Below are 63,091 nucleotides of genomic sequence, written 5' to 3' on the forward strand. Positions count from 1 at the left end.
CGCACCGCAGGGACAGCCTGGCTGTACCAGGGACAGTAGGGTACCCTGGCATCTGAGAAAGTTTATTCCGGTCTTCCCTTTACCGAGAGCGCCTTCTGCTAGCCGTGCATCCAAGCCAGGCTCCACACCATAGAGTCGTGTAAACCGTGAACCTATAAACAAGCTGCCCGTTATTTTGCCAGCCAACGTGGGTTTACTCGGGAACAGCAGAGAATTGCAACCGGGGAGAGAGGAGCCACAGCAAGGCCACAGGCAACTCTGCAGAGAGGACCCCCTCCTTTAGAGAGGACGGAGGGAGTTGGGTGGGACCGCTGTAAAGAGAAAGTTCATTGGAGCACTTTACTCCAAGTGCCCTGTGTCGTGGCTTCTCATTGGTTGAGCGGGGACTATCCCTCATTGGCTGGGCTGTCGCTGGGGGCGGAGAAAGTCTTCCTCCGGCTGGGGTAGGTATGTTCCAGCTGGGACTGTAGGGTACATGCTCTTCCTGTTGGGGTCTATGATTGACCGCCAGGAGTGGTAGTGGGTGAGAGTCCCCTCCTTCTGTCCTCCCCACTCCATTTCATTTCCTTTTATTTTTAAAGATTTTATTTTAAGTAATCTCTACACTCAGTGTGGGGCTTGAACTCACAACCCCGAGAATAAGAATTGCATACCCCACGGACTGAGCCAGCCGGTGGCCCCTCCCAACTCCATTTATTTTTTATTTTTTATTATTTATTATTTATTTATTTTTGAGACAGGGAGAGACAGAGCATGAACAGGGGAGGGTCAGAAAGAGGGAGACACAGAATATGAAGCAGGCTCCAGGCTCTGAGCTGTCAGCACAGAACCCTACGCGGGGCTAGAACTCACGGACCGCAAGATCATGACCTGAGCGGAAGTCGGCCGCCTAACCGACTGAGCCACCCAGGCGCCCCCCAACTCCATTTTAAATGAGGTTTCCTTTAATTAATTTTCACAAAATGCTTATAGTGCCCTGCATTCCACTTGGGCCTCCGTGAGTTTGTACTCAGACCTAAAGGGAATTCCTTAATCGCAATTAAAGACAAATCCTTGGGGGATGGGCCATTTTTACAAAGTTCTGGGTGCATCTATTTTCTTTTTTCAGAATGAAAGTATCTTACTTTTTCCAGGTTTTAAAATGCATGCTTCGGGGCACCTGGGTGGCTCAGACGGTTATGTGAGACTTCAGCTCAGGTCATGATCTCATGGTCTGTGAGTTCGAGCCCTGCCGTCGGGCTCTGGGCTGATGGCTCACAGCCTGGAGCCTGCTTCCGATTCTGTGTCTCCCTCTCTCTCTGCCCCTCCCCCGTTCATGCTCTGTCTCTCTCTGTCCCCAAAATAAATAAACGTTGAAAAAAAAATTAAAAAAAAAATAAACACTAAAAAATTTTTTTTAAATGCATGCTTCTTGTTAAAAAAAAAAACAACAAACCAGTCTATGATTTTTCTGACCTCCTCAGATAACCACACTGTTAACCTCCAGCACTTTTAAAAATGTGCCCACTGATTTGCTCAATGATTTTGTTGTTATTTTGATTTGATTTGCATCCCACTGAGGCGAAGTTTGTTTCCAGCATCCTACATCTGTTGTTCCTCTGTGGTGAACTTCCTGTTCCAGTCCTTTGCTTCCCTTCCACCTAAGGAGAATTTAATGCTTTTCTTACTGATTTTTTTAATTAAAATAATTTTTGAAACACTTTTATTTTTGAGAGACAGAGTGCAAGCAGGGGAGGTGCAGAGAGAGAGGGAGACATAGAGTCTGAAGCTGTCAGTATGGAGCCCGATGTGGGGCTCGAACTTAGAAGCGTGAGATCATGACCTGAGCCGAAGTCGGATGCCTAACAGACTGAGCCACCCAGTCGCCCCTTATGGATTTTTAAAAAAAAGTTTATTCGTTTATTTTGAGCGAATGAACAGGGGAGGGTGGAGAGGGAGAGAATCCCAAGCAGGCTCCATGCTGTCAGGGCAGAGCCTGACTCCGGGCCGAACCCAGGAACAATGAGATCATGACCTGAGCCGAAATCAAGAGTCAGACACTCAATTGACTGAGCCACCCAGGCGCCCCCTTTCCTTGCTGCTTTTTAAGAGCTCTGTGGGAGGCAGAATTTTGGCTCCCTTGACCTTCACCTCCTGGCATCACACTAGTGGTTAAGGTAGGATATCTGGCTAAAGGGATTTGCAGATGTAATTTAAGTTACTAATCAGCTGATCTTAAAATAAGATGATCCTGGGTTATCTGATGCGCCCAATGTAATGACAGGAGTCCTTAAAAGAAAGAGATGGGGCAGAAGGAGGAAGTTGGAGAGACTGGAGGCATCCTGCTGCATTTTGAAGCATGAGAGAGATTCAGTGCACTTTTGCTGGCTTTGATGATGGAAGGGGCCACGAGGGGAGGAACGTGGTAGTCTCTAGAAGCTGAGAATGATCCCTGGTCGACGTCCAGCAAGAAACAGGGACTGCCGTCGCAGCCTCCTGGCAATGAATCTGCCAACCGTGTGCACGAGCCTGGCTCAGGCCAGCCAACACCTTGACTTTGGCCTTGTGAGGCCCTGGTGGGAGAACCCGGTCCAGCCGCTGGACTTCTGACCTCCAGGACCGAGAGGTGATAAATGGGAGTGGTCTTAGGTAAATTTGCAGAGATGTGTCACCACAGCAATGGGAAACAAGCTTTATGTGTTAACGTTAAAAAGACTTCATATACATGTTGTAAATATTTTTCAAGAGTCTTACTGGTCTTTTCAAAGTTTACCCCTAACTATATTTAATCTTTCTAATTTCATTACCAGAGGGTAAATTCAAGTTCCATTTTGAGGGGGGGTATCCTTTGGGGTGATCCCCGCGTGCCCAACACTCAACATGCAAAACACAGAGTCCTGGGCCCTGCTCCGAGTTTCTGATTCGGGGAGTGCCCGAGAGTCGGCCTTTTTCCCAGTGCCCAGGTGCTGCTGACGCACCGGCCCAGGGACCGCGGTCGCCGGAGGGACCGCGGTCGCCGGAGGCATTCCGCCCAGCCCTGGGAGGTCCTTAGAGCCCCTCCCTGCGGGGAAGGAAGCTGAGCCCCGCCCCTGACAGGCGGGGCCTAGGGAGGCCCCGCCTCCTCACGCGAATCCTCCGTTCTTATTGGCTGGTGGCGAAGGGGCATCCCCTGTGTCACAGCGCGGTCCGCTCCTCCTCCCGACCTCCGGGGGCGGGGACGCCACGCCTGCGCAGTGGAGCTCGCGCGCGGAGTTCTGCGCTCCGGTGAAGGTCCGGCGGCGCGCGGCGACCCCATCCATGGAGGAGCCACGGGAGGAGTCGGAGCCCCTTCTGAGCCGGGCCCGGGGCGGCAGTGGCCGCCCGGCGGGCTCGGCCGGCTCCCGCGGCGTCCGCGTTGGGCCTGGTGAGCGGCGGCGTGGCGAGGGGAGCGGGCCGCAGGGGTGGCGCGTGGGGTACCCTCCCCCCCGCCCCGGCCCCGCGCCATCCACTGCCGTCGCGCCCACCCCCGGGCCGGGGTCCGAGCGGGCGCGGGGCGCCAGGGGAGCCGCCCTGCGGACCCGGGCCCTGGCGCGGGTGCGGAGTCGGCCAAGCGCTGCAGGGTCGCGCCCTGCCTCCGACCAGCCGGCCTCGGCCAGCCCGGGGCAGCCAGCGCCGTGCAGCCCCCTCGATGCGTCTCGGGTGGACCCGCGCCTCGCGGATCGCCTTGGTGACTCCTAGGAAGCAGCACTTCCGTTTTCCTCCCGCTTATTATGGGGGAAACTGAGGCACGGAGAGGGGCGTGCCCATACTCCGGGTCACCCAGCGGGGAGGTGGCTGAGGTGGGATTCGAACCCCGCTGGGAGTAGACTTAGGAGTCCTTTCAGTCTGCCCTCTCATTCCGGGGGCCCGGAGGCTCCCCAGGGGCTGGTCCCCCTTCAGTTTGGGGTTGGGGCGGCCCCCCCACCCCCCACCCCGGCCAGGGAGGAAGCTTCCTCCCTTTGCCCTCTGCAGCTCCCTCCTGTCCTTCCTGTTTACGGCAGAGAAATTGCTGAATCCCGAGGAGGGCGAGAGGGTGGAGTCCAGCGGTCTCTGGCGGACGCCCGGGGGTTGGGAAGGGCCTCAGCCTCATCTTGCAGAGAAGGAAACCGAGGCCTGGCCAGGAGAGTATCCCGGATCTGTCCAAGGTCAGCCCTGGGATCTGTTGCTAGTACCGAGCTGGGTGCTCCTTCAAGGGCCACTTTCCTTTTCCGGACTTAACTTTCTTCCTGGGTCCAGGAGGGGCCTGTGGTGTGCGCCCATCCGTGGACTGGGGGGATGGGTGCCTGACCCCAGACAAGAAAACCGGAGGCCGAGGCAGCCACCTGCCTGCCCATCTCAGAGGCTGTCCCCCAGGAAAGGTCTCCATCCAGCACGGATCCCTGGACAAGGGACATAGGACATGGTGGCATTTGGGTGTCGTGCGGGGGGGGGGGGGGGGGGGGTTGCAGACTTTGTGTCTGGAGGTTGGAATGTCTTTCTTGTGCTGCCACTTCTGGCTGTGTGACCTTGGCAGGTTGCCTAACCTCTCTAAGCTTCAGTAAAAGGGAGGGAGTCGGAGGGGCTGACCTGAGGGGCGTTGTGACGATTCGGAGAGATTGCTGGGAATGCCCTCTGCACGGGGCCCGGCCAGGTGGCGGAGATGGGGCAGTCGGTGCTGATGGCCATTCTGGGCCTGATTGTGCAGGTCCTACCTAGTCTTGGCAGAGTGGACGGCAGGCCGCTGAGACCTGCATTGTAAGCCAGGAGCCAGGGCCAGGCGGCGTGGACCATGAGAGAGGGCTCTTTGTCCCGACGCCATGCCTCGATGAGGCTTCCCGAGAGCGTGAGGGGACGCTCTGTGTTCTGAGTCTCCCCGGCTAGGCTGTTGGCCCCGGGGGCAGGAGGAACCGAGAACGGCTGGTCACCTCCCAGCTCCCTAGCGGGGCTCCTAGGTGGGGTTCGTCCTGCAGTCGGATTCTCCTGCCAACCGGGGTCCGGGGACTGTGCTGCCCCACAGACCCTGCGGTCAGGTCCTTCTGACCCAGCCTCACCTCACAGGCTGCGGGGAGAGGGTGGCTGTTTTCTTGTTCTTGGTCGGGGCGCCCCCCCGCCCCCTCTGGCTATGGAAAAGTCAGAGGCCGAGGGATTGTCGTGATATGGAAGGGGCTTTTATTTATTTATTTTTATTTATTTTTTTTTCAACGTTTATTTATTTTTGGGACAGAGAGAGACAGAGCATGAACGGGGGAGGGGCAGAGAGAGAGGGAGACACAGAATCGGAAACAGGCTCCAGGCTCTGAGCCATCAGCCCAGAGCCTGATGCAGGGCTCGAACTCCCGGACCGCGAGATCGTGACCTGGCTGAAGTCGGACGCCCAACCGACTGCGCCACCCAGGCGCCCCGGAAGGGGCTTTTAGAATAATACCTAGTAGCTACAGCAGCCCATTCAGTCTGCACAGCCGTGCCGTCGCATCTGACCTGTGAGGGGAAACTGAGGCATAGAGGTGCGGGGGCTTGCCCAGGGTCCTCAGGGAGCTGGTCGGGGTCCCAGGCAGGCAGTGCAGGGTGGAGCCTGGAACAGGAGAGGGGGCTTAGACTGGATGTTGGGGATGGTGGGGGGCGGGGGGCTTGGGGCAGAGGCAGAGAGACTGGTCCAGGGCTGATGTGGGAGCAGCGTTGGAGCCCCTGCTGTCCTCTGCTCTCTGTGGCAGACATTCTATGCTGACATTCCCACCTGGTGCCCTGCGATTGCCACCTGGGGTGATGGTCCCTAGACCGCCACGTTGGGAGACAGTGCTCCGGGTAGGGCCGGCGGCCCGGGCCAGGGCATGGAGTCTTGGGAGAGCTTGGCCTTGGTGGGGCCGAGTTCAAGATGAGTGGCTCGGAGGGCGTAGGGTGGAGGAAGCAGCGGGACGGGTGGTGGGCAAGGGGGGCGTCGGCCGCACCAGGCTGAGGGCAGTGTGGACTTCCTCCTGGAGCTCTGGAGACTTGTGGGAAGCCGTGACGTGCTCATGACTGAGGATCTGTGACGAGATACCTCTGGCCGCTGGTGTCGGGGGCTGCAGAGCAGGTGGCGTGGCCCTTCTGAGGTTTGGTGTCCTGAGGCCCGGGCGAGAGGTGTGATGAGTGCTGGACAGTCCCCGGGTGCCTGACACCCCTGGCCAGTGATGGCTTGTCTGGGCGTGAGCCCCTTCCGCTGCACCCCACGCCTGGGCGTGGAGTGAGCCCGGAGGCTCTTCTTGTCCAGGAAGCTTGTATCCTTAGATCTCTCCAGGCTGAGATCCCGTCTCTCATCCGGGGATTTGGTAACATGGGGCCTCTTGCCGGCCCTCAGACCACCCTGCCCTCGCAGGCTTTATTCACGCGATAAAGAAGCTTTGAGGACTGCCGCGTGCCGAGCCCTGCACTGTCCGGGGCTCCCCACGGCAGCGGATAGAACAGAGTGCCGTCTGATCACAGTTCTTCCCAGGATGCTGTCGGGGAAGCAGGCTGTCACCACCCTCAGAGCCTCCCTGGGAGAACTTTCAAGGCACGGAGGTTATACGTGGGGGGAAACCAAGGCCCAGATGGAGGGCGGGGCTCGCTTCGGGTGACACGGCGTGCCGTGGCAGAGCGGGGAAGGAGTCTAGTCTCCTACCTGTGTCCAGGGTCCCCCGGACCCTGCTGCAGGAGCCCTGAGGACAGGTGCATGTGCTTCCCTGGGGATGGCGGGCAGAGTGGGGCAGTGGTCCACGGCCTGCTCCGCTTCTGGCTTTGGTACCTCTGCTCTAGAGCTGTGCACACGTCTGTGTGTTCTCTGTACCGGTTAAGGGCAGTTTTCAGAAGCTGCTGGCCCAAAGGGGCCACGTGTGAAAATAGAATCTTCCGCAGGAACCGCTGCCATGTCATTTCCCTGATCCGGGAGCTGCTGGGGCTGCGTGCGGGCTCTTCTCCCCGCCCCCGGGGCCCGGGCTGCCTGGGCTGCACCCTCTCTCCTGGGCGCCGGGCAGTGAGGTTCCTCCGTTGCTGCGAACCACGGCTCCTCATGCCTGCCTTCTCCCTTTGTGTCCAGCAACAGCTTCTGCACCAAAGCCACGGAGGTGGCCCTTGCCCCACGATCAGCGGACAGAACCCGAGGCCGCAGGCACTGATCTCGTTTGCAGCTTATGGCTCCTTGATGGGCAGGGGACAGGGGTGCTGGGGTGGCTTCAAGCCGCCTGACTTCAAGGCCCCTTGTGGTCGGGAGCCTTCCCGGGGCCCACGGAGGCTCCGTCCATCCTCCTGGGCCCTGAGGCCCCCAGTTGCTGGTTGGTGGAGGAGGCAGAAGGCCAGTGACAGCCGCACAGTCCTCCCTGCGCCAGCCCAGCTCTGGGCTCTCTTGCGTGCAAACTCGCGGCAGGGCGAGAGGCCGGTCATTCCAGAGCCTCAGGAAAGAACGCCTCCAAGTTCTCTCCTTGAGCTCAGTGGCCCTGTAGCAGGTGAGTGCCACGTGATCCCCCACGTCACCTGATGTGTGTCTCTGCCTGCAGGTGCTGCGTCCAGGCAGGATCTCTGCTTTGACCAGGCTGCCGTCTTCATCGAAGATGCCATCCAGGTGGGTGGCACCCGTTCCCGGGGGCTGGGCCTGGGCCCGCCTCTAGGTTTTGTGGGGACTGGGTGACGGCTGCCCCGATGGGCCCCTCCTCGCTGTCCTGGGGCCAGGGCCTCGGTCGCTGGACCGTGTGGCCGTGATTACCGTGATGACGGGCACTTTGGGCACGGCTCGCCTGGAGTCCTCCCTAAAGCAGGTGGGCACTGGGTGCTCTTTTGAACCCTGGAAACACTCGTTTCGTTGAGTTACCACCTACTGAGGGCCTGTCCGGGTCTTGGGAAAGATGCTCCAAGATGGCCAGACCATCCCCTGCTGGAAAATGCTATTGAGGCTCAATTCGGGAAATAGAATATGGAAGGGAGCAGTGTGCCAGGTGGGGGGCATCCTGGAGAGCGGCACCGTTGTAGGGCCTTGCACAGCAGGGGGGACAGCGTCACAGGCAGGCAGAGGGCACAGCTGTGCACTTAGAAACAGGTATCCACGCGGGGCAATGGATGCCCAGGGTGTTCTGAGTCTGCCTGCTAACGTGCCCCTGCTGGGCCACGAGAGAGCCCTTTCTCCACCTGTGCGATCGAGTGGACTCCGGTCCACAGCCTGTGTCCCCGCCTAGGGGTCAGCGGGGGCCCTGCACGGGGCTGGCCGTGCTGCGTGGCTCCGAAGGGGCCCCCCGCTCATGCTCTCCCGTGCGTCTTTGACCTTCAGTACCGCTCCATTAACCACCGCATGGATGCCAGGTCGATGTGGCTTTACCGACTGTATTACTCCAACACCTGCCAGTGGTGAGAAGGGGCACGCCGCGCGGGGTGCCTGCGGCCTGGCTGGGTGGGGGGAGGCCGGCTCAGGGTCCAGGCGGGCTCCCCCTCCCCTCTCTCCTTGCCACGGGGCCCAGCCCACGGAAAGCGGGGCCCTCCTGGTGATGAGGTCCAGCCACGCCACTGAGTTTTGGCCCGGGCACCGTCAGCTGACCGCTCCAGAGTGGGCACAGACCGCGAGGCGGGGGCTCTGCTTCTGGAAGCCACCGAGTGTGGCCTGCTGTCCTGCCCGGCCCTCTGCCGGCCGATGCGCTTCGCGGCCCAGAGCCTCGCTGGCTCGTGCGTTTCAGTTAGTTCTGGTTCTTCTCCCAGGACGTTGAGCCTCACCATCTTCTTGATCCTGCTTTTGGCCTTTATCGAGACCCCTTCCTCGCTCACTAGCACCGCGGACGTCCGCTTCCGCTCGGCCCCCTGGGACCCGCCCTGTGGCCTCACCGAGAGCGTCGAGGCGCTCTGCCTGCTGGTCTTTGTGGCTGACGTGTCTGTGAAGGTGAGCCGGGCGCCATCAGGTGCCAGAGCGCGGGGGCCGGTGCCCCCCCAGCCTGCGTGCTGCCCTCCGGATTAACGTTTACGCTCCCGGAGCTGGCTGCCTTTTTTCTCTGACTGCACCTTCCCCCTGTGAGCAAAAGGCCTGGGTGGGTTGGAGGACAAGAGACCCCGTCAGCTCTTCTCTCTCTGGACTAAACCGGGTCTGGGTTCGGGCCTGCCGGGTGCACGGCCTCGCGGGGCCTCCGGGAGCGGCCCGGGGTCTGGCAGTGCCTCTGTGAGGAGAGACCCCGACGGAACAAGAGAGGACCGGTGGTCTCGCTCGTGGGCCGCCCTCCCGCCCCCAAGAGAGGAGGAACACGGGAGGAGGTGGGTGTGGGCTGGAAAAGGCCGGCTGCTGCGCGGCCGTGTGTCCGACTCTGACCCGAGTCCTTCGGGAAGCCGGAGGTGGGTCCGGCCTTCCTCATGTGAACTTCTGAGCCACGTCAGGGGTTCGGGGCCGTAGCGGCTTCCCAGCACGATGCGGAGGGGCCGAGAGATCTTCCTGTGGGCCACACGTCCTGTTACTTTGGTCGAACGGTAGTGATCCCAGCGCCACAGGCCCAGCCGAGCACACGCAGCTGGCCACGGAGGCCCAGGTAGTGCGGCAGACTGTCCCCAGAGCCCCGCAGGGCCTTGGTCTGTCCTGCTGTGGGGGTGGCTTCGGGCCCCTGCTGCTGGCGCTGGCGGCCGTGGGGGACCGAGGGCCCGGACCGCTTCACATTGTTTCTGTTTTAGCCCACGATGCGTTTATGGGTTTGAGGGTTTTCAGACTGGAACTGACACTGGGGAGCGGTTCTCATTAGCGTCTTCCGAACGGTTGGGACGGTTGGGGAGTCTCGAAAGATAGAGAGCGTACGTTTTTGTCTGCGCGGCGTGACCTCTGGATGCCCCTGCTGCCGGTGGGGCTGTGGGCACCTGGCCAGCGGGCCCCCGAGGAAGACCTGGTCCAGACGGTTCTGGGTGTGGGCCGGCCCTAACCAGAAGCGGACCACGAGTGCCGTTGCCCCTTTTCCAGAACGGCTCTTTCCCAGAGTGGTTTCTGTGCGCGAGCCAGACTGGCGGCCGGGACGGGCAGGACCGATGAGGCGGCGGGCCAGAGGGGTTAAAGTGCCCGAGGTCACCAGCGGGCTGGGCGGGGATCTCTGCTCCGGGCGCCCCGGCCTCACCCCTGCGCGTCCACGGCCTCGGACCGGCTGCAGGGCTGGTGTCTGTGGGGCCGCCCGCTCGCCCGCTCACCCGCCGCCTCTCTTGCAGAGCTATCTGGTTGGATGGGCCCAGTTCCGGAAGAACCCCTGGCTGCTGGCCTACCTCGCAGTGCTGGTCGTGTCTCTCGCGGACTGGATCGTGTCGCTGAGTCTGGTTTGCCAGGAGGTAGGTGGTGCGGTGGCTCCGAGGCGGGGGCGGGGAGCTCTGGGTGGCCCGTCGGCTGCCCGTCTCTTCCCACCCTCCTAGCGTTTCAGTCAGCCGCTGGCCTTGTCCCGTCCTGGAGAAGAAGGCCCGTCCTGAGGCCTGGGGAGGGCACAGGGACTGCTAATTCCTGCCTCCCCACTTGTCAGCTGAATTTCTCGCCCGCCTGGGTCCCCCAGGAGAGCACCGTCCAGGGCCTCGCGCCCAGAGCTCTGTGGGGCCTGCGGTAAGAAGGCCCACATTGGCCACCGTTCCCCAAACCTCTCCGGCTGCACCATCCCCCCCCCCACCCCCCCCGGATGCTCTGCCCCGTGATCGGATAGAGGAGAAGCAGGGAAAGTGGGTGTGGGGACATCCGTGTCCCTCAGGGCCAGTCGGGGACACAAGCCCATCGGGTGCTTTAGCCAAGAGAGTTTACATAGGGGCTTAAACAGGTGTCGAGTAACCGGCAAAGCAGAACGGGGCCCCGAGGGACACAGAACTGCAGGAAGCTCAGGGGACAGGCCCCCAGAGCTGGCGCCCCGCCCCTGGCATCTGGAGGGGTGCAGATCACCAGGGCCCCTGCGGAGACTGCTTGGTTCTGGGAGTGCCGCAGGCAGGGCCGGCTGGCAGCCCTAGGGCGTGGGCACCTGCCCTAGGGACAGCAAGGGGACAGCAGGGAGCCGTCCGTCTGCCCCTCCGGTGTCCCAGCCTCTGTCCACGCCCTCGCTGGCGGAAGTAAGCGGGGAGCCGCTGCTGAGAGACAGAGCTGCAGGGCTGACAAGGGGAGGGCGCCAAGGGGAGGGCGCAGGGCCCGCCTCCCACTTCCTAGCAGGAAAGAGCCTCGTTAGCTTACGAGCCCACATCTGCGCAACAGGCCAGGAAGACCGAGCACAGCTCAGACCTCGCTTTGTTATCGGTGGGGCCCTCACTGCCACTTACAAGTTCCTCTCCCTCTGCGTCCCGCGGCCCTTGCCTCCGCCAGCTCCCCAGCAACTCGGGGCGCTTCCCCTCAAATGGGGACCCAGGCCTCCACTCCCGGGCTGTCCTTGGCAGATGGACACCCCTCCTGGCACGGCACCCTGCTTTGCATGAATTTTTACGTGTGTCCCTGGTGGAGCGCCCCCTCCTCCCCCCGCCCTCCCCAGAGCAGCAGGACACTGAGTCATGGGGTCGGGGGGAGGAGTTGCTGTTCCTGTCACGTCCTGGTGCTCAGAGCCTCTGATGCGCCTTCTGGTCCCACAGAGGGCTGTGCCCCACAGCTGGGGTCACTGAGCCTGCCTAGGGCCGTTGGGCCCTCCCGCGGGCCAGGCACTTCAGGGTGAGGGCCATCGTGAGGCCAGTGGGGGCTGTGGGGCTGCCCTGAAGCAGCGTGGGCCCCTGAGGCTCAGAGGGTGGCCCCTGGGTGGCCCCGGGCAGAGCCCCAGCCCGCACGCCTGTCTGTCCAGTGCCTGGGGAAGGGGCACATCGCAGTCACCCACCCCCTGCCAGGGGGCCGCATCGGGCTGGTTGAGCCGAGTTGAAGCGGGCTCTGCTTCTGGAGGGCAGGGCGTCAGTGGTGCCCTGGGGGGAGAGGCTTGCACATTACAGGACGCGTCCTTCTGTGTCTTGTGGGTGTTTACTCTGCCCATCCACACATGCGCTTCCTGGACCCCATCCCCTGTGGTCTGGCCTGTTCTTTCCGTGCCCTGATCCCAGGAATCATTACCTTTCCCAGTACAGACCGGGCGGACCCCGCTTGCCGCAAAGCTTTCCCTTCAGTACCGTCTCGGGGGGGATTCTCCCGATTGAGGCTGGAATGCCACAGGTGGTCCACTGGGTAGAGTCAGCCCATCACCCAGAACCGTCCAGAAACCAGGCCCCAGGTTTCTCCCTGTGGCCAGCTGGCCAGTCATAACTCACACAGGCACCAGGGCGGGGAGGGCGGGCAGGAGAACCAGGGGCATCCCACCCACTCCGGTCTAGTCTCTCACGTCCATTTCTACTTTGTGGCCAGGAGGGTCACATCCCTCGTGGTCTACCGGTGACCGGATGGGCCATGGTCACGACTCTGCTGTGCCTCTTTCTCACGGGGGACCAGGTATCTGCAGATCAGTGGTGAGCTGTGATTCTGTGTGGGCCTCCCAGGGGCACCCCACCCTGGCCCTAGGCTGGCGTTTAATCAGAGTCCAGTCTTGTGGATGAACCGTCTCATCCTTCATCAAGGCCACATGTCTCCGGGTCCATGACCTGACGTGGCCCCCGTGTCAGGAGGGCCCTTGGCAGGTCGGGTCACTACAACCGAGGAGAAGCCGCACCCTGCCCCGTGTCTGATTACTGGTGAGGGTCCAAGACCCCGGGTGCGGGTGCCAGCAGGACCTTCAGCCCCTGCCTGGCCTAGAGGGATGGGTGGGAGATTCGGGATACGGGCCCTGAGACAAGGTTCCTTCCAGGGGCAGCGAGCGGATCATGGGCGAGCTGGGGACGCTGGTTCCTCAGCCCATGGGGCAGGGCTGGGGGCGTGGCCCTGAGCGTCCTGAGCCGGGAGCTGGGCCCCTTCCAAGGGTGTGAGTAGCCGAGGGAGGTTGAGTTAGGCCTTGGGATCACCTGTGGTGCAGACGATCTGGAGGGTCTGCCGTGTGCTGGAGGGAGCTCATTCGGTCGCGAGAGACACCTGCGGGTGCGCGTCAGGATTCCAGAGCGGTCTGAGCAGAGACGGGGGCCAAGGCCGCAGCCAGCGGGTCGGCGAGGGGCGGGCCCTGGGCGGGCCAGAGTGGGCCTCCGGGCCGACCTAGCTGTGCTTCTGAGACGAGAAGCCCAGGGGGCCCGGAGTCTGGAGCTGAGAGCTGGGAGGGGCGGATGGACGTGGGAGGGACGATCATCACCGTGAGCCTGAAAACCAAGAGGCCTGATGAGCTCGCTGGAGTGCAAGGCCTCAGAGGGCAGGAGGGGCCCTGGGCGCCAGCACTCGGGTCAGGCCCCGGGAGATGGCCCGAAGCACTGGGCAGACTCAGGCCTGGAGGTCACCGGACAGGAGGACCGGCTGGGTCGGGAGCGGGGACACGCGGGACGGGTGGAGGGGTGAGTGGGGGGGGCGAGGGTTCTGTTGCGAGTGAAGGTGTCGGGACATGTGGTGTCTTGCTAGCAGGTGAGGGAGAAGGGGCGCCTGAGGGGGGCCCTCGAGAAGGCCGGGGGGTCCCGAGGACAGTGGGGGGGTGGGGCACGGGGAGCGGCCCCTGGGTGCTCTGATGGCAGGGGTGGCCCCTTGGCAGGGGTGTGAGGAGGAGGGTGTGGAGCCCGAGGTGGAAGCTGGGGCGTGTTGGGGGGCAGGAGGGGCGGGGGCAGGGGCGTGAGTGGGGCCCGGGGCTCTTCGGCCTTTTGCCTCCGGCCTGGGTGGACACGGGGGCCCCTTCCTGCCGTCTTTCAGCCCCTGCGGATTCGCAGGCTCTTTCGCCCCTTCTTCTTGATGCAAAACTCCTCCATGATGAAGAAGACGCTCAAGTGTATCAGGTCGTCGCTGCCGGAAATGGCCAGGTGGGCTCGCGGGGCGGGTGGGGTCTCCTGCTCCCTGCTGTGCCGTCGGGGCGCCGGGACTGCGGCCTGGGGAGGCCAGTGGGTGGGTGTTCGCGGCCTCCCGGCAGCCCCTTAGTGGCCTTGTGCCCCTTGCCTGATAGCTGCAGAGCCCTGCGGGTGCTCCCTTCTGCCCCGCTGTGGCCGTGACCCCTCCCCGCCCGCTCTCCTCCCGTCCCTCCCCCAGTTCTCTCTCCGTCCCCTCCCCCAGTGGCTCACATGGGTGACCCCTCACGTTCCAGCCCAGATGGCTGGACGTGGCCTTCCCCTCTGGGAGACGGGGTCCTTGGACCCCCAGGAAATGCTTTTGGGGTCACCGATCGTCCCTGCTGGGGAAAGAGGGCTCCCTTAGGGCGGGACCAGTAGCTGAGCGCACGGCGGGCTCTGTCGGGGCAGGGCGCTCCCCGTGCGGTCGGGTCGGCTGTCCCTAGTCCCTTGTCCGCTTGGGCGCGTGGGGCGTGTGGGGTGCGTGTCGGTGCTGAGCGCCCGCCCCCGCCTCCCCAGTGTCGTGCTGCTGCTGGCACTGCACCTGTGCGTCTTCACCATGCTCGGGATGCTTCTCTTCACAGGCGAGAAGGTACGGTGCTCCGCTCTGACCCGGCCCGGGGCCTTGGGGTTGGGTTTGGGTGGACAGGGCGGCCCAGGGGAAGCTTCCGGGTCATTCTGGGGCCCGGTTAGGCTGCCTGCCCTAGCCTGGTGACCAGGGTCAGTGTCGGCCCACCCAGGCTCCGGGGTCTCTCCACGTGGCCGGTCTTCCGTGCACCCCTGATGGGGCCCCCGGGTGCCCCCTGCCTCGCGGGCTCAGGGCTGGTCTGCCTGGTGGCCCTCCTTCCGTCTCCCCTCCCTGCCCCGTCACTCACCCGGCTTTCTTTGCAGCCCTGTTAGATGGAGGCGCCCTCATTCTGGCATTTGGGGCCCTCGGGATGGACTGCACCACCGTCCCTCTCACGGCACCTGCCTGTCCCCACTTCCTCTTCTCCAGCTGTGGGCTTTTGCCCTCCCCCCCCCACCTGTCCCCTTCTTCCAGCTCCTCACTGCTCCTTGGCCCCCAGTGGCTTGTTGCTGTGTGGAGGTGTCTCCCACCTGTCACCCCGGTCCCCCCGCCCCGTGCATCTGTGGTCCAGCGTGTCCTTCCTCATGTCCTGGCCAGGGCTGCTGTCCTCAGGCCTGGAGCTGTCCTGCCTCTGTCCTGGGGATGTGGCCGATGGTCAGCCAAGGCCGGTTTTCATTGAACTTGTGGTATTTGGGGGTTCAGGCTGTGCTGTCCGTGAGGGGGGACTGAAAACTGTCGTTTCTGACTCCGGGAGAGCTGGAGCTGCCGTGTGTGTGTGTGTGTGTGTCTGTGTGTGTCTGTCCATGTGGTTGTGTGGTCGTGTGTGCTGTGTCTGCGTGTGTCTTGGCCAGGGCGGCTGAGAGCTTTTCGCCGTGGTTCCCAGCAGACCCTCTTTGGTGGCCGGTGTTCCTGTGGGTGCACGGCCTCCCTGAACACTGGCTCTTGGGCCCAGAGGCTGCGAGTGAGGTCCTGTCTGTGAGTGCAGAGCCTGCTGGGAAGTGATGGGGACATGGCAGGTCAGGGGATGCTGACCTCACAATGGCCGCTGGGGCAGAGGCCCGATGGCGCCTCAGAGCTGTCACGTTCACTCTCAGCAGGACGACGGGCAGGACCAGGAGAGGCTGACGTACTTTCGCAACCTGCCGGAGGCCCTGACCTCCCTCCTGGTGCTGTTGACCACGGCCAACAACCCTGACGGTGTGTGAGGAGTGGGGAGAGGCCCCGGTGGGGGGGGGGGGGCAGCTTTGGTTGTCGCTGGGCCGCAGAGCTGGGCTCCGGGCCGCGGGGGTGCCGAAGGCCTTTTTATCGCCCGGGGGAGGATGACACTGGCTTCTCTCCCTCCCTCGCTCCTTGGTTTTCTTTCCCTGTTTGTCTTTTCCCTCCTTCTTCCTGCCTTTTTCCTTTTTCTTCCGTTTTTTCCCGTCTCCCGTGCTCGCTTCCTTCCTTTGCGTCTGTTCCCTTCGCCTTGTCTTTCCCCTGTCTCCTGACTTCACCGGGAAGCTAAGAACGCATGAGATGTGTGTCTGGCGGGGCCCCCGGTGGCCTCCTCTCTGAGGCCTGACCGCTTTCCCTGTTGCCCCCCGGGCCCGGCCCTGGGTCTCAGGTGGCTGTGGCTGCTCACGTTTGGGGTGGCTGCCGGGGCCTCTCTGTCTGGGCGAGCGGTACGGCCAGGGCGGGGTGCCGTAGGCCTCCAGGGCTTGGCCGTGGCCTGGTCCCCTGGCTGGTGACTTTCGTCTTGGGCGCGGGGGTGATCCCCCCATCACAGAGACCTTCCCGGGAGGGCAGCCCCCGGCTTCCACACCCAGGGAGAGCTGTGCAGCGGGACCCCGAGCGTTGTGCCCACGCGTCCCGTGAGTCCTAGCGAGTCACCCGAGGGAGAGCTGACCTTCCGGTCTGCGGGGAGTTGACAGGGGAGCAGATCTCAGCGGAAGGGAGGAGCAGCCTTGAGAAGTAGTGAGCCCTCCATTCCGAGGGTGTGCTGGCAGAGCCGGGGGTCGGCATTGGACCAGAAGGCCTCCTGGGTCTCCCAGCCGAGCCCTTCTCTCCTCTGGGAGGCAGACGGCGTGGGGCCGTGAGGGGATCGGACGGGACGCTGAGGTGGGAGCAGGGTTCAGTCTCTCTGCTTTCTTTCTCCCAGTGATGACTCCTGCGTACTCCAAGAACCGGGCCTATGCCATTTTCTTCATAGTCTTCACCCTGATAGGTAAGTTCCGGTATGTCTGCAGGGGTCACTCGGGACAAGATTCTGCCCCCAGTGGCAAGATCGCAAATGCTCAGGTGTGAGTGTGCCCTCCCGACCCCATGACCTCCCCCCATGTGCCCTCCCGACCCCATGACCTCCCCCCATGTGCCCTCCCGACCCCATGACCTCCCCCCATGTGCCCTCCCGACCCCATGACCTCCCCCCATGTGCCCTCCCGACCCCATGACCTCCCCCCATGTGCCCTCCTGACCCCATGACCTCCCCCCATGTGCCCTCCTGACCCCATGACCTCCCCCCATGTGCCCTCCTGACCCTATGACCTCCCCCATGTGCCCTCCTGACCCTATGACCTCCCCTCATGTGCCCTCCTGACCCCATGACTTCACCCCAGTGTGCCCTCCCGACCCCATGACCTCCCCTCATATGCCCTCCTGACCCCATGACTTCACCCCGTGTGCCCTCCCAACCCCATGACCTCCCCCCATGCGCCCTCTTGACCCCATGACCTCCCCTCATGTGCCCTCCTGACCCCATGACCTCACCCCAGTGTGCCCTGTTGACCCCATGACCTCCTCCCGTGTGCCCTCCCGACCCCATGACCTCTCCCCATGCGCCCTCTTGACCCCATGACCTCCCCTCATGTGCCCTCCTGACCCCATGACCTCCCCCCATGTGCCCTGTTGACCCCATGACCTCCTCCCGTGTGCCCTCCCGACCCCATGACCTCCCCTCATGTGCCCTCCAACCTCGTGGCTTCTCAGTGTGACCATCTCGTGGTCTTTGGTCTGTGACTACCGATGGCCCCTGTGCCCGTGGCTGGGCAGGCCTGGTGTCTTGCGTGTTCATTGGATGAGGACAAGGCTACGTGTGGGGTGACTGGTGTGCCCCGGGCACCTGACGGGAACCACGAGCAGGCCCTGCTCTGTGACCGTCCCTGCCCTTCTTGCCACCCCCCCCGGGGGGTTGCTGTGCCCATGTCCCCTCTGTGCCCCTGGATGCCGGCCTGGCCCTGGGCCCCCGGGGTGCTCCCTCTAGACTCTGCCCGATGACCGCGGCTTTTCCCACTCGAAGGAAGCTTGTTTCTGATGAACCTGCTGACGGCCATCATCTACAACCAGTTCCGGGGCTACCTGATGGTGAGCCGGGCCGCTGTCCCTGTTCCCGCCTGAGCAGCTGCCCCTGGAGGCCAAGCGGGGCGCGACCGAGCTGACCGGCCAGGCAGTCCCCGCAGTGAGGGGTGGCCGGCCGGGGTGGGGTGGCGGCCCCTGCTGGTCTCGGCGCCGCCTCCCGTGGGGAAGCGGGAGCGGCGGCACATCCTTGCCGCCCAGGCCGCTTCTAGAGGGAGGCCTCGAGGTCGCCCCTCCCGGGGCAGGCGGCCCCGAGCCCACCGTGTGTGTGAGAGCTGGGGGCCCCGGGCGCACAGAGCGGAAAAGCACGTCTGCGTGAATTCCGCAGGCCGGGAGGGGTCTGGCCATGCCCCTGGGGCCCGAGGGGGCAAGCGCCGCTCCCAGCCGCGGGCGGGTGGGTGCCCCCAGAGGCCGCTGCACAGGAGGGGGTGTGCGGCCGGGAGAGGCCCAACCCCGCCACTCAGAGCCATCGTCCCGGCTTGCAGAAGTCCTTCCAGACCTCGCTGTTCCGGAGGCGGCTGGGGGCCCGGGCCGCCTACGAGGTCCTCTCCTCCATGAGCGCACGGGGAGAAGCCCACCCTCGAGGGTGAGTGGCGGGGCTCCCGGGAGCCCCTTCTCCCCGAGGAAGTGGGGGCGCCTGCTGCCGGGAGGGAACGCCTTAGGGGTGGCGTGCTCTGTGGGGCGTTTCCCGGGCACCGCTCTGCCCAGCTCCCTGTGGGCTGGGGCCCGGACATCCTGAGGACACCGCCTCTCTGGTGCCGCGGGGTCGTCCTCGTGAGCCCCGGAGACCCTGGGCCGGCGGCGGCCGAGGCGCTTTGGCCCTCTCCCCCGACTGCGCCCTTCCCGTGCCCCTGCGCTCGGGCGCCCGAACCAGCGGGACCTGGTCTGGAGGTGGTGTCGGTGTGGAAGGCTCCGGCTCGGATGGCTCGTTAGCTCTGGCGCTGCTGTTGTCCCGCCTGCCGCTTCCGAGGGCCAGCGCGCTCCTCTCGGGGGCGCGGCAGTAGTGTCTCTGGGCATTTTAGACGACAGGACGTCGGAGGGCCTGTGGTCGGCTCTTTCACGGAGGCCCGTGTCATCGCCCAGGGCGGCTCAGTCGCACGCGCACAGCCCAGGCCAGAGGGGCGGGCGCCGGGTGTGCTGCGCTCGCCGGGCTCACTGGGGCGCGGTGTCTTTCTTCCCAGGGTCGGGGTGGACCCCCAGGACTTCCTGCAGGTGCTTCAGAGAGTCCAGCTGGACAGCCACCAGAAACTGGTCATCATGGAGGTATCGGAGTCCCCTCTTCCCCTTGCCCTCCTCGGTCTGTGATCTGGGCTCCCCCTGGAGGTCACGTCGGCCAGCAACCCCGCTTCCGCACAGGGCGTCATTTCAGATCAGCCGGGGCCGGGGCCGGCCCTGGGGCCGGTGGGGGCCGGGCCCGGCGCACCCTCCTGTCCTGGGCCCTTCCTCCCCTGGGCCCAGCTGACCCCTGCTGACCTGTGTTTCTGTCCTTTGTAGAAGGTGCGTTCCTACGGTGGCGACCTTCTGTCGGCCGAGGAGTTTCAGAAGCTCTTCGATGAGTTTGACAAAAGGGTGATTAAAGAGGTAACTGAGCCACCTGCTTAGGGCCAGGCCACCCGGGGTGAACGGGGAAGTTTACGGTGCGTGTTGGCATTGATCACCCGGGTGACCCTTGGCATCAGTGCCAGGGATTCTGGCCCTGAGGATGGGGAATGGGAACAGAGGTTGCTGGGCTCTTGGAAACCGAGGAGGTTTTGTTAACCTGATGCAATTCGCAGACCACAGGGACTGGTGTGGGCCAAGCCTGACTCAGGGGAACCTTCTGGATGGGTTTCCCTGTCTGCATGACAGACTCTTACCTACTTCCTGTGTGTCCTTCTCTGGAGCTTCCTGAGTTTGTCCAAAGTGTTTGTCCTTTGTCCTTTGTCCTTGACCCTGATTTGTAAAGTCCCCAGATGGGCCTTGGCATCCAGCTCAGCACTGTGTCCAGATGACTGTCCTGTGTCAGTTATTGGCGTGTAATTTACGTACATTTGTTCACAGAACACTTTGTGTCTGGTGGTAACACCTGGCGTGTGTTCAGGGTCCCCCCCGGGTAGTCCCTCGTGGTGTACTTAAGCCGCTTAGTGACCGTTTAGGCTCTCTCTGCCTCTCTTTTGGTGTTCAAAGACTGCTGGGATGAACGTCTTTGTGCACCCATTTTCGTGTTTGAGATTATTTTCTCAGGCTGGATAGACTGGGATGAGAGAGAAGGGAGGAAAAGTCGAATCCCAGAATAAGGGGGTGCGGACACCGGAGGGCGCCCAGCGGCCACGTGCCCCCCGTGGGCACGTGTGTTTGAGCACACGCGTGTTCCCTCCCCAGCGCCCGCCGCGGCCCGAGTACCGGTCTCCCTTCCTGCGGAGTGCTCAGTTCCTCTTCAGCCACCGCTATTTTGACTACTTGGGGAACCTCATCGCCCTTGGGAACCTCGTGTCCATTTCTGTGCGTGTGCCCTTGCCCTCGTGTGGACGTGGGAGGCGCCTCGCGCCCGCCCCCCCCCCCCCCCTTGCCCCTGCCCCTGCCCCCTCCTCCCGGCCCCCTGCCCGAGGTGTCTGCCAGGCCCCCCGGCTGGCGAGCCGCCTCCTGCTCTGGCTCCACAGGTGTTCTTGGTGTTCGATGCCGACGTGCTGCCCGGGGACCGTGATGACTTCGTCCTCGGGGTGAGCTCTGGGGCCGTGCGGCCGGGGTGACAGCGGCCAGAGGGAGTGAGTGTGCACGGCCTCCCTGCCCCGGGGCCCTCCTGCCGCAGAGCGGCTCCTCCCGTCGCGGGGCGCCCCCAGAGGAGGGGTGCTGGCCCGGGTGAGGCGGGGGGCAGGGGTGGGGGTGGGGGGCAAGGCAGCGGGTGGGGCCGCCCCGTCTGGCCGCCTTGTCTGGCCCTGGGATTTGAGCTTCTCCGTGGCTGGTTCTCAGCCCTTTTTGGAACCGTGAGCTCCTTTCTTAATGTTATGTGGTCTCATCAAACTCTCTAGGAATTTAAAAACAATTTTCCCACGTTGGATGTTAAGCAAAGTAGCAGCCACGCCCCCACGGTACCTAACGCCAGAACTCTTAACAAAGCGGGTGTTTGTTTTCACGGGAGATGGTGTCGTGAACGATGTTAAAATTGACACAAACGACTACATCTTCTCTAATTATGTAGGAAGCTGTTTGATTTATCTGGTTTAATGTGCCAGGACAGATTGTGTCCTGTGTGTTAGATGTGGAGCAAAACTTATCCTAGTTTGAAAATCGAAACAACGGCTTTTCTGACCTGATGCTTGAAATTCCTGCATTTTGCATTTCAGGAAAATCAGATTTTCTTCTTTCTTTTTTTTTTTTTTTTCAACGTTTATTTATTTTTGGGACAGAGAGAGACAGAGCATGAACGGGGGAGGGGCAGAGAGAGAGGGAGACACAGAATCGGAAACAGGCTCCAGGCTCTGAGCCATCAGCCCAGAGCCTCACGCGGGGCTCGAACCCACGGACCGCGAGATCGTGACCTGGCTGAAGTCGGACGCCCAACCGACTGCGCCACCCAGGCGCCCCCTTTCTTCTTTCTGTTGTATTTTTTTCCTGGATGACCCCAGAAAGGTTCAGTCTCCTCCTCGTGAAGACACATTCCAGAGGTGGCTGGTTTTCATTCCCGACAAAAGTCAAATTGGATACACTTGATCTATGTGTTCTCTCTTTTTTCTTTTTTCTTTTTTAAAAGAGAGAGCACACTGGCTCGAGAAGGGGAGTGGGGTGGAGGGGGAGGGAGGGAGAGAGAGGGAGAGAGGGAGTCTTAAGCAGGCTCCACACTCAGTGTGGAGCCTGACGCAGGATTCGATCCCACGACCTGAGCCCTGGGATCGTGATCTGAGCTGAGATCAAGAGTCAGACGCTTAACCGACTGAGCCACCCAGGTGCCCCGTATTTTCTCTCTTTTAATGGTAATTGTTCAGCACTAGAGTCAGCCTGGTAGGTTATGAGAGATTTCTGGTCAGATGGGGTCTGACAGCATCTCTTCACGGGTGAGCGAGGCAGCACTAGGAATATGGAATTTTTTTTTTTTTAATTTTAACGTCTATTTATTATTGAGAGACACAGAGCATGAGCAGGGGAGGGGCAGAGAGAGGGGAGACACAGAATCCGAAGCAGGCTCCAGGCTCTGAGCCATCAGCACAGAGCCCAGTGTGGGGCTCGAACTCACAAACTGTGAGATCATGACCTGAGCCGAACTCAGTCGCCCAACCAACTGAGCCACCCAGGTGCCCTAGGAATATGGCATTTAGACTGGACACCTAGGTGGGGTGACCGCGGCGCTCACCTCGCCTCCCCACCCTCGGGACTCCCGTGTCTTACTTCCTGGCTTCAAACACGGACCGGGACCCAGTAGCCTGAGGCCACGTTCAATGCGAAGAGTGTCTCAGACACACCCCCGGAGGCTGGGAGGGCGCTGCCCACGGGAGTTGTTAGAGGTCCCCTGGAGGTTGGACTGGAGGGGCCAGGGCAGAGACAGCCGGGGGCGCAGGCTCGGGGGGTGGTGGGGGGTGGAGTGTGACCCCGGCCTTGTGGGCACAGGGAGGATGTGGGGTCGGGAGACGTGGGGCCGCAGACGTGCGAGTTCTGGAAGCCGGCGTGGGGTTCCAGGCCACCTGAGGGGAGGGTGTGGGGCAGGAGGTCGGGGTGCTGGAGATGCCCCGGGTGTGAGCGGCGGGCACGTGGGAAGAGGGGAGGCAGGCGGAGGGCAGGCCGCGCGGGCCGGACGCGAGGCAGCTGCGTGTGTCCCTTGCAGATTCTCAACTGCGTCTTTATCCTGTACTACGTGCTGGAGCTGCTGCTCAAGGCGTTCGCTCTGGGCCTGCGGGGGTACCTGTCCTACTCCAGCAACGTATTTGACGGGCTCCTCACCGTCGTCCTCCTGGTAAAGACTGAGACGGGCCGGGCCGCTGGCCTCTCCGGGCGGGCGGTGTGCTCTTTGCGTCTGGCTCTGTGCCTTGTCCCGTCCCAGGCCGTCCCTCGGGCGCTGAGGGCCACAGGGAGCCGCGCTCCGGCCTGCAGGGGCAAAGGGCCGGCTTTCGCCCCGGTGCGCTGCTTGGGGGGGCGGCCAGCGGGGGCCTGCGGGAGGCGGGGTTTCCGCTGCACTTGAGTGTCACCGGGCAGGCTGCCCGACCCCTGCAGGGGGGGGGGGGGGGCCGGAGGAACTCACGGTCCCCGCCCTCTGAGCCGGCTCCGGCCACAGACACTAAGGACAGTGGGACCTTGATGTGGGTGGCAGGAGGGGCCGCGGGGGTCAGGCGCCCTTTCCCTAGAACCTGTGGGAGTGGAGGGTCACGCGTGAGGTGTGCGTCGTGGCAGCCATATTGGTCCGACATCTGTTCGTCTTTGATCGGAGGTGTGGGCTCCTTGGGACAGGAACAAAGACGGTCTGAGAGCCGGGCCTCCGGTCTGTCCTTGACCCGGGCTCCTCCAGCCTTTCCGGTGTCCCGCCCTCCCTGTGGATAGGCCACCGCCTCCTGAGACTAGAGTGTGTTTCTCGGCCGCAGGAAGTCCCATGTTTGGAACCAACCCACGGGGACAAGGACGGAGCTCTGACTTCCCCCCAAAGCCCCGTTCGAGGGGGAGCATGTTAGACGCGAGCTTTAGAACTCGTTTGAAAGCCCCCTAGGTTAGGTTGCTGTAGCGATGCCTTCTCTTCTTTTGTGATTAAAGGTTTTGGAGATCTCAACTCTGGCTGTGTACCGATTCCCACACCCAGGCTGGTATGTGACCGGAGAGAACCGAGGGAGGCTACAGCAACCAGCGCCCTGTAGGCCCCAGGGGTGGGTGGCCCGTGCCCAGGCGCCCTGGCCTGTCTGCTCGGGCTGCTCCAGGGCCCATGGCCCGAGTGTTAGGGAAGCAGGTGGCTCGGAACTTGGCCCGCTAGGACTGTGGGAGCAGGTCTCTCGTTGCTCTTGGGGATCCCGTGACGTGTCCTGACTCGCCGTCAGATTGATAGGGTTCCCAGAGCTGTGACAAGCGGCTAGCGGGCAGTGGGCTCAGCCCCGGCACCAGGACGGGGCGTGCGGCCCCCGGAGATGCCCCGCGTGCGGCTGGGAGCCGTGTGACCTTGGCTTGTCACCTCCTGCTCTGAGCGCCAGTTTCCCACCCTGTGGGATGGCGGAAGCGGGGGCTGCTGAATCCCCACGGCTGTTGGAGCCCCACCAACCCTGGTTCTGGCCGCATAGCGGTGTGGCTGTCTGGCCAGGGGGTCCCAGAGCGCCTCGAAGTGTGGCTTGCGGTGGCCGTTGGGTTGCGTTGCCTGGAACACAGCTGCCCCAGCCGGGGCCTGTGCCGGCCCCGCCCTCTCAGTGTCTCGGGGGCTGCTTGTCTGCCGGTGGGGTGGCCCGGAAGTGCCAGCGACTCGGCTCAGCTGCCCCAGGGCCAGCTAGGAAGCCTTTCGTCGGGGACATGGGTTGGGCTGGGGCTGGTGCTGTCCGTGGTGGTGAGCCGGGGCCTGGCAGGAGCTCAGGCCGCCTGGCTTCTCAAGTGCAGTGAAAACCTGCTTTTGTCCGAGAATCACAGGGGAACATTTTGCGTGAGCGTGCGTTTCGAGTTGACAAGAGCACAGTAAGCTCCGAGGGGCACCTAGGGGGTCAGGCTGCAGGGTGGCGTCACAGGAGAGGGCAGAGTCAGGACGGGGGTGGAGTCAGGAGACAGGGTCGGGTGATAGGGACAGGGGCCGAGGTCAGAGGGAGGGGTTGAAAAAGGAGGGTGGTTAGGGGTCAGCGGAGAGGGACGGGACCGGCTCAGGGACCACGTCTCTTCCACTCGGGCTGGGACCAGAGTTGGGGTGTTCCGGCCTCTGGAACCTGGGTGTCTGTCGTGTGAGGTCGGGGTGCGATGGCTGGGCACCAGCGCGAGGGGCTGTGCCTTGACCCGTGCTGCCCTGGGCCGGCAGGTGTGGGCAGTCTGGGCTCAGCATGTGCCAAGACGGGCCCCCCCCCCCCCCCCGCCCCCGCGCCCCCCGCCCCGTTGCTCTCTGCGTCTCTGTTTCTCTGTGTCTGAACACACACCTCCCGGTCTTCCTGTCGCCGACATCTCGAGGCCCTCCCGACCGTCTCCTGTGTGTCTCTCCAGGAAGCCAGAGATGCTGGGCCTGCTGTCGCTGTGGGACATGGCCCGGCTGGTGAACATGTTCATCGTGTTCCGGTTCCTGCGCATCATCCCCAGCATGAAGGTACGTGCGTGCCTGACGCCCTCGCCTCGCCACCCTGCCTTACTGCCCCCGCTGTGGCCTTGCTCTGGGGAGTGGGTGAGCCTGGGCAGGGAGGGACCGAGAGCAGGACCGTCGTCCCCTTGGTCTCCCTGGGGCGTGTCCCCAGCCCTGCACTGCAGCCGGGTGATGCTGGGGGCGGTTCCAGCCCTGCTTTTATGCATGAGGAGAGGGAGGCCAGCGCAGGTGGACCCGTGTGGGGCACCGCGGCCGTCTGCGGCGGTAGCTTTGGGCTCTTTGGGGCCCCTGGCGTTGGTGAGGGGCGGGGTCTGGAGCTCTTGGAACCCGCGTGTTCCCAGGCGTCCTGAGGTTTCTAGAAGGCCGTGGGCGTGGGCTCTCAGTGGCTTCTAGTAATGAGGGGTGAAGGCGGGACGGGCCAGGGTACTCCCCTCCAGGACCCCCAGTGCAGGCGTGGGGTTGGCTGGGGTGCTAGTCTCTGGGACCCCGATGCGGGAACCCGGTGGCTCGTGACATCTACGAGCCTCGTTTTCTCTTAACCTGCCCACAGGGAGGGACACCAGCCTTGAGGGGAGGGGAGCCGGGCGAGCAGGGGATCTAGGCCCAGCGCCCACCCGGCACAGAGGTAGAGTTTGCTCCTCCTGCTCTCCTAAGAACTTTTCGGGAGAGAAGAATCCAAGGACGTCACCCCCTTTCCACGTGTCCGGGTCCCTCCCCCTGAGCTCGTCTCTTCTTTCTGCCTCGCCGTGCACCTGTCCCTTCTGGGGCTACCTGTTTCCAAGCAGAGCTTCCCATCCGAAGGGGGCCTGGGGCCCTGGGGGCCGCTGGGGGCCGCCGCCCACATGCGTGTGGGGACGCGTGTGCACACGCGGTCCCCTGCGTGCGCGTGATCGCACGCGTGCTCGTAACTACACCGTGCATCTCATTACATAGTCCCGTGATGACACGCCCATGCAAGTACACGGTGACCACACGCGGTAACACACCCGTACGTGTAACCGCACGTGTCGTGCACGTGTAGCACGGTAGCCACGCTTAATCGCTTGCACGCGCGCACACACACACACACACACACACACAGTGCTTTCTGTCGTGTAGCATCCAGCGTTAGGATCTAACGCATCACGTGGGGAAAATGAACTATTTGGAGGGCTCTTCCCTGGGGCTCAGGCTTGCATGTGAGGGGAGCAGCCCTCTGGGTGGGGTGCCTGGTGCATCTCCGGAGCTCCCTTTCTCAGACCTGGACCCTGGGGCTGGCCTTTCTCAGACCTGGTCCCTGGGGCTGACCTTTGTCAGACCTGGACCCTGGGGCTGACCTTTCTCAGACCTGGTCCCTGGGGCTGACCTGGCCACCGTGGACCTGTGCTTGTGTGGAGCCTCCAGACCAGAGAAGAGCAGCCAACCCAGCCTCAGTGGGTCGCTGGGCAGTGTGATCTGAGCCCCCGTGTGCCGTGGCTTCGCCAGAGGACTCGGGATCGAGACACAGCTGTGTCTGGGCGGCTGGAGGCGTCGGTGGGGGGCACGTGGGCGTATCTGGGCGTGCGTCTCTGAGTATGAGTGTGTGTGGCGGGCGTGGATGTATCCGCGTGTGCGGTGTTTATGGGCGGCTGTGGGACGTTTGTCCAGCTGTGCGTGTAGGGGTGTGCGTGTGCATGCAGTTGTGTGCGTGCGCAGGTGGGTAGGTTGGTGGTCCACTGGTCGCGTCCCCCCTCTCCGGGCCAGGGTCTGGGTGGCGGACAGGGTCGGCATCACCTCAGTGGGACCAGAGAGAGCAGGGCCGTGCCTTCTTCTCGTCCTCAGCTGATGGCCTTGGTGGCCAGTACCATCCTGGACCTGATCAAAAACATGCGGGCCTTCGGCGGGATCCTGGTGGTGAGTGTGGGGGTGGGGGTGGGGGTGGGGGTGAGCCTGAGCTCGGCCGGAGGCCGGGGTGAGCGCGGGGCCGGCCGGCCCCTCCGGAGGAAGGGGGGCCCTGGGTGAGGTGGCCGTGTGTCCGGGCCGGGAAGCCGCGTCGCCTCCTGCCAGTGCAGAGGGCGGACCTCAGGGCTGGTCTGCGGGGAGGGCTGCCCGACTGCGCTCCCTCTCTGTGCCAGAGATCCCGTCGGCCGCTTGGAATCCCTCACGTTTCTCGGATCGCGGGCCGCGTTGAGACACTGGTGTCGTTTTTTTTTTCTTTTTTTAAAAGTTTGCTTATGTTGAGAGAGAGAGAAGGCGGTTGGGGAGACCGAACGTCCCAAGCAGCCGTCGTGCTGTGAGCGCAGAGCCCCACGTGGGGCTTTGGTCTCATGAACCGCGAGATCGGGACCTTGGCCCAAACCGAGAGTCAGGTGCTTAACCGACTGAGCCACCCAGGCGCCCCCCCGAGACGCTGATTTTAAAAGTATGAGAGGCACTCGGGGTCCCTGCAGCCCCCAGAGACCCCAGATGGGGTTTAGTCCTCCCTCCTTGCTGAGGGGGATCTCGGGCGCCCCTAGCCATGTCGGCCGAGGTGCTGCTGGCTCTGCCCTGTGGTCCCGCCCCGGCGGGCAGGGGGGACACCGAAGGCTGCTTTCGGCACGAAGCCCAGCAGTGGGGACGGAGGCCCAGAAGGGACTGGGTTAGGTTGGGCTGTGTGCCCCCTCCTTCTCCTGCTGGGCTCGTTGGGGACAGGGGAGGATGGGTCGGGCCGCTGGTGGCCTCGTCCCTCTGTGGCACGAGCCTGCTGGGTGGTGCTCCTTGGACCTCATCACCTCCTGGAGAAGCCTGGCCGGTTCCTACCTGCCCCTCCCTTGGGGACCCCTCCCCTGGGGCCCCCTTCCCTTAGGACTGGCGTCTGCCTCCAGTGGAGCCCGGGGTAGGGGTCCTTCTTACCTCTTTCCTGCCACACCTGTCCCAGAGAAGAGGCGGACAGCCTTGCTTCGACTCGGCCGCCTCGGTCTTTCCCCTGGGCCCCCCCGTTCATCTTTGTGGCTCCCCTGGTGGTGGTGGCTCCTTGCTCCTTCACTGGGGGGCAGGTTGGTGGCCAGGAGAGGGTGCCCGGGAGGAGAAGTCCTGGTCCTCCTGGGGGAGGCCAGCCGTACCCGTGGCTGGGGGCTGGGGGCAGGGGGCAGGTGGCCTTCACATGCTCAGCCCGGCCCTGTGGCTCTGTGTGCCGGTGGCATTGACCGGGCCCGGCCCCGCCTCCCTAGGTCGTGTACTACGTCTTTGCCATCCTGGGCATCAGCCTGTTCCGAGGTGTCGTCGTGGCGCCTGGCAACGGCAGGTGAGTGGGGCCCGAAGGTGCCAGAGGGAGTGCGTCTCGGGGTGCGGAGTCTGGGGGTGCGGAGAGCGTGAGCCTGGGTGGTGGTGCGGGGGGCGGGCCTCCTGGTCCTCGCTCCTTTGCCTCCCCGCCTCCCCTCCCCTCTCCGCCTCCCCTCCCTCACCCAGACTCTGCACTGAGAGCGTGTCCGAAGCCCGCTCGGCACAGCGGCCCCACCCCTGTGCCCCACTTGGGAGCCTCAGGCCGGGCTGTGCCCTGGTGGAGCGGAGCGCGGGGCCAGACCCAGAGCCGGCCGTCTGGGAGGCTCGGTTTCCCGTTTGTCTGCGGCTCTCGGCCCCTGGCCGTCCTCGCAGCACCTCCGGAGATGGGGGCATTTCTGTCTCTACCTTCTCGGGCCCAGACCGGTTCCAGGCGTGCAGGGGCTGAGGCAGCGCCGGGGCCCCCCGTGTCTGTGTCCCCGTCCCCACCCCTGACCCAGCTTGTCGTGTCCCTGCAGCCTGGCCCCCGACAACGGCTCGGCGCCCTGCGGAAGCTTCGAGCAGCTGGAGTACTGGGCCAACAACTTTGATGACTTCGCGGTGAGCCCCGCACGCCCTGCTCCGTGGGACCCCTGCCCTCCCGACCCCCTTCTTCTGCCCTCCTGGAGCCCGTGTGTGCGTCCCCGCAGGCCGCCCTGATCACTCTGTGGAACGTGATGGTGGTGAACAACTGGCAGGTGTTTCTGGACGCCTATCGGCGCTTCTCGGGCCCGTGAGTGACCCCACCCCCGCCGTGTAACTGTGCCGTGCGACCCTGGGCTCGCCAATCCTGGGGACCGCTGAGGGGTGAGGCTCCTCAGGCTGCTGGGAGCCCTGGGGGCAGGCTGAGGGGAGGAGAGCCTGGAGCCTAGGGGGCTCAGACGGCCCCAGCGGAGGGTCCCGGGTTCGAATCCCAGCCGAATCGCTTGCCGGCCATGCTGCCTTGGCGATTCGTTGACCGCTTCCGGGAGCCTTGGTTGGGCGGCTGGAAAACAGGACCGGTGGCGCCACAGAGTTAACGGCAGGGCTCGCCGAGAGCCGCTGCTTACGTGCCGTCAGGTGCGCGGTGCCCCCCGTGTGCGCATGTGGCCTGGGTGGCTCACGGTGGCCCCCGCGGCCTTCCTCCTCCACAGGTGGTCGAAGATGTACTTTGTGTTGTGGTGGCTGGTGTCATCTGTCATCTGGGTCAACCTGTTTCTGGCTCTGATTCTGGAGGTATCAGCCGAGGCTCCGTCCTGCCCTTGGGGCCTGGCGCTGCTCCCCCTGGCTGCCGGGAGCCCCTTGGAATGCCCTTGACCCCTGATGTGTGGGGGTTCTCGGCTAGGGGCGGCCATCAGGCGTCTGGCTCCTGTAGGAGCCGGTGGCCTTGCTGGGCCCTGGATCCCAGCGTCGGGGTGAGCTCCGCTCCCTGCCGTGGACGCCTGGCCGACGCTGGAGGGGAAAAGGCTGGTTCGTGTGGGACGCACACCCACTGGGCCCCCTCTCTCCCCGCCTGCTCCCCAGAATTTCCTCCACAAGTGGGACCGCCGCGCTCACCTGCAGTCCCTTGCTGGGGACCCAGATACGTGCTGTCAGGTGACTGTGGATCTCCTGTTCAGGTGTGTGGATGAGGAAGGGGGCGTCTGCTTGACTTCTGGGCGGGGAGGGGGAGAGGCCGGGAGGTGGCCGGCAGGCGGGCGTCCTCTGTGACGGTCTCCCCACGAGCTCCCGGTCCCCTGCCTCCCTCCCACCGACTTCCGAGCCGGGACCAGGGCGTGGGCTTCCTCTGCTCCTGCTGCCGGGGCCGTGAGCTCTGTGCTGTTGTCTGGTGGGCATGTAAGGCGACAGGCTCAGCTTCCCTTAGTTGCCAAGCGCTTCTCCTGGCGGGTGGAGGCAGGTGGCCCTAGGAATCCTTGCCCGCCCTTCCCCAGGGTGGAAGCCATCCCCTGCCGGTACAGGAAGGCGGTGGTCTCCCAGGGACAGGCCAGCGGGGGCGACCCTTCCCCCCGCCCCCGTGAGCGTGTGCTCACATCCCAGACGTGGAAACGCGTCCTCATGTCTGCGGTCCTCCCCAAGCTGTGCACGGGTCTGAGGATTCCTGAGCGGGGAGCAGGGCCTCTCCGGGTCATGCTCACGCCCTTCTGGAGGCACCCGGGTCACGCTCCGGAGCTCCCCACACGTCTTTCCCTCCCCCCGGCTCCACAGGGACGTCCTGGAGGAACCCACGGAGGAGGAGCTGCTGGAGCAGCTGAGCTGTCACCCGCACTTGCGGCTGTGCAGGTGACCCCCAGGTGCGCCGTCCTGGCACGGGCGGCAGGTTGGCCGTGTGGCCTCGAGACGGACGCCCGTCGAGGCAGCGGCCCAGGAGGAGAGACTTTGCGTGGCCAGAATTCTCCACCCACGCGAGGCGGGAGCGGAGAGCAGGGCCCTGTTCGCTGCCCGGCGGAACCACCACCTACCAGCGGCTTTTCCTCGCGGCGCCTTGGGCTCCGCGCCCGGCCGCTCTCTTTGGTCGGCTGCTGCAGTGAGACTTTGACTCTTCTACACCCGGGTGGAGGGTGACTCCCCGGGACCTTTGAGACCGTCTGGAAAGCAGGAGGCAGTGGCCTTCCTCGTGGGCCCTGCGATTTCCGTGGTGCCTTCGCTGCCGGTGGCCTTCAGGGACCACGGGCCCTCCTGGGGCCTGCACGGGCCAACCGGCAGCTTTCCAGGGCATTCAGTTTGGGTGGTTTTAGAGGAAGAGAATCTTAAGGGTTTTATTGTTCTATGGCTCCCATGAGTATTGATTGGACGGATTTCTTTACGGGTCAGAATGCCCGTAGTTTTTATCCTTGCGAAGAGTGAGGTCGTCATTCTTACGTGGACACAGCTCCAATCCTGTTTCTCTGGAGCAGGGTGGCCAGGTAAGGTTGTTTAGGTTGTGCACTGTAAACCTGGCTGCGAGGGTGTGTCCAGGCACTGGAATGTCTCCCCAGGGTGACGGGTACCTTTTTCTAACTTGCATAAAGGCATGTGTAAGCCAGTGGCTCGGCTTTTCTTCCTCTAAGTGTATCTTGAGAGAGAGAGAGAACGCATGTCCGAGTGAGTCGGGGAGAGGCAGAGGGAGAGAAGAGAGGATCCCGGGCGGGCTCCACACCGTCCGCACGGAACACAACGCAGGGCTCGATCCCACGAACCGTGAGGTCACGACCTGGGCCGAAACCAAGAGCCGGACGCTCCACTGACTGGGCCCCCAGGTGCCCCAATGGTAGCTGTACTTTATGTGTCTGCAGGGCGTGTGGCCCAGGGGGCAGAAGTGCGTGATGTGTGACAGGCCATATTGCCACTTGAGCCACCGTACATCCAGGAAAACCGTCCGGAGTGTTCCCATTTCAAGGGCCGACTCGAGTGCTTGCTGGGGGCCCCTGCAGGTCTGTGTCAGCCAGGATTGGAATCCTGGAAACTAATGCCGGGACCGGTTAGTGCCGTCTGCTGTGGGCACCGAAGGGGGAAGCGAGGGCACGGGTGCTGACGCCACTGCAGGAAGTGATGTCCTTCTTCCCCGTTTGTCTGAGAAGTGGGATGAAGGGAAAGTAACGTAAAAAAGAAACTTGTAAAACGTCAAGAGACCCCGGTGCCTAGGGCTGCGTAGGGCTGGCCACGGTTTTACGGACCCACCCTGTACACTGCAACTTCTGATCCTGGAGTCGACCTGGCATCCTGGGCATCAGCGGGCCACACCCCTCAGGTTTGGGGGCTCTTCAGATGCTCTCAGGCTGGTCTTCTCTGCGGGCTGCCTTCTGGGAAGGCTGGTTTTGGGCGGGGAGCCCCTCACGGAGCGGTGGGGTGAGAAGCCTGCACCCGGCTTGCCTTGGCGGAGTCCCGCTCTCTCTGGGGACAAGGTTGCGGCCCACCCGGTCAGCTGCCCTCTGCACCTCCTGTTTCGCCACCCCGTCACCCCCTCCATCCGAGGTCTGAGCGCCATCTGGTGGCGGGATTGGATTCCCTTTCATGCACGCTGGAACCCATGACCCCCAGGGGATAGCTCATTGCTTTTCCCAGGCTGGCCAGAGGCCTGCTTCCTCCTGGGATCCAAGGCCTGGGCTGCAGGCTCGTCCGCCCAGAGTGAGCCTCGTAGTGGACGCTTGCCAGGTGGGATGTCCTTCCTTCTGCCCCGCCCGTGTGCAGGTTCCAGTTCCCACTCGGAAGTGCAGGGCCTTGTGTTTCACGGCCCGTGTGCAGAGAAGCCCTGTCTGGTCATTACTGTCATGTGGCACGGAATTCGGGTGACCCACGCCGGAGTCTGGGACACGGTGCTGCTCGGAGAGGCTGGCCCCGCCTTCCGGATGGGCCAGCCGAAGGTGGTGCCCTCAAGCTGGTGACTTCTGTCCACAAGCTAGTGTCTCTTGGGTGCTCTGGGGGCACTGACTGTTCCTTCCTCAGTTTCAAATGGTATCGGCCTCCCAACATTTGTCCCCGCGAGAACGAGGGCTGCGTTCACGGGGCAGCTGGGGCTCCGCTTTCGGCTAAGGGGAGCTGGTCGGGGTTGCCCGGTGCCGTCCGGGGGCTGCACTGGGGAGGACCCATTTGAGGAGGACACGTGCTCACCTCTCTCAGCCCCTTGCGGCTCTGGCGGGCACCGCTGTTGTTGTCTGTGGCTACCGTGGTCCTGGTCACCCCTCTGTACTCTGGATGGGCGCGAGGTACAGGAGGCTCAGCCCTGCTGGACCCCGGAGTCCCCCAGTCGCATGCAGGAGTCTGGGACACCTGGAGTGGTGTCGCTGCCCCGGTGGAGGTGGGTGGAGGCGGGCGCAGGACGTCACTGGGCCCCGGGGAGCCCCGTGGCACGGGTCAGGCTCCGAGGAGGGGCCCGTGTGTCCACGGCCTGGGGAGCCCTGGCCTGGGTGTCGGCAAGAAGCTGAATGGAGGCGGCTGGCCCAGTGGAGGGGTCTCCCGGGGGGAGAGGGGAAGGGGGTGGGGCAGAGTGGTGGGTTCGCAGCCACACGCACCAAGTAGCGGGGCCTTTGGTCCCAGACGCCGATGGGCCTGGAGTTGGGTGCCGGCAAGGCAGGGACCCGGGTGGGCACCAAAGCCCCCACCTGCCTGGGAGGCCTGAGTCCTTCACGCTGCGGGGGACTTGCTTTCTACCTGCCCAGATCGGGGCCACCAGCTAGCCCGGGCCTCTGAAGGTGACTTCCTCCAGGACCTGGGGTCGCCTGCCTGCCTTCACTGGGACCAGGAAGGGCTGCGAGTGGGCGGGGACTGTCTCCTCTCCCATGGGGGTTCCCCACGGGGGCCCCAGGCCCCTGTCCCCACTGGAGGGGGGCACCAGGAAGGACACAGCTGCTGTTTCTGAGGCCGGGGGAGGGCAGGGAGGGGCAGGAGCAAGGTGAGGCCGTGAGTTTGCTCGTGTTTAATAATAACGAACTATAGAAATGATCCCCGAAAGCGTAGTCTTGCTCATGTTTGATGATGACGTGGAAGTGAACGCAGACTTAGAGAAACGTCACAAGCGCAGCTTTCCCGGGATCACTGGCGAGTTCAGTTGTAGTTCCGATCCCTTCGCCTTCCGCACTTGAGGGAGGGTCTCCAACACACGGGGACACGGGGATGGGGTCCCCACGGCTTCCTGCTGGCTGGTGCTCACCCCACGCGTGGCCATTCGGAGCCTCCAGCCCGGACCCTCGGGCTCCGTGGTCATCTGTGATCTCCCCGGACAGGTGACCTCGGCGCTTTGGAAGGTCAGCCGGTGATGGTGATGGGAGGTTCCCAGGCTGGGGTTATGCAGGGTTTCCTCATCAGCGTGTTTCTGCCGTGTCTGTAGGAAGACCAGAGCTGCGTGCTCTGGCAGCTGGTGGGCGGTTAACGTTTGCCCCACGGCCACTGCCCACCCCGTCATCTGCCGTTGGTGGTGCCGGGTCACCCAGCGTAAGGTGGCTCTTTTTCCCTTTGTAACTCAGGGGTGGGAGGTGCTTTGAAGCTTGGCGAAGCTCCAGTTCTCCAGGCTTCAGTCACTTCTTCCCTGCCTTCCTCCGCGCGCATTATCATTTCCTCCGTTCCGTGTGTTCTGTTCAGTCCGTTCCGTTTCACGCACAGATTCTCATTTGGCCGGTGGGAGCCGCTTCATCTCGATTTCTGTGTCCATTTGCTAGGCACCTGCCGTCCTCTGAGTGCTTCTTTGCTTTCTGGTGTGAAGAGACGTTCAAGGCCTCATGTCACGCCTCCTGTGCCCCAGCCCTGGAAACAGCCGTCTCTCCAAGGACTTGTGCTCCTTTAAGCAAGAACAGCATCTGGGAACCAAGATGTGGGCGTGAGGTGCGTTTCCTGCTGTTGGGGTGCTGCTTACCCAGGTTCTCTCTGTAGACAGAGCTGGGGAGTACATGCATGCATCTGTCTGTCCGTCCGTCCGTCCATCCATCCATCCAGTGGGCAACTGTGAGGGCACCCTGATACCAACACCACAGGGCACAGCTGGTTCTCTCTCTGCGTGGCTCTCAGCCCTTTTCTGAGTGGTTTGCGTTCTCCGTAGCCTGGGCACTGACTCGATCTGTTCTCTTGTAAATAACTTGCCTCATCCTCCCCACAGAGATGCCCTCCTCACCCCGCAGGGGCGCCCCTGCGGATGCCCTCCAGCCAGAGACCTCAGGGAAAGAGCTTTCCAGATGGAGAGAGAGTACCGCCCGGCCCTTTACCGTTAGGAATAGCGGAATTAGAATCTGACCAGCTTATTAAAAGCAAATTAAGTAAAAAAAAACAAAAAAAAAACAAACAACAAAACAAAAAACAAAAAAAAAATTAGAAGAAACGTATCTTTTTATTCACAAATAACATGGTGGTCCCTACCGAAGGGCTGAGAGCATTCATAATTCAGCAACATGGCTTGCTATCAGATTAACACCCTGAAATCAATTGCTTTTCTAAACACTAGCGACAAGCCGCCCCAAGTTTATTTTAAAGGATATCGGAAGAAATAACTATTCACATGAGAGTAAAATCATCAAGGTCCTTAAAATACATTCCCCACACGCAGGAAACCATAAAACCGCACTAAACCCCATGAACGGCCTTGAGCGAGAATGCAGTCGCCTTCTCTTGCTGGGCACCTGTTACCACACAGCGGCCTCAGACGCTCCACACTTGACCCGCTCGCAGCTCGGCAGGCCAGACGGGCAGGCGCTGCTTTGTGGGGCCCTCTGCACGGCGGGGCTCAGCCCGTGCTCCGCCTCGTTCTCCGGGAAGAGCCTGTGTCTGCAATCGTTAGGGTTGTCGGCCGAGTTCTGTTCCGAGGCCATAGATGATGGTCCTTCCCGTTCCCCGGTTTCCTTATTGGCGTCAGCAGAGGGCTGCTCTCAGGCTGCCTTCGCTCTCTGCTCCACAACCCCCAGTCCTCAGAGTCGGCAACGGAGAACCTGCTGTGAATCGAATCCCCTTACCCTTTGTGCCCGGCCCTCACTACGTACAGGCTCGCCTGATTAGGTCAGGCCCACCAGGCCTACCACAGTCCGCCTACCACAGTCTTCCCTGTTCGTAGCCAGAAAGAGTCGACATCGTCAACACGTCCGCCTTCCCCAATTAATCCATAGATTTGTCAAGATTCTAAACAGAGTGCTCGTTTCTTCCACAAAATGTGATGAGCTGAAAAATTTACCTGAAACTTACGTGCAAAAAATAGCTAGGTCAGTTCTCTAGAAAAACATGGTTGGAGACCTTGCTCGCCAGTGTCCCTGACTTACCGTGGAGATGCGGTAACTAAGAGCAACCAGCATGATCCCAGCGCAGGGGCAGATGGAGGAATGGCGTAGAAGGGAGAGCCCGGGATGGCGACGGTGAGGGGCTGGGGCCGCTGGGAGGCTCTGTGCACCCCCAGGGGCCAGAGTGGCCTCAGCATCTGTGGGTTTTTGTCCGGCTGGCAGGTGCGGAGCCAGCGGCTGGATGGGGTCCAGGACCTGGGAGCAGTCTGTCGCTGGGACCGGGGAGTGGGGGTTCAAGTGGTTCGGGGCCTTTCATGTGGTTACGTCCTCCGCACAGCAGGGAGGAATCTTGTCTTTCACCCAAACAGCCAGGATTTGGTTTTCTGCCTCAGAGATAATTGGCGGTGCTTGTGAAAAGGTTCGAACGATTCGTTGTTCTAAAAAAAGCGAAAGGCAGGTACACCTCGCGGCTCTTCCCGTGTAAGAGGGGGCCGTGGGGCTCCACAATGCTCCTCACGTCAAAGTGGCCAACAGGCGCTGTGGGCCGTGAGCGGGCGGCCCACCCCGGCCCACCGATCGCGCCCGGGGCCCCCGCCATTCTGGTGACGGCAGGCCCACACCTGCAGGGACCCCGGCGGCCCGGCTGCGGCCCTGGGTTTGATACAGCAGTTGGCTAATCCGCGTGGGGGCCTCGGCAACACCTGTCGCCAGGTGAGCCGGACCCGCCTTGCCCGCCTCCCCGGCTTTCGCTTTCTCCTCTCAGCTAACGGGCAGGTGGATGGGGGCCCGCTGACGCCAGACTCGGGCGGAGGAGGCCATCCTTGGCCGTAGGCCCTGGGCCGGCAGCTCCCGGAATCCCCTGCGGAGGCTCGCTCAGACAGAGCTCTGGGTTCCACCCTGGCCGGTCTGCTTTACGCTGGCTGGGGCGGGGCCCGGGAACCTGCATTTCGACTTCGTTCCCGGGGGGTGCTGCTGCGCGTCCAGAGACCAGAGCCGGAGAACAGCGGGCTCGGGAAAGAGTTAGCTTCTCTCCCTCCCTTTCCCGGCGGCTTTCTTTCCGGAAGTGCTTACTGAGCACCCATTGTTGCCGTCGGGGAGCTGTAAATAATACTTTGGTGGGGGGCTGTTACGGAGAGGACCTCTTTCTGACTGGTCCCCTCTGGAAAAGGTGCTGGCTTCTCGCGCTGCAGCCGCCGCCCTGGTCTCTCCGGGCTGGTGGAGTCCAGGCAGGACGTGGTCCTCCCGGCCGCCACGACCCCTTTCCTGTCGCCTGGGCCCTAGGTCTGTGTGCAGACTGCCCAACTGCATATAGGGAATCTGGCTGGGCCCCGATGGGCGCACTGGGCAAGGACAGCTACCGGGGCCCCTGGACACAAAGGGGGCAGAGATGGGGTGCTGCCCCCACGGGGGTCCGGCCACCCTCCCCCAGCAACGTGATCCTACTCTCCCCTCGCTGTTCCCTGGCTTGTGGGGCACTGGGTATTCCCATTCCTTCCTCCGTCCCCAGGCCCTGGTGGTGCTTGTGTGTGGCTAGTGCTCCATACCTAGTCCTGCCATTGAATGCCGAGGAGCACGTGGCTCACGTCAGATGCTAACACCCACTCTGTCAATGTGCTCTGCAGGCTGCCAGGCACCGATGTAAAGTGGGGTAAAAACAGAAACGGCTGGGGCCGGGAGCAGGAGGAAGAGGTTGCCCATACACCCGGGGACCCACTATGGTTGCAGGCCAGCTGGGAGCTCCCTGGCAGCCCTAGGGAAAAAGGGACCAGGTTTCTGCCAGGGGAGGCAGCGGGCTGCTTGTTGGTGGGAGACCTGGTGGGGGTGGAGGTGTGCTGGGCGGGGCCGGGACACGCCCCCTGGATGAGAGCTGTGTGTGACCCACAGCCCTGGCTTTGTCATCTCGTTTCCGGGTCTCGTGAGGGCCCACGAGGTGAAGGATGCAAAAGCGCCGTCTCGTCCTTGAAGCAGCAAGCACGTAAATGGTCTTTGAAGAGTCCAAAGGGGCAGCGATAATTAGGAGTCACCATTTGAGTGGCGCTCTTCTGAGCACTGTCCGAAGCAGGGTGTTGGCTTGTTGAATCCTGTGGAGTCACGGGCTGGGGCGCCGCTGACAGATGGGGAAACTGAGGTGCAGAGGGGGCAGGAAGCCTGTTCAAGGCCACCTGACTGCTAACGGTGCAGCCTCTTCCCTGCGTCAGCACGAGGACGTGAGTGCCGCGGGCCAGGGATAGGTGTCTGTAGAGACAGCGCTGTGACATCACGTGTGACCCGCACACAGGAGGGTCCCGACAGCCCCCAAGGGAAGTGGGAGGTGACGGCTTGAAGAGGCATGCTTCGGGGGTGGGGGGGGGGGCAGGCTGGGCTCCTTGCGACTTTCTCCCCTCTTAGCCACCATCCAAAGAGGCTCAGGGCACACGGAGTCCACAGCCTGCGTCTGGGCCCCAACCTGCCACACGCCGTGACCTTGACGTGCAGTTAGACCTCCTAACCCCCGTCTCCCTCGGTTGGGAAGGGAGGTGGGTGGGTGGGTGAAGTAATGACACCCAAGGAAGCTGATGTGCTGACCCCCGGCCCTTTGTCGAACTGCAGACCTGTGGTTCAATCTTGGAGCTCTTTGTAGGTGGGGAAACTGAGGCACAAGAAGATTTTTTTTTTTTTTTTCTTTTTCTCTTTTAGGAGCCCGTGCTGACGGGTGGCATGGCGGAGGGTGAGCCCAGCTCTGTCACGAAGGCCGGTGCCCTCGGCCTGCCCTGTGGGTCTTAGCGCCAGGCCTGGAGGCACCCTTGGTTTCTATATGACAAGCGTTCACGTGCAGCTTGCTCAGCGCACAGGCGCGTGGGCTCTGGGCCCCCCCGCTCTCACGGGTGCCCCGTTTCAAACCATGAAGGTAAGATCTGCTCTGTCAGCCTGGAAGTCCTCGCCAGCCACGTGCAGGGAAGGACGGAGGGCATGCGAGGGGCAACCCCGGAGGCCTTCTGGTGGAGGTGGCGGATGGCCCAGGGCTCACTCGTGCGCAGAGCGGAGTGGGGTGCGGGGGGGGGGTGGTCACCGCAAAGGAGCCGCGGCTGGGGCTGTCCGTACGATGCCCTGTGGGGCCCTGGCCACAACTCGGGGTTGAATCTTGCCCCCCGTCTTACCCCCTGAGGCCGGCCCCACAGCAGGGCCCCGGGGAGAGGAGATTCGGGGCCCAGGCACGGTTTCCCCGGAGGATTAAGGTACGTGTGGTTGGAGCCGACGCTGGGGTTCTCGGCCTTTCCTCCGCTGGCTCCCTCCCCCGGGCCCGGCACCTCCAGTGACAGGTGCCAGGCCTGTCCTCAGGTGTGACACGTGCTGGACAGCTTGTCCCCCCAGGGGCCCCTCCGGATAGGTCCTTTGCGGCGTCTCTTGCCCCGCACGTGACCCGCATCCGGCCCCACTGACCGGGGAGGCTGGGGTTGCTGCCCGGCTGTCCTGGCATCCTCGGGCCACCGTCTTCAGTCGTGGGGGCACACCGTCAGCCCCCCAGGTGACCCTGAGCCCCGCACGGCGCATAGTGTTGGCAGCTGGGGGGGCACAGCACAGCGGTGAGTGTCCGCCTCCTCCCCCTCTCGGTGCTCCTTTCCCTGTGAGCGAGGGGGCTCCAGGGCGGGGTGGGGGGGCTGGTTTTCACCCATTTCCTTCGTCACTTCCGTTCGTGTCGAAAGGGTTCCCCCTTGGGTCGTCACACCCCTTGTGTTCGGGCGGAAGCTCACTTACAGCTTCCCGCCGCGGACCGTTTGCGGCGAAACAAACCCGGAAACCTCGAACCTGTGGGTCCTTCCGCTCGATGGCGTGGACGCGGGTGGCTCGTCTCTCTGATGGTGTTGGATGTCGCAGACTGTGCTGCCCAGAGCTTTTACGCTGAGAAAGAGGAGAGGGTTCGGGGAAGGACGGGACCCCCTGGCGGAAGGTGGATCGCGGAAAAAGTAGGCGTGACCAGCTTTCAAATACATTGGAAGGTTCTTGATTGGGCAGAGGGTTGGCGACTGTGGCCCTTGGCTGTCTGCTGAATCCGTGGACCCTTCTTAGAAGAATGTCTTTAAGGGGCGCCCGGGTGGCTCAGTCGGTTGAGCGTCCGACTTCGGCTCAGGTCACGATCTCGCGGTCCGTGGGTTCGAGCCCCGCGTCGGGCTCTGGGCTGACGGCTCAGAGCCTGGAGCCTGCTTCGGATTCTGCGTCTCCCTCTCTATCTGCCCCTCCCCCACTCATGCTCTGTCTCTCACTGTCTCAAAGATAAATATGAACATAAAAAAAAGTATTTTAAAAGAAAACTGTCCTTAAGCCATAACCTGAAATGCAGAATAGTTCTATTGAAAAACTGCCAACAAAATACTAACAAATAAATGTGGGACAGGAGATTCACCACCTGCCCCACGTTCAAAGCACCATTGGAGATGAAGCATCCTGATAGGAAGTTACGTGCCCGGGAAGGGCCAGAGGCCTCACCGATGCCCTGGTCTGTGGCCTGGCTCGTGCGTGCTTTGGTTTTCTCACCCGAGTCCCCAGCACCCCAGCACCCCCTGCCCCCCACGCGTGGAGGTCCCTTGCCGATTTCCTGGCGGGCTCTCCCCTCCCTTCACCGAGTTAGGGTAAAGTGGCTCACTTCTGGTTTCTGCCAAGGCTGGGGACGCCGACTCACCCCCAGGAGGCTTCCCTGGTGCCCCTGCTGGCCCCCATACCCCCCTTCTCTATTTGCTTTAGCGCTGAGTCACAGGCGGGCGGGCCTATGAGCACCCAACATCCCGGAGGGTCTCAGGCCTCCTCAACCCCAATAAATGAAATCAATCCCCATGGATGTGATGCCCCATCCAGTGCAAACTGAGCCCATAGTACATATGGATGTGGGAGTCAAGAAGGGACATTTTCTGGTATCGTTTTGGTGGCTCTCGGACGTGAGCCTGCATCAGAGCCCCTGGAGGGCTTGGGGAACCCAGGTGGCTGGGCCCCGCTAGAGGTTCAGAAACAGCAGGCCTGGGGGGCCAGCCTGGGAATGTGCATTTGTAGCCCGTCCTCAGGTGAGGCTCACACGGCTGGCTAGGTGACAGTCACCGAGGGTGCCCCTCCCCTCGTGCCGCTGTGGGGGATCGATGGGAGCCCCCAAAGTCCAGGCCCTAACCCCCGTACCTTGAACGTGAGCGTACGTGGAAATAGGTTCGGCAGGTGCAATTATGTCAAGGATCTTGGGACGAGATCGTTCTGTCCTTAGAGTGGGCTCTAAATAGAATGACAGGTGTCCCTGAAGAAGAAGAGAGGACACAGGTGCGGGAGGGGCCACGTGACCACGGAGGCAGCGGTTGGAGGGGAGTGGCCATGAGTCCAGGGACCCTGGAGGCTCCAGATGCTGGGGCAGGAAGGGCCCTGCCCCAGAGCCTGCAGGGAGCGCCCCGCCCACACCTTGACTTCGGGCCGGAAGTGGGAGGGAATCCATTTGCTGTTCGGAGCTGCCTGTTTGTGGTCATTGGTCACAGCGGCCCCAGGGCACTCACACAGCCCCTGACAAGTGGTGGTTAGTGGTGGTTCTTGATTTTGCGGAGCCCAACTGGGCCTCAGATGCCAAGCTCCAGGCCCGTCCAGTGGGACCGGTGCTCCAGGGAGAAAGCAGTGTGGACGGGGCCGTGCTCCTGTTTCCTGCTCTTCTCCATCAGGTGACCCCGAGCAGCTTCGGGAACACACCCAGGCACCTGCTGCCTGGGTCCGGGGCTGTCGGAGAGGGCATCCGTCTTGGGCTTGTTGCTGGGGATGCCAACCGGGGGGTGGGGGGTGGTTTGTGCTGGGGATGCCATCCGGGTGGTGACTTTCCTTGGGGCAGTGGCACGATCCTAACAGCCTGCTCTGGGCCCAGAGGGCGGGGGTCCATGGGGAGGCAGGTGGCTGCAAGGTGGGGAGTGGTCCAGCCCCCTTGGGGCCACCGGCCATCCTGGTGTGACCCCGGGAGCCAAGGTGGCCTGGCGGGCTCCCAGGAGGCCACTGACTGACTGACTGACTGACTAACAGGTTTGCTAATTGATCGGAGCGATGGCAAGTGGGCTTGGAGGTCACATGGGCTTGGCCCCAGCTCTCCAGAACCCCACTCGGGGGGCGGCCCCTTCTCTCCTCTGGCCTCAGTGTCCCGGTGTGTGACACAGGACGGAAGCAACCTTGAGGGGTTGCAGGACTTAGAGGGGTTGGGGACAAGTGGAGGTGGCTCGTGCCGTGCCTGGCATCTCCCCACGACGTGCTGGTGCAGAGGGAGTAGCCGGCCCTACCGACAGGCTCCTGGGTGCCCCTGCGCGGCTCCCTGCACTTCCCAACGGGCTGGTCTCCCTCCCCACTGGGTGCCCGGCCCTGGTACTCTTCTTGTTTCCAGGCTGAGGTGGCGCCTTCTGAGGACGCCCCGAGCTGGCTCCGAGCAGCATCCACTCACACGCCCCTAGGGGAGCGGTGCACGGGGGCGGGGGACGGCACCTGACGGTGGGCTTCCTGGGGTCCCAGAGGGGCCACCTTGTCGGTCCACCGGACAACTGCCGGCCGGCCTCGGGGACAAGGGATGCGGGTTCTTCACGCTGCCCCTGCTAGCAGTGGGCTGGGGGCCCCAGAGCTGATTTGCATACAGGTGAGGACCCAAGACCGAAGGCCTGGGTGCCGGGAGGCAGGGCCAGGTGGGACGCACACACCTGGAGGGAGGCTGCCCTGCACGCACATGCAGTACCGGGGATAGCCAGCGGGGGGCAGCAGAGCTCCAGCAGCAGGTGTCCCCTTAGGCCCAGCCTGGACCTACCCTCCCTCCCAGCTCCTACACCAGGCCAGGCAGAGGGCGGGGTGGGGGTGGGCAGTCACCCCCGTGGAACTTCCGTCCCTCCCTTCTCTGCAAAGGTGTCTCCTCCTCCCACAGACCCCAAGGCCTGTGCAGGGAACTTCCTCGGGTCGCCTCCGGCAGGGCTCCGTCATCGCCGTGGTAACCGGCCGAAAGGGTACGTGAGACCTGTGTGCCTGCGGTGCCCTGGGGCTGCTGAGTTCGCACGGGCTTTTGCTGACCTGTAGGTTCTGGGACGGAGGACAGCCTGGCCTGGTGGGCAGGCGGTGCGGCGGCGCTAACGCGGGGGGCCAAGTCCCCACGGAGCCAGCCAGCAGAGCGCCTCGGGGCAGAGCCGTGGCTTGGCCCTGTCTGGCTGGGGGGACCCTTCCGGGTGGGTCTGGAGTGGTCTCCGTCCCGGCCCCGCCTGCTGGCCGCCACGAAGGCAGCTTGGGGTCCCTTCTTCCCAGGACGGGGGACATTTCCGTCTCCTTGGGCACAAGATGTGTCCACATCTGACACCTACAGTGAGGACCTGGGTGCTGGGCTGGCTGGCGTGGCCCGGGAGACCTTGCACTTCTATGGATGCTGTGTTCACATGGCCCTATTTCCCCGGAAGCCTGACTCTTAGTGGGCTACCCCCGCCAGCCCACATCTCCTCAGCGTGACCCCTCCCCACAGCTCCTCGAACGTGTGCCCCGGGACCTTTACACGTGCCATGGCCCCCACGCTAGGTAGGTCAGACCCTGCCCCGCCCTCACCCACTGCCTTGACTTTCTCCTTGTCCGGTCCCTGTCTGATCGTCTGATAAACTTCGGGAGGGCAAGGACTTTATTGGATTCACTGCTGAGTTCCAGGGGTTCAGAGTACTGCCTGGCACATAGTGGGTGCTCCATAAATCCCTGTTGGTTAAGTAAACAGGCGAATGAGTGGGTGCCCGACCCTGTGCCCCGCCCCCGAGGCCTCGTTCTATCTCTGGGCAGCCAGTGGGTGGGGGTGAGAGGGCAGAGTCCCCCCACCCCCGTACCTCCCTTTCCCGGGTCCCCTACTGTGGGGTGTGTGGCCACCTGACCCAGGGAGGGCCGCTAGTCATCCGCCAGGGCCGTGCATCCTGCACTCAGATGCGGGGTCCGCGAAGTCTCTTGCCGAAGGGGCTTGTTGTCCGGGGACCTGGGGCTCAAACACCATCACGCCTGGTTAGCAGAGGGACGGGGCCTGAGATGTGAGTCCGGCTGCTCTGGTCCCGAGGTGTCGGACCACAGGTGGTCCAGGAGACCCTGGGGGGGCGGTCTGACCGTAGTCTGGCTGGCTCGGCTGCTGTCCCTGTCCTCTGCAGGCCATCCAGATCCCACCTTTTCTCTCTCTGAGGCCAGGTGCTGCAGGGGCACCCACGAGGAGGGGGGTAGAAGGGCCTAAAACCACGTCCTTGGAAACAATGACCCAATAAACCTCCGGGCGCGGGGCCACCATCAGAGCAGACCTCGAGGGACCCCTGCTCCTGTCCTCTCTGTGTGGCAGTGAGCCATGCACATTCATCATTCTCTTTTCTGTCTCACGGGGGGCGACTGAGGTTCAGAACATTCTGGAATACACCCCCGCCCCCCAGCATTCACCCCTGCCCCACCCTCTAGGCCTCGTGCACGTCTGTGCTCGCTGCTTCCAGAAACCAAAGCGCTGGCCCCTCCGATGGACAAAAGGGATGGTATTTCTTTCAGGGACAGTCCGGGGTTGAGAGTCACCTGATGGAGGACGGGGAGGCTGCTTTTAGCTCAGAGCTGGGGGCATCGGATCACCAGCGGAGGTGTCTGAAGGTGGCACATGGTGACGGGCCCCACGCGGGCTGGCCACAGGCAGGAGACAGGCCCGACACAGGGAAGAATCATCCGCTCTCGGGCTTGAGGAAGGCCTCGCACGCCCCGGCCAACGGCCTGGCAAACGGTCTCGTTCTGATCTGATGCCGTTGGCATTTTTTTAGAGATGCAAAGAATGTGTTTGGGGGCACTCGGGACCCAAAGGTCTTGCTTTCCACCGGCCGCATAGTTTGGCTACATTTCCGAAGGGCAGTGGCTCTGGCCACGCGGCGGTGAAGGTACAGGGGACAGGATCTCTGCTCCGGCCCCGCGGTGGTGGACGGCGGCCAGGGGACGGGGACTCCAGGCCGGACACTGGCAGGCAAACGGGGCTGGGGGGTGGGGAGGAGAGAGGGGCCCCTCCTGGCGGGAACGCCACGCTCGGCCGGCTGCGAGCAGGGAGCCCGCCCCAGAGCGGCCGTTCTCCAAGGCTCTGGGGTCTGTGCCCTTGCCGGAGAGTTCTGGCACCTGTTCTCTTTTTGCTCCCAGAACAAAATTCAGCCCCATCCCCGGGGGGGCTGAAACAATTTCCTGGGGGGGCTGAAACAAGGGGCCGCAAGCGAGGTGAGTTTAAACGGCAGAAATTAGTTCTCTCCCAGTTTGAGGGACGGAGCGAAGTCCAACCAAGATCAAGGGGTCAGCAGGGCCTCCGGAGGCTCCAGAGGAGGGTCCTTCCTGCTTTTCTGGCTTTCGGGGCCGCCCCCCCAGTCGTCCCTGGTCTTGGGGCCCCATGGGCCCCATCTCCGTGGTCACGTGGGCTCCTCCCCAGTCATTCGATTTAGGGCCCGCCCTACTCCAGTGCAAAGACCCTGTTTCCACACGAGCTCACACCCTGAGGTTCCAGGGGGACATGAACTTCGGGGGACACAATCCAGCCCAGCAGAGGGGTTTTCTCTCCTACAAGCACTGGCCAACGGCGGCTCTTCTCTCGGCTTCTCCGGTGGGCGCCTGAACACAGCCGTGTCTCCGGGGGCCCCGTCGCTAGACATTAGGGGGACGTGACCGCGGCAGGGGGGGACTCAGGTGTCCCATTCGGGTTCCAGTCCTGGTCTTGCCGGTTGGTGGTCGTTTGGCCTCAGGCGAGTTAGCAAAGTCACGTGGGCCTTGGCATGTGCGTCTGTAAGATGGGTCTGTTGTTCTCCGGCACCCCACCGGTGTAAGTTGCCGATTCTCTGACGCGGATGGAGGGGCCAGCAAGAGACCATCCTAGGGAGACCCGGAGCTGAGTCTTTGGGAACGGCCGAGGGTCCCCGTGCTGCCCGCCGGCCGCACAAACTCTTCCCACCTCGGCTGCCTGATCCGCAGAACAGGGTGGTCCCCACCCGGCCAGCTTGCAGTGAGGGCGGGTGGGAGGCCGGCCGGAAGGCGAGTGCGGGGCCGGCCGTCAGCGCAGCTCAGCCCCGCGGGGCGTGTGGCTCTGGTGGTCAAGGGAAGTCTCGCGGATTTTGCACGCGCCCCATCCCCCACCCCCGGCTTCGGTCCCAACTCACATCTTCTTGGCTTTGATAACGGCAGTTGCCATCGAGGGCAACCGTAACGGGTATGGTCATCAGCCGCATCTGGAGATGTCCTGCCACGGCTGTCGCGGTCGGCGGCGGGTGAGTCAGGACTGGGACACGCAGGGCTTCACGGCAAAAGCAACGTCCCGCGTCTTCGTCTCAGATGCCGGGGCCGCGGGGCGTCCACGTCCACGCCCACGGAGCCTCCACCAGCTCCTCCCGCCGTAAGCGGACCGACGGTCTGCCTCCACTGCCCAGCGAGAAGCGTGCGTTTGTTTAGAAGGTGCTCCTTTTCCAGAAAGCGGGTTCCGTGGAGGGGCGCTGACTTCTCGGCTGTGGACCCGCGTGGACCCTGTTTCCTTCCAGGTGCCGACATCGTGTCAGCTGGCAGGGCCTGTCCTCCCTCTGGCGTCTCGTATCCCTGCTCTGGGCCTGTCTGTCAAACAGCTAATGATCCCTGAACAAACCTGGGTGTCCGGGGGGAGCTCCCCGCCGTGGACCTGTTGCGATGTGGGGATCAGCAGGGCACGCCTGCGGTCAGCCCCCCGCGGCCACGCCGTCGTCTGGGAGAGGCGGCCCCGGCCTCGCCCAGCCGTCGGTGACCCCGCGGCGAGCTCGCCTGCCGCCGAGAGCCAAGCATAACCAGGAGAGGGACTTTTGATCTCGGGACGGCTGGCACTTTGGCCAAGAGCCCCCAGACGTCTCCGCCTGGCTGAAGCCCAAGCCAGCTTCGCGAAGGGCAGCGCCTTCCAGAGGGGCTTCTGGGAAACACCTTTGACAAATGGCTTCATGCCGCGGCCAGGAGGGCCGTGGACCCAGCCACAGGGCTCCTCCTTGGCTCCCAGCCTGGGTCCCAGGACGCGGGGCCATATGGCAGGTTCAGAAAGCGAGCCAGGCCCCGACATTCCTGCAGGGCGGCCCCGAGGCCCCCCACCGCCCCAGCCCACTCCCCAGCTCTGCCAGCCCCAAGTCCTCATGAGTTTCCAGTGCACTGGAGGCGGGAGGGGCCCGGGTTCCCTCCCCCCTCCCCCCCCCCCCCCCCCCCCCCCCCCCCCCCCCCCCCCCCCCCCCCCGCCAGCCAACTTGGAAGCGTGTGCCAGCCACAAAGCCGCTCAGAGTGCCGCAGGGTCCTCCCCGGCCGCCACCGCGGTGTAGCCATCCCCCCGCCGGCCGCTCGCATGGCCCTTGGAGTCTGGGACGTGGCCGGGGCTTGACGTGACTCTCGCCCCGCTCAGCCAGGCTGATGGTCTCTACTAAGGCCGTCGCGAACATTTCCTCGTAAGCTCGTTTTAAGGAAATGTTTGCGCACAGAGCACGTTCCCACAGCTGTGGGACAATGTGCCGTCCCTTGCCAAGGACCGCTTCTGCCAGCCTCGTCTTTCCTGTAGCTGGAGGTGGGCCTGGAGGCCCGCCAGGCCCACGCTGCCAAGCCGCCTCCGTTGATCATTGTCAGGATGCGTTTGATTAATATCTGACATAGAAGGAGGCCTTGGTGCTGGCGGTCAGATGCCTCGCTCTGCGTGCAGGGTCTGGGGAGCTGCGGCTGGCGGCGGGGCGGGCGCCCGGGCCCGGGGGTGAGCGGCATGGGCGACCGAGCTGGGCTTGGCCGCGGCCGTGTGAACTGGCCGTGCCCGGCTCTTTGAAGCACCTCCAGTCTCCCCGGCTAGGGACGCCCGGCGCGGGCCTTTGCATTTCCAGTTTATCCAGATCCGCGGAGCAAAACCAACTGTCCATCTCCCCCGAGGCCTGCTGGCCCTGCCTCCCGGGCCCGTCCGCCTAGGGAGGCGTTTGTGGGAAGGCGCCTCTGGGTGATTCTCTGAGCCTGCGGTGGGGACCGGCCTCCTCCTCTCTGTCTTCCCGCTGGGGGCCACTTGGAGGCCGCCTCTCTCTTGGGCCAGCCCTCTGCTGAGCTGGCAGGGTGCGGGCAGGAGCAGTGTCTGGTGACACAGGGACCTGGCCGTAGACAGGCGGGGACAGCGAATGGCAGCTCTGGGGGTTTCAGGGATCACAGCCTCTGGGCGGAAGAAAGGGTTCCGGAGCGTGGATGTTGCAAAGGGTGTGTCCAGGAGGAGAGGAAGAAGGGGGCCCTGGTGTGTGTGTGTGTGTATGTGTGTGTGTGTGTGTGTGTGGCTGGGGTGGTGACGTGCAGAGGCGGTAATGGGCTGAGGCACCTGCTGCCCAGTGAGCGGATGACCAGACGGGTAGGCCCCTCGGTGTGTTTGGAGAGCTTTTCCCAGGAAGGGCCCGTGGAGACCTTCACGCTGGACCCTCTTGTCTTGGGGAAGCCATCGAGGCAAGGAGCACCCTGGGCTCGTTTGGGGGGCACCTCGGATCCCTCACAGAGCGTACCTCGGGGCCCGGGGGATTCACGCTGATGTGTTTGCTGAGCACCGGGGGTCTGCCCAGCGCTCCGCTGGCCCGGGGACGTAGGCCACTCAGCCTCCTCCGGGTCAGCCCACGGCTGTGAGGGCACCTGCGGCCCCCACTTCTCGGCACGGTGGGGCGGTCACACCCGCTCACGCCCAGCTTCCCCATCTGGTCACACCCAGACAGCACCCCATCAGGATGTTTGTTGTGGCTCCGGAAAGATCTGTCCAAGTCCCAACCCCCAGCATCTGTGAGTGTGACCTTATTTAGGAAAGAGGGTCTTTGCAGATGTAATCGAGTTAAGGGATCACGAGATGTGACCATCTTTGATTACCCACGTGGGCCCTAAATCCAAGGGCAAGTGTCCTTAGGAGAAGAGAGAACATACAGAGAGGCCACGTGGCCACAGAGGCAGAGGCTGGAGGGACATAGCCAGAAGCCCAGGGACGCTGGAGCCCCAGGAGCTGGGAGAGCAGGAGGGAGCCTCCCCCAGTGCCTGCAGAGGGAGCGCGGCCCTGCCGGCACCTTGACTTCTGGCTTCGGGCCCCCAGAGGGGGAGAGGACGCATTTCTGTGTGCTCATCTGTTACCGCTGCCCCAGGACCCTTGCACACATTCTTTCTGCCTGAGGTGCTGCCTACCCTCACACATCTTTCAGGCGGCAACTTCTTTTTGCTTCCTGAGAGAGGAGGTCCCCGACGCCCATCGGAGCGCCTGCTCCTGCCCCTGTAGGAACCCCGCTACAACGCACGACCTTGCACTCACTGATCCCGTACTGATTCATGCACAGTCACTTATCGATGATGATGATTACCGTTGATTATTATTATTGATAGGTGAATGAATGCCTCCCCATCCCTCCATCCACTCAGTCGCCACTAATTGGGCGCCCACTGGGGACCAAGAACAAGAGAACAGAGCTTGAGCGGGAGAAGCGTCACTGCTGTGCCGAATGGCGGTGGTGCTGGCAGTGGGGGTTCAGGTTGGGGCAGGGAAGCTGCCGTTTGTAGTGGGTCAGGGAAAGCCTCTTGGATGAAGGGCCATTTCTGCAGAGACCTGTAGGAAGGAAGGGATGGGGAAGCCATGTGGGGATCTGGGAGAAAAGCCTTGCGGGCAGAGTGAGCGGCATGTGCAAAGGTCCTGAGGCGAGCCCGCCCTGGGTGCTCAGGCTTGCTCGGGAGGCCGCATCAGGGCGCTCAGGGGAGGGGGGTATGTGGCCAGGCGCTGGGGGCCTTGTAGACCGGCGTAAGGACTTAGCTCGTGTGTGAGGGAGTTGGGCCCCTGCAGGCCTGAGCAGAGGAGGGATGAGAGGAGATGCCCGTGGTCAAGCCTTGCCCCGATGGCTGTGGCACCCGTCGCCTTTGAGCCGGACGGCCTGGAAACGAGCATTCACGGGAACCACTCCTGGCCTGGGGCTCCAGGATGTTTCAGAGTTTGCAGGGATTTCGGGGAGACACCAGAGCAACCCCCCCCCCCCTTTGATGAGGCGCCATAAAATACGGAAAACAAAGCCTGGAGGGGTGGTCCTTCTCATCCACTCAGAGGCGGGATAAGGCTGAGCCACCCGCCGAGAGCGGAGATGCGGTCATGCGGACGGAGGGGGCTCTGTTCACAGGGCTCTGCCGTTGGAAAGGAACCTGGCTTGGTTTCCCCCGAGAACGGCCGCTCCTTCAGAGGCGCCGAGTGATCGGTCAGTTAACGTGCCTGTTGAGTGCGCACCAGGTGCCGCACGCTTTATCAGACCCAATCCTTACCGTTTGGGAGGAAAGTTCCAGCTCTGGGAAGCGGCCGAGCCTGGCGCTGGGCCTGCGTGTGTTCAAGGGCACAGCTACCATGTGTCTCTGTGCCCAACTCCGCCCCCCTCGGTGCACCTGTCCTGGCAGGAAAGGAAGATAGGCTGGGGCACCCCAGCCTCCGGGTGTTGGGGGAGATCAGGGTCCCTGGACAGGAGGCCTTGAGCTGGAGGTGGGGTTTGATGTGGGGGTACAGACATTCTAAGGGGGGAGCTATGGGAACAGTGCCCAGCAATGGAAATACGAGGCCAAGAGGGCGGCCTGCTCGGAACGTCTGCCTCCGGGGCCGGGAGAGGGAGACGTGGCCTCCTGGGGTCTGCTTGGCTCCAGAAAATGCAAACTACCCCACCACGACAATTGTCTTTTTGGAGGATAACTTGTGTTATTCATCCATTCATCCACCCAACAGCCTTCCGCCCATCCATCCATCTATCCATCGTCCGTCCACCCATCCATCCATCCATCCATCCATCCATCCATTCACCCTTCCTTCCATCCAGCCAACATCCATCTACCCATCCTTCCTTCTGTCCATCCATCCAAACGTCCGTCTCCTTCTCTCCCTCCATCTCTCCCCCCCATCCCCTGTATTCTATGGCAAGCCTTCTTCCAGACTGGGGATATAGGATAGACCTGAATGATGGCCACGGACCCTGGACAAAGTATTATACAGCTAATCCCACTAGAATTGTCAGGAGCACCAGGGACGGAAATGTAGTGCCCGCTGTGTGTATAGCTGGGGCCTCGCTTCATCTGATGGTCAGGGTGGGCTGCTCTAAGCTGAGATGAGTTGGGGTAACCTGCTCGAGGGAGTGGGGAAGAGCCACGCCGGCAGGGGGAACAGAATGTGCGAAAGCCTCTGAAGCAAGAAGGTCTTGCTGAAGCGGGAGGAGCGTCTAGAGAACCAGTGTGTTTGGGGGGCGGTGGGACGCCGCGAGGAGGCTGGCCAGGAGGCGGGGGGCCTCGGTCCTGGATCGGCGGTGGGGGGGCCCAGGTCCTGGACGGCGCTGACGCGATCCAAGGCGGACGATCGCTCTGGGGGGCGCGGGCTCAATGTGGGACCCCCGCCTTCTTCTGCACTCTCTGCTTTCTCAAAAGGTTGCTCGGGAAGGGGACGTCAAGGTCAAGATGGGCACTTGGAGGCTTTGGATGCCGAAGCAGTTTTACTTGGACCGAGTCAGCTGAAGGAGCACGTGGGCCTAAAATCAGGCAAGTGTGTGTGTGCTGAGAGCGAGTTCGCACGCTCACCACTCCTGTGGGCAGGATTTGCGTTGCCTTCCTCTGTCTGTTAATGGTACAATCTGTTCAGACCTTTGGAACATTCCTCAGCTTTCGTTTAATGTAGGAAGAATCATTTTGGGAATTAGCATATAAATTGTCAGAAGTCAGCAGCTCTGGAGAAGGTGCTTTCCCTGGGCACCGACGGCGCGGGGGTGGGGGTGGGGGACCCCTCGAGGACAAACCCGCCGTCCCACCCCTGTTCTCCCGCAAGGGGGCACAGACACGCTCTGTTGAGAAAAACTCCAGGCTTTCTCCCAAGCTATGCGACTCGGGAAGGAACATGTGTCCCCTCAGCGAAGGCCACAAGGGGAGAGGGGTCTCGGCCGTGAGGCGGGGGGAGGTGTGACCGAGCACGTGGGAGTCGTTTCCAGATAGATGGCTTGCCGAGGGGAACTTTCCCCACAGGCCCGCCTCGCAGAGCAAGGTTATGGGGAGGGGAAACCCAGAGGCGCTCCCTCCCTGGCTGTCATGTCTAGTCTGGTCAGGGGCAGATATTTGACGCACTTTATAGCGCTATTAGTTCTAGGCCTTTTGGATAGTTGATCATTAACTGTTTGCTACGTGTGGCATTCCAAATTCTGGCCCAAGATAGCTCAGTCCAGCGGGCTGATTCCGCCTACCCATTGGGCCATGGCTGGAGGCGGGTGGGGCGCATTCCCCGAAGCCAGGGCTCGGGCCCCGGCACCAATCTCCCCTGCCCTTTTGGGGTCCCGCCGCCCCTCGAGCCCCCCCCCGCCCCGCCGTCCTCCTAAGGCGATGGCCATGCTCGCTCCGGGGCCTGGGCGCCCTCCCCTCCACGGCTTGGCCGCCAGGCCTGGCCGGGGATGCAGCCGGCGTGTGGACGTTCTCTCCTACAGAAGGTTCCTGACACGGTGCAGCCGTTGGTGGGGTTGAAAGTCTCCCCGACGGCTTCTTGAATACCAGAGTGGGGGCCATCGGTCCAGGTGGGAGTTGGGGGGGGGCCCACTTGTAATTAGGTGCTCATTTTTTGCATTCACCGAATTCTCTGCCAAGCTTCCAGAAACGTCTTTTTCTTGCAGAAGCCAAAGACAATTGCCAGGCATTAAAAAAATGTGCCCCCGAGACCACTCCCGGCTGGTTCCACCGACTCTCTGTCCTCAAGACAAGCACCCGTGGCTCAGCTCCCTGCCGGGCCTCCCCGCCCCCCACCTCTTCTCCTTCTGGGGCACCTTGGTCTCCAGGGGACACTTCCAGATGGCACGTCCGTCACTCACCAGGGGCTTGGAACTTCCTATGGCTCCTCAAGGGGAAGAGTCTCAACCTCCAGCCTCTGGTTCGATCCTAAAAGGTCCTACACAGCCCGTTCCTTCTCTCCCCACCCCTGTCACGAGGTGGCTCCAAGGACATCCCTGGGCATGGCATCGCCACCCTGCTCCGCGCCCGCGCCCCTGCTGCTCCCACCTGGCCGGGACACCCCCTCTTCGGGAAGCGGGTTCTGGCGACGCGTCTTCCCTGGGACCCGTCGTCCCCGCCGTCTGTGCGTCCCCAGGCGTCCCTCCTCTTCTGTGTGTTTGGGGGCCAGAGTCGGCTCTGAGCACCTTTGCTGAGGACGGACGGGTGGTCGCGGGCATGGCGGCGTGCGGACGCTCCTCGGGCTTACGGTGCCGGGAACACACGTGCCACTTCCCGGGGGAGATGGACCCAGAGGCGGCCGGCGCCGGGGGCCAAGCGTGCACGGGCAGAGGCGGGCAGGGGAGCAGCCAGGCCTTGGCTGTGTGACCTCGGGCAAGTCACCTAACCTCTCTGAACCCGGCTTTTTACTCGCGGAAACAGTAGCATGTCCAGAGGGACTGACAAGTCGCTGGCTTGTGCCCAGCTGGCGAGCGCTCAGGGAAATGTGGTGGCCGGGGGTCCTGGTGGAGGATGGGGCCCAGGATGGGAGTAAAGACAGACCCAGTCCCGGGGAGGGGGGCGCTGTTGTGGGAAGGTGCTGTCTTGTTTCCCCTGAGCCCTCACACAGGATGGGGGGGACCTGTGTCAGGCACTGGGTTCCTGTTCGCTGCCCCCTCTTGCTGGGTGACTAGGGGCCGGAGCCTGGCCCCTCGGGCCTCTGTCTTCACTTTTCCAGGAGGGAGCCGCGTCCGTGCTCTTGGGGCTCCCTGGGAGCTGCCGTCGGGGACACGGTGGGGCCTTCCAGGGTCTCGGGTCAGGCAGTCCCTCGGCCACTGTGTGACCGCAGCAAAACCTCCAGGTCCCCCGGAACGATGGCCCGATCACAGACACCCCCCTACCTGGGAACGTGGGCCCAACAGGAGTCGATGACACCAAACTTTGGGTCGGAGAGAAAGTGCCAGAAACAAAAAGGCTGTGTCGGGGGGGCCCGAAAGCGGGATTGCTCCACGCCGAATTAAGGAAGCTGTCCTTCCTTCGTGGGACCCCGGCTCTGGGCAGGGCGCACCTCCACGCGATGCCGGGGGGTGGCTGTGACCCGCTCCCTTCTGACGGGGCTGCGGGGCGGCCGGGCGCACGGCCGAGCTTTGGAGAAAACAGGAGCTCCTGGTGCCAGTTTATCAAGGGTTTGTCCCAGGCGACCCGAGCCGAGAGCCACCTTATCTAAGTGGAGGCTGCCACTCCCCCCGGGCCTGCCCGAAAGCCGCGGTGACACCCGCCATCTGGCGTCACCGTCAGCTGTCCCCCTGGAGAGTGGAAGAGAAGGAGGTGGTTTCCCCGTGTGCAGCCCCTGGCAGAGCCCTGGGGAACGTTCCCATTCTGTGGATGAGCAGTCTGAGGCCCGGGGGGAGGAGGACTTGCCCCAGGTCAACGGCCGGCTCCTAGGATTTCAAGTCCCACGGGTGGGATCTGAAGCCGGCGGGGGCCGACTCTCCAGCCTGCCCGTGACCCCGACCTGCACACCTTCCCGAGCGAGGGGATGCCTCCGAGGGCGCCTGTGGTTTCAGGGGGTGCTGGCGGGAGGGCTGAGGGGCCGCGGTCCCTGCCTCGGCCCCGGCCCCCCAGGATCCCTCACCGGCGGCCAGCGGCCGGGGTCCCGGGAGGAATTCTGCCGAGAGCGAGCTTTTTCCCCTTGAAGGAGTCAGAAGCACACACACACACATTCCTTCGAACCAGAGGTGTGCCAAGGGGGAGAGGGAGGGCAGGGCCCCTTGACCGGCCTGCCGCCAGCGGCCTGGGCACGTGACCCCGCAAGCTGCTCGGCACCAACTCGGGCCGGGCGTCTGCGGAGGGCGGCGGTGCCGGGGGCGGGCGGCGGCCTTTCACCAGCTTGGCACCTTGGACACGTGACGGCCGCCGCGCTCCGGGCAGGCTGGTGCAGCCGGCGGGGTGCCCGCGTCTGCTGACCCTTCCGGGCCCGGCCTCTGTGCCCACACCTGCCGTTTCTGGTCGAGGGAGCGGGGCGGGGGGTGGGGGTGGGGGAGGCGGCGGGAGGGGCGGGCACAGGGGCTTCGGCGCACTCAAGGCGCAGGGACCCGGATGCCTTTTTGTAACTCCCGCCGTGTACCGGGAGATGCGCTTCACCGTTTCCGCGGCCGGGTCCCCTCCCGTGGCCCTGCGGCTGCCCCACCGAGGAGCCGTGGCCACGGTCTAGCTCCACGTTAGGGAAAGGGCGGCGTGAGGCTCTGGGGACTGAGTTACCCCCAAGGTCACACGGTTCACTGGGCACCGTGGTCTGGAGTCCCGGCCCCGCCGACAGGGCCCCCACGGCGAGGGGGCCGCCGATGTGGGCACGTTGGTTCCTGTAGTAATAATAAAAGAAGTGAGCCAGGGCACGTGTGTGTCCGGGAGATGTGTCAGTGTCCTGGGGCCGCCGTAACAAAGGACCGCGAACGGGGTGGCTCAGGACAGCAGAAATCAGAGTTTCCCAGGCTGGAGACCAGAAGTCAGGGAGGACGTTCCAAGGTCAGTCGGGGCCACGCTGTCACCGCAGGCTCCGTGGGTAGGGTCCCTGCTCCCCGTCCCCAAGGCGAGCTGCTGTTGGGCTGGTAATGCCGCAGGGTGATCGAGCGTGGGCCCGTGTCTTTGGGGTCCCGCAGCCTCTCATTCCCCAGCGGTGTTGATCTGAGGCCAAGTGAGAGAATGTGGACACGTTTTGGAAACCGGAGAAAGAAACGTCCGTGACGCTCCGTCTCCCTCCTCAGCTGCGTGCCACGCGTCCTTCGAAGCCCCCAGAGCTCATCTGCTAGTTTCCTCTGTTTGCGTGCCCCTGTCGCGTGCGTGACCCTGAGACGCAAGGTGGGAAGGGTTTCCGCGGCCGGCCCTGAGCGGTGTGCGTCGGGCGGCCCCGGGAGCTGCTTGCCGCGTGCTGCCTGGGAGGTCGGGGCTCTAGGTGCTTGCTGGGCGTGCGGGGCCGGCCGGGCAGTGGCCCCGGGGCCATCGGGGACAGCTGTGGGCAGGACCTGGGTGGGCTCTGAGCCCCGAATGGACGGTGCCTTGCGGACAGACAGGGTACCTGTGGGCGAGCGGCCGCCCCACCGAACACTCAGAGGGAGGCGGGTGGCGGGGCCACGGCCCGGCCAGCTCAGAGCCTCCTTCCTAACCGTGGCCTCACGTCCTGGTGGCACAGGGACCGAATCCGTCAGCAACACGGTGGAGGTGGGCGGGTGGGGCCGTGCCTGTCTTCTGGGCCCTGGGGAGCGGGCCACTCTGCCAGCCGCAGGGGCTGCTACCCGGCCCGTCCTGATGTTCACTCTGTCCTTCCTGTTAGACACGGAAACCCTACGTGGGACTTTGTGGCCCAGTTAACAGCCTCCCGCAGCTGGAGAAGTGTATCGGCTAGTGTTTGCTGTGTAACAAAGCACCCCGGACTGTGTAGACTGTGTGGCTTAACCCAACAAGGATTTATTACTTCCTGTGGTTCTGTGAGCTGGCTGGGGGGCTTTTCTGATGTGAGCTCGCCTGGTTGGGGCTGGGTGATCCAGGATGGCCTATTTTAGGGTCATCGGCTAGGATGGCAGGAACGCTGGAGATGGCTGATGCTCCCCCCCCCCCCCCCCCAGGCTCTCACCTTCCAGAAGACAAGCCTGGGCTTGTTCATGTGCTGCCAGAGGGGTCCCAGCACCGGGAGCAAGCCTGAACGCATAAGCATGTCTCAAACCTCTGCTTGTATCCCTCTTCCTGTCTGGGGGTAGGTAGGACGAGGCAGGTCACAGGGCCAAGCCCAGATTCAGGGCTGGAGAGATAGACTTCACCCCTTCCCGGGACAGGTGACAAGGTCAAGTTGCCATGCATACAGCCGCATTCTACCGCTGAACGCGCGCCTCAGTTCCGGCCAAGCAGGTCTAAGCAGAGCGGGACTTCTGGGAAGTGTCCTTAAAGGGCTCCCCCTTTCCTCCCTTCCTCCATCCTGCTGCTTGGAATGTGGATGTGAGGGCTGGAGCTCCTGCAGCCATCGTAGGCTGAGGACGAGAGCCACACCCTCGGGGTGACGAATCGGCGAGTTGAAAGGAGGCTGGCATCTGGCCGACTCCTCGGAGCCTTGGACTCCCTGTCCGAGGGCTTGTCTCACAGGATACGAGAGTTACGCGTGGTCCCGTTTCATCGTAACTGATGCATTTGGCAGAGGCTCCTGTCTCCCAGAGCGTGAGGGTTTGAGCTGACAGTGCTGCCTGGGTGTCCCGGGGACGAGGTCGAAGCCAGGGAAGAGGGCGGCTCGAAGGGGGCCGGGCTCCTTGGGGCTGAGGGGGTGAGAAGGTGTGAGCAGAGCAGACTTTCTGCACTTCGCACGGGCTCGGACACGGGCTGGCCCTCGCGAGCACCCTCGGCCCCTTGGGGATGTGGCTCCGGCCCCGAGGCAGGACTGGGCGAGGGCAGCCTTGCTGGGAAGGCCCGGGGGTCTCCCCGGGGGCGGCGTGCGCGTGAGCGACCTGTTTGCTGGGTAACGAACGTGGAGCAAATGTGCTGTGCGCTCGGGACCTGGGTCTCACCTGTGGAGTGGGGACACGGGTGCCCCACCGTGCTGGGGCCGCTCCCCCGCGGTGACCCGTTCCTCAGCCGTGACTTGCGGGCCCTGCACGGGGCTGCGGCCAGGATTCCTCGCGTGGCTACATTAGCAGCTCCGAGGGGCGCTGGCCTCATGTGCCCTGTGGCGGCTCGGCCAGTGTAACGAACTCCCAAAGCCCCGGGGCTCACACAACGGGACGGGCTGTCCCCTCGTCCTGGAGGCCGGAGCCCGAGGTCCAGGCGTGGGCGGGGCCGGGGTGCCCCGAGGCCTCTCTCCCTGTGTGTGGACGGCCGTCCTCCCCCTGCGTCCTCACGGGGTCGTCCCTCCGTGCGTGTCTGTGTCCTGATCTCTTGTCATAAGAACCTGAGTCACTTGGGATCAGCCCCCCCCCCCCCATGGTGACCTCACTTTACCTGAATTTCCTTTTTAAAGACTGAGGCACTAAGGGGTTAGGACTTCATTCAACACAGGAATTTTTGGGGAGACACAATTCAGCCGGTGACATGTTCCCGGGAGGGCCGATGTCAGGCTGCGGAAAGAGACATGTTTGCTCTCAAAACACGGTCCGGAAGGTCCCTACCTGCTTGTGCGGGGACCGTAGGCACTGGGCGCGACCTCGAGCTGTCTCTGGGGACGTGGGACGTGCTCAGGGAAGCAGAGGGACACCGCCACCTGCTTGTCCCCCCTCGCTCGCTGCCCCACCAGCTAGTCTCCGAGTCCCTGCCTGCGCCGGACGAGCCCCGAGACCCCAGAAGTCAGAGCGCCGCACGGAGTGGGACCTGCCTGCTGGTGCAGGTGGGGTCGTAGGAGCCAAGACTCCGGGCTCCCGTCCTGGCCGGCTGCTCGCGGGCTCTGTGCGAATGACAGGTACTTCCCTCCCTTTGCCTCAGTTTCTTTGTCAAGTGAGTCACAGTGGGGCCTCCTGGGGTGGCAGTGGGGGGGAGGAGGTGACCTACACGGGCGGAGAACGTGGCCCGTCCTCAGGTGGCTGACGGTGAGTGGACTCTAGCCGGAGTCGTGGGGGTCGGCCCCTCTCAGAGTTAGGTTACGTTTATTATCTTGACCCCCGAAAGGACACTCTGGGGGCGCCTGGGTGGGTGGCCCAGCTGGTTGAGCATCTAACCCCTGTTTTTGACTCAGGTCACGATCCCGGGGTGGTGGGTTCAAGCCCCACGTTGGGACCTGTGCTGCTTGGGGTTCTCTCTCCCCACCCCCTCTCTCTCTGTCAAAAATAAATACATAAACATTAAAAAAAGCACACTCTTGGGCGTCTGGGTGGCTCGGTCGGTGAAGCGTCCGACTTGGGCTCAGGTCACGATCTCACGGTCCGTGAGTTCGAGCCCCGCGTCGGGCTCTGCGCTGACAGCTCGGAGCCTGGGGCCGGCTTCTGATTCTGGGTCTCCCCCTCTCTCCGCCCCTCCCCTGCTTGCGCTCTGTCTCTCAAAAATAAATAAACGCGAAACAGTTTTAAATAACACGAAAAAAGGACACTCTAGCTGGCAGGAGGGCCGCGTCATTCCCGCAGCTTCGCTGGAGGGGAGACCAAGGTCTGAACAGGTGGAGTTGGCCGGTCCGAGGCTGTGGGGACCTTCCCCTCTGCCCTGCCCTTCGCGGTTGTGCCCCGTGGGTCTGCCGAGGAACCGTCACCCCTGGGGCTTCTCCCCAGGGGCGTGGTGGCCTTCCTCCCTGACAGCGGCCTCATCTTCCTGGAAGGGAACAAGCAGAAAGGGTCCTCGGGCGAGTCGTGAGGCCCTGGGCTGTCTCTCCACGCGGCACTGGGCCGTGACCTCGGTCCCCGGAGCCCTCCCTGCCCTAGACACCTGCTGTCCCCTCCTCCTCCATCGGCAAACTCTCCCTGGTCCTCTCGCCCTCGCCGCTCTACGAACCTGCGCTTGGTCCCCGCCGTCTCCACTGGCCTGGGCCTCACGGTCGCATCTCCGTCCCCGTGGGGACGTTTAGGGACACTCTTGTCTCAGGCCCCCACGCCCTGGTCTTGCCAAGCCCTCTGTTCCCACAGCTTCTCTCTGTGTCCTCAGCTCCTCGTGTCTGCCCTCTGCCCTCTGCCCTTTGCTGTCCGTGACTTTTGTCCAGCAGGGGGCAAGGTCAGCTGAGAGAGGCATGGCCATGGCAGGAGCCAAGAAGCAGCTGGCGGGAAGTGAGCCCCCGCCCGTCCGTCTCGACCGCGTCCCCGCTCACACGGCAGCCGGACCAGCCCCTGGGCTGTCAAGGAAAAGAATGATTCCTCGTGGCGGGAGCGTTTGGAGTCAAGCGATTCTGTCTGGGCTTTGGTGGTGGGAGATCAGGGAAGGCTCCCGGGAGGCGGTGGCTTTGAGGCTTTGGGAAGTAAGTAGGAGTAGAGCTGGGTTTAGGGGACAGGCGGAAAGGTGATCCCGGGGCGCTCGGCGAGCCCCGCAGCGGGGAACGCGTCTCCAACGTGGCGGGCATCTGCCCCAGGTCACGCAGCCGGCGCGAGGCCGGGCAGGTCCTGGAACAGGTTTATCTGCCCCCACGTTCCGCGGCATGACACTCCCTCCGAGCAGCCGGCCCAGCCTCCTCCCGGGGGGCTAAAATGCTGTTTAATGTACAAAGTTCAGTTTACATACAAAGACGGCCATGCCCGGGCGGCGCTAGGGGGCGGAGGGAGAGCACTGTGCGAGGAGTGCCTTCCCCTCCTGGCGTGCGCTTCCTCCTCTGGGCACCGCTCAGACCGTGCCTGGCCGGGGTGTGGGCGACGATGCCAGCTGCTGTTTACCCCGGCTCTGCATGGAGGGTTTGACCTCACGTCCGCCCCCCATCCTCCAGCCCGGCTGAGGCCGCCTTCTCTCTGCTTCAGCTGACTCACGGCTCTGCTATGCGTCCTGTAAACCCTCCGAACCCTCACCCCGCAGCAGGGCTCTCTGCGCTGGCCGATGACAGGGCGGGGCCCCGTGCCCCGAGGAGGACGCGTTTGGGGCCCCCAAGAAACACCCATCATCCTCCACATGCCCCTCCGTGGTGATGGCGTGCGCCCGTTTCTGGGCCCTCAGAAATGCTGATGGCTGTGCCTCTGGGCCTCCCCTGGAAGTTCTCCTCCATTCTCATCCAGACCCACGGTGGGGTGGGGCACAGGGGGCCCCGGAGCCCCTGGATCCCGCCCCCCACCTGCTCCTGCTGGCTACCGACCGGGGCGAATCAAGCCGCTTCCCTGGTGGCCAGAGCCCCGCTGCTGCTGGCCTCTTCTGTGCGGTCCCAGTCCAGACGGCTGAGCTGGATGCTCTGGTTGAATCGGGGGGCGGGGGGCTGGCGGAGAGCAGAGTCGGCTCTTGAGGTCCCGTGCTGCCGGGGCCCCTGAATCACCTCCAGCGGGCAGTCGTCGAGGTCGCTCCCCACGCTGACCCGCTGCACCCCGCTGCAACACAAGGTCAAGGTTGGGCCTCCGCGGGGATTTGAACCCTGGCCGTCAGGACCCCGGATTCTGCAACCCTGCCACCGAAACGCGAGGTGGTTGGCACCCGTGCCCCCTGCCGGAAGCCGGCTCCGTGGGGTCAAGGACGCGGGTGTTTGTGCGAGTTCAGAGCCCGGCGCGTGGAAGGTGCTGGAGAAGCCTTTTGCCGACTGCGGGTGGGTGTTGTGGGGCCCCTGTTGCCCCTCGTCTCGCTCCTCCTTTCCTGTGCAAGAGCCGAGCTCCCGGATCCCTCGGAGCCGACGGCCCTCCCTTGCGCTTTCCGGCCCCTCCCCTCACTCCCCTGACCCTCTCACCTGTCACCCACTCTTGCCTTTGCCTTGTCCCCATCCCAAAGGACTCCAGGGGCCCCTTTGTTCCGCCATCGTGCTCCATGGAGAGTGGTCCGCGGAGACTCTCCTGGGTTTGGGGGAACTGAGGGGCGCGGATGGTGGCCTGAAAATCCTGGACGGAGGGTGGCTGCGTGGCCAGGGCCACGCAGGGAGAGGCCAGGACCACCAGCTTCCCTGCCTTCCGACGCAAAGCCTGTTGGATTGGAGGTCCTGAAGGCTTGCTGTGTGGCCCAGGGCAAGTAACTTAAACTCTCTGGGCTCTGAGAGGGGGTCGATGGGACCTATCTTGTCAGGGTGCTGGGGGCAGGCAGGAGAGTCAGCTAGCACTTTGCACGGAGCCCGGTGCTGGGTGGGGTTCCCCTGTTACTCGATGTCATTACAGGCGTCCCCAAAGGGTGCTGGGTGAGGTTCCTCTATTACTCGATGTCATTACTTCACAGGCGTCCCCAAGGGGAACAGACTAGCGAGTGTTGTAGGAAGACTCCAGAGGTCCAGCTGTGGGCCCCTTGCGGCTGCCTGCACCCTGTGGACCTGGGGGGAGGCCCTTGTTAATAGGATCCGTGGGTGAAATACATAATTTTGGTAGCCACGTTAAGAAAGTAAAAAGAAACAGGTAAAATGGATTTGAATCACATTTTATTTAACTCGATCTATCCAAAATATCATTTCAGCATACAATCAAATCAAAATTATTTTCCTAAATTTTATTTGGGGGGAGGAGAGAGAGAGAGAGAGAGGGAGGGAGAGAGAGAGAGAGAGGATCTTAAGCAGGCTCTAAGCTCAGCCCAGAGCCCGACGTGGGGCTCAATCCCATGACCCTGGGATCGGGACCTGAGTCGATATCAAGAGTTGGACACTCGGGGCGCCTGGGTGGCTCAGCCGGTTGGGCGTCCGACTTCGGCTCAGGTCACGATCTCTCGGTCCGGGAGTTCGAGCCCCGCGTCGGGCTCTGGGCGGATGGCTCAGAGCCTGGAGCCTGTTTCCGATTCTGTGTCTCCCTCTCTCTCTGCCCTTCCCCCGTTCATGCTCTGTCTCTCTCTGTCTCAAAAATAAATAAATGTTGGGGCGCCTGGGTGGCACAGTCGGTTGAGCGTCTGACTTCAGCCAGGTCACCATCTCGCGGTCCGTGAGTTCGAGCCCCGCGTCGGGCTCTGGGCTGATGGCTCAGAGCCTGGAGCCTGCTTCCGATTCTGTGTCTCCCTCTCTCTCTGCCCCTCCCCCGTTCATGCTCTGTCTCTCTCTGTCTCAAAAATAAATAAACGTTAAAAAAACCAAAAGAGTTGGACACTCAACCCACTGAGCCACCCAGGCGCCCCCATATCAAAATTATTAACAAGATATTTTCCATTCTTCTGCACGGACTTCGTTCTCCCAAGTCCGAGGTGTTATTTTTATACTGATGGCACATCTCCATTCAGATGCTAAATCAATAAACGTCCCGCCAAAGCCATAAAGTCACGGTCAACAGAAAACCGTTTTACGCGGCTTCGGTTTTTAAATTTACACTGACCAACGTGAAATCCATTAAAAGCCCCCACACCTCGGGGGTCTCACATGCCAGCGTTGAACGGCCGCGTGCGGCCAGGGGACGCGCCGGGTCTAGAAGCATCTGGACCTCCTCCTTTTGGCTGTCCAGTCCCCTCCTGTCTGGCCTGGGTGGCCCCACCTGTTGCAGGATGGAGGTTTGGAGGCATCTGAGGGGTGGTCTCCAGGCTTCGTGGGAGGCGGGCAGGGGGGAGGGTATGTCGCCCTTTGGAGCCCCGTCGCCCTGCTGGGGTGTGACGAGAAGGGCACGGGCCCGAGTGGGGTCTGTGTCCCGGAGCTGGCTGCGTCCCCCCTGGGGTCTCTCCAGGAAGTCGAAGTCTTCGATTTTGCCAGGGACCGCCTCTGGGAGGCTGGTGGCTTACATACAGACGGCACTTAATAGAAGCCTGGTGCGTGGGCAGGGCAAGGTGACGGTCTCACCAGACGGGCTTGCCTGGCACCGCCTTTTCTTTCTC

General features: G+C 63.1%; 1 protein-coding gene and 1 long non-coding RNA gene across 7 annotated transcripts; both read left to right on the forward strand.

The window, feature by feature from the left end:
• The first annotated feature begins 3,176 nt into the window (after nucleotides 1-3,176).
• TPCN2 (two pore segment channel 2) lies at nucleotides 3,177-35,058 on the forward strand. 6 transcript variants are annotated; one of them, XR_006297534.1, is made up of 26 exons: nucleotides 3,198-3,382; nucleotides 7,485-7,549; nucleotides 8,249-8,325; nucleotides 8,671-8,848; nucleotides 10,141-10,257; nucleotides 13,679-13,785; nucleotides 14,326-14,398; nucleotides 15,469-15,571; nucleotides 16,512-16,577; nucleotides 17,649-17,713; nucleotides 18,190-18,290; nucleotides 18,886-18,967; nucleotides 19,199-19,285; nucleotides 20,066-20,185; nucleotides 20,344-20,403; nucleotides 22,500-22,628; nucleotides 23,417-23,466; nucleotides 24,824-24,923; nucleotides 26,718-26,789; nucleotides 28,085-28,158; nucleotides 28,652-28,733; nucleotides 28,823-28,905; nucleotides 29,306-29,387; nucleotides 29,676-29,770; nucleotides 30,357-31,054; nucleotides 31,424-35,058. XR_006297534.1 is itself a non-coding variant. In XM_043581932.1 (25 exons), the coding sequence occupies exons 1-25, from the start codon at nucleotides 3,277-3,279 to the stop codon at nucleotides 30,433-30,435; spliced, it is 2,253 nt and encodes a 750-aa protein (XP_043437867.1). In that variant the 5' UTR covers nucleotides 3,177-3,276; the 3' UTR covers nucleotides 30,436-31,173. The 6 variants fall into 6 exon arrangements, 3 of the variants coding, with proteins under 3 accessions (XP_043437867.1, XP_043437870.1, XP_043437868.1); XM_043581932.1 differs by lacking the exon at nucleotides 31,424-35,058 and having other exon boundaries at nucleotides 3,177-3,382; nucleotides 30,357-31,173; XM_043581933.1 differs by lacking the exon at nucleotides 31,424-35,058 and having other exon boundaries at nucleotides 15,472-15,571; nucleotides 30,357-31,173.
• A 3,118-nt stretch (nucleotides 35,059-38,176) lies between these two features.
• On the forward strand, nucleotides 38,177-51,510 carry LOC122484093. Its single transcript, XR_006297537.1, has 2 exons — nucleotides 38,177-38,708; nucleotides 51,218-51,510. It is a non-coding gene; the product is annotated as an uncharacterized LOC122484093 (long non-coding RNA).
• Nucleotides 51,511-63,091: the final 11,581 nt, after the last annotated feature.

The sequence above is a fragment of the Prionailurus bengalensis genome, chromosome D1, assembly GCF_016509475.1.
Source record: "Prionailurus bengalensis isolate Pbe53 chromosome D1, Fcat_Pben_1.1_paternal_pri, whole genome shotgun sequence".
Classification (NCBI taxonomy): domain Eukaryota; kingdom Metazoa; phylum Chordata; class Mammalia; order Carnivora; family Felidae; genus Prionailurus; species Prionailurus bengalensis.

What these genes read in the sequence shown, in the direction of transcription:
- TPCN2 (XM_043581932.1), top strand. Translation starts at nt 3,277, where the DNA reads ATGGAGGAGCCACGGGAGGAGTCGGAGCCCCTTCTGAGCCGGGCCCGG. An exon ending in TCGCTGCCGGAAATGGCCAG is followed by an intron (nt 13,786 to 14,325) that starts GTGGGCTCGCGG and finishes CCGCCTCCCCAG; the next exon opens with TGTCGTGCTGCTGCTGGCAC. An exon ending in CCTTCGGCGGGATCCTGGTG is followed by an intron (nt 26,790 to 28,084) that starts GTGAGTGTGGGG and finishes CCGCCTCCCTAG; the next exon opens with GTCGTGTACTACGTCTTTGC.